Raw genomic sequence first — 72089 nt, 5'->3', positions numbered from 1 at the left:
CTACAGCAAAAAATGTGTGCTATGAAAGCGAAGTTTGTAATGCGGCTCAGTGCCATTAGGGTCACGAGCGCATTTCGCACGGTATCCCATGAAGCGGTTGGAATTATAGCATCATGCCACCAGAGATAATGGTCATGGAACTCAAAAGAGTATATGACAGGTCCGCGAGACTGGGCAGGTGATTAACAGAAAACGGTGGAGGAGCGGAAGGATGAGAGGCAAATATGCCTTACTGAATGGCAACAACGATGGGATGTACAAAAGTGAACAAGCATATCTAACCATGCTGGATGGTTTTACATAACACAGCTTTTGACAGGGCACGCATGTTTTGGAGATTATCTCTACAAATAAGGCCATGATAACGGGACGAATTGTTCCTTCTGCGACAACAGCGAGGAAAACGCGCTGCACATCATCTTTTTCTGCCGGCGGTATGAAAGTCGATCTAGAGAAATTGATAACGGAAATGCGGTTTATGACTGAATCGAAACTAATATATGATAGCGTGAGAGCGTGGTGTGTTATAATTCCAAAAGAGCTAAGAAGAAAAGAGTGGCAACGCTGCGAAATGAGAAGAATGAATGAGAAGTATGCCAGTATGGCGTGACTGACGAGCCGAATGGCTAAGCTTGACCCCAACAAGCCAACAAGCAATGACGATGGAGTTAAAGGTTTAGTATGGAAGCGTATTGGTCACCGTTTCAGCGGCCAATATGAATCGTGGATACCGCCCGGACGTGTCCGACGTACCTTTCGCAGATTCCCCCTGCAAAATCAAAAACGAGAAAAAAAAATTAATATTTTCTATACTGTGTTTTATAATGTGTTCTTTAAGCATTGTCATGAGTGCGGAGCGTATACGCAACCTTCCATACTAAATTCCCTGGGTTTGTAGTTGTATTCTTCCAAAGGTATTTCTTTCTTCAATCTCAGCTTTCAGAATGCTTCAACATTCGAAAAAACAATTCCACCACATAGAATTATTTCTGTCTGCCTCAAATGCAAGGCAACGCTATTACTTCGGCGACTTACCTGCAATAAATGAGGAAACTCACATATGTGTATATGTGTGTATATGCGTACTTATGTATATACATATACATACATATTGCACTTGAACGCGAACGCCAATAAAACGCTAAATGCTCACATCCCAGCATTTTAGGCAACTTGTTGCATGCCGCATGTGGCATGAACGTGTGGCTTGTGTGATGGCGTGTTGCGGCCACGTCGGGCGCGTTGGTGGTACACTGGCATGGGGTGTTCGCATGTAACTGCACACATGTGCAGGCACATATCGGCACGTTTCGTTTGCTCGACGAGTTCTCAAGCAAAAGCAGAAACAACAACAACAGCAAAAAAACAACAAAATGCCAGCCCAGCAAGCAAAGTTCACTGAATAATATGAGTAAAACACTGTAATCACGTGTTGTTGCGCATTTATTTATGTGCGCAGAACAACAACAACAACAAACATTTTATATAAAAAGCAAAAATAAAATTGCTGCGAGCAAATAAAATTTATTTCGCTGTTCTATCAAAATTATGCTGATATTTTTTACCCATTTTCCGCAAGTTACCAACAGTTTTCGCTGCTTGCCTTTGGCTGGTGCACTTGTACTGCTATCAGCGCGGCGGTCGCGCATGCGCCGCAATCTAAACGAAATCACCGAACGCTGCTCGTTTGCGGCGCATTTATTTCGCTGCATCGCATTGCATTTCGTGCATTTCTACAATTTCATTTGATTTCGGATTTCTGATTTGTTGTCGTTTTGTTCTTGCCAACGTCTGCGCTGCACTTTATTTTCATTTTATTCACCCTCGGCATGCGGGAGCGTGCGAATATTTGCTTTGGGCGCTCAAAAACGCTCGCCAACCGCGCGGCTGCCTCCAATCCAATTCAATACGAATGTGCGACACACGTTGGGGCAACAGACAGCTGGCGTTGATGGTGGTGGCAATGGTGGCGTTGGTGCTGCAAGTGGAGCGCAGTCGGCCGTTTGGCTGGTGAAGTAATCTTAAATTGTTGCCGATCGTGTTGTTGTGATTTGCGATTTTTTGCTTTTTTTCTGCGCTTCTCTACTCGTGTTTTTGCTGTTATTGTAGCTTTTTTGTGTTGTTATTTTTGTGGCACTTGTCTGGCGCGGCGGCGTGCACATGCACCTGTGGCTGCTACTTTCACACCACAAATCCTCTATCAGCATTTTCTCGGCTACTTCCTTGTTGTTTTAATTGTTGTAGTTGTTTTTGTTGTTGTTGCTGCCTTAGGTCATATCAAAATGCAGTTAGTCAGGCAATCTGTCATTGGGACGTCCGTTTTGGCGTTAAAATTATTGCTGTGTTGCAACGCCTGTGGCACACAGTTCTTGTTGAGGCAGAGTTAAATTGCAGCTGATTATCGGTGGAGTAAAATCGGGTGATCTGCTAAATGAACGCATTTGAATGTTGTAGTTGGTGATATTCTGTGTCAGTGTGATTTATTGTTTTCATTTTTCTCGGGATAAGCGTCTTCTAGATCTGGTACATCAAAGTTCTTAAGATTTAGCGAATTTCTTGAGAAGAATAAAAGATGTTATAGATTTCTCTGATAGATATAGACTTTTACAGCTAAATATTTCAGTTTTTACTTCAAAAAAATTTTTTCTTGTATCTTATTATTGAATTTTAAGAAAGGTGTAGTGGACCATAGCTAAATTTTTTCCTGAAAATGCACTCCAAGTTTAGGCATTGCTAATGGAGCACTTTCGTATTGAATTTTTTTAACCATAGTTAATGTATAATCCTCACAGTTATAGTAAGTGAGGGTTGACTTCTGAGTATTAATATGCTTTAATAGATGAATATCGAAAGTCTCAAAAAAAATCTTAACCCTGAACAAAAATTTCTTAAAATGTATTCGACAAAATATTTCGTCTGCATAAACACGTCGAGGCAGGGTCTTCCTTTCTTTCTTTCTTTCCCATATGAATAATATTAACACTTGGCTTTGGGTACACTATAACATAATAACAGATTCAACGACAATGTGCACAGTCTAGCAGGAATCAAAGCTTTAACCTCGTTTCGCTTAACGGTCAGAAGTGTCATGGAAAGCAGGGTAGCAGTGAATAGTGTTTGGTAGCCAGAACTAAGCGACTTTACTTCTTTTGGGTGCTACGTCACAAATCATCGATGGTAATGAGTTAATGGACGAGTTTGTCAAGAGCGGTGTACGGTTGTCACCCGGAAACGTGATCCATATTGGAAATCTCATACGTTGTCTATACGACGGTCTGGACAGCAGCATAACAAAAAAAAAAAATCAAAACGTGATGGAATGATCAACCAGAATGTCTAACTGCAAAAGTCATTTGTAAAACAGTAGCTCGCACATATACAAAGTCAATACTACCACTCAATAGCAGATACTATAGGAACTTGATTGGAATACTCACTGGTCTGAGTCTGGTGGCAGTACATGCCTGCAGTATGGGCTGATAGATCGAGAAGACAGCAGAAAATGTCAAGAGCAAGGCACCAGGGAAACAATAAAGCATCACCTGGGCACTTGGAAGAAAACGGAAGAGGTATGGATAATGAGGCCGTAGAATTTATCGAAATTCTAATCCTCATGATTATGGCTAAATGATATTTTATAAAAATGTATTTTGCTAAGTTGGTAGGACTGTACTTAATTACTATGCCAAACATGAGCGCGATCTGCCAACCAGTTTGTTTGCAGCAGCTGCTTAAGTCGGCACAACTCAGTAGTGCGTTGCGATTTTTACAATGGATAAAAATAACGAACGAAGAATTTGTCTTAAATTTTGTATTTCTTACCAAATTTCGTGTGCGGAGTCGTTGCGAATGTTGAAAAAGTCTTACGGTGAATCAGTTATATAAAAAACACAAGCATAGAGTGATACAAAGCCTTCAAAGACGGACGAGAGATCGTTGGAGGCATCCTTCGTTCTGGACGATATTCGACCTCTACAACTGATGAAAATATTAAAAATGTGAAGGATATGGTATTTGAAAATCATCAGGCAAGTGTTAGAGGAATGCCAAGAGAGCTCGAAATCTCTCGTGAGGCCATTCGAATGATTTTAGTGTGTATTTTGGGTATGAAACGCGTTCTTGCTAGACTCGTCCCGATAAAGCTGATTTTTTTTCAAAAAGAGTACGGTAAACAAGTCTCTTTGGACATGCGAATTCCGATACCCACATTCACGAAAAGCGGTATAACTGCCGAAGCGACATGGGTTTATCAGTTGGATATGAAAACAAGCCAACAATCCTTGGAATGGGGGAAAAATTGAACGGAAACCAAAAAAATCACGCCAAAGCCACTCAAAAAGCAAGGTGATGCTAATTGATTTTTTTTTCAATATTTGTGGTTTGGTGCATCGTGAATTTCTGGAGGGACGGACGGTCAATAAGGAAATTTATTTGGCTGTATTGAGGCGTCTGTGTGACAATATCGGTGGAAAACGGCGGAATTGGGGAACACATTTTTCACGATAAAAATGCATTATCGCATCGAGCCACGATTGTGACCGAACTTAAAGCCAAAAACGCAATGACTACCATCGATCAACCAGCATATTCACCAGAATTGGCTCCGTGTGATTTTTTCTTGTTCCCTAAACTGAAATTGTCGCCATGGAACCCGTTTTCAGTCGATCGAAGAGATAAAATAAATTTCGCTCAAGGAGCTGAAGGCCATCACAAAAAGTACTTATGACTGTATTACATCTGTTGGGTATTACTTTAAGTGCAACAAACTAAATTTTGATGAATAATTAAATGTTTGCATTTTATTTACAATTTCTTGGTACTTTTTTCATAATGTATCCATGAATTTGCTTTGATCAAAATGTAATTATTGTCTTACTTTTAAGTACTATATAGTATATTATTTTCTATAATTACCATAAATATCTTTTGATTAATCAAGTGCAAGCTAAGAGTTTCCTCAAACGCAAACTTTCAAAAAATAATAATTTAATCGATTTCTGTTGTCTTTTTGTGTGTGATTTGTGTATTATGATTAGAACATTGTAGAAAGTGTCTGGAAGTACTATACTTGCATGTAATCATCTCGGGATCTGGTTATGTACTTCGATTTGAGCGATGCCTTTCAAATATCAAACATTACTATCGCCTCTCTTTTTCGTTATCTCACTTAAGCTAATCCATTGCACACTCTAATTTCACCCACTAACTTTGCGCTTTCTAAAACAACAACTTCCACAAAATGTTAAAATGTTTAACAGAAATTTCGCATTTCGCAAACATTTGGCAACATTTTCGCAAACATTTTCGAACAGCAACAACATTTCTCCTCTCCTCAAACTCACATTAGGTGCATAAAACAATTTGAGAAATTAGTGTTTGAAAGAAATTGTTGTTGGAGAAATGCCACCGTTTACAAGTGAGTGATAAGAAGAAGAGCGCGCACAAAAACAACAACGCAACAACAGCGGCAACAATGCAGAAAAGCAATTTATAAAATTCACTGAAAGCGTGTGCATCAAGAATATAAACATTAGCCATAATAGCAATAAAAGCAACAGCGTCAACAACAGCAACAACAACAATAGCAGCCACTAATTCTAATGCGCTTTTTGCGTGTTGCCACTTTAAAGCCAATAATTCAGCTCCTTTGTAACTTTAACGTTGTTGTTATGTTAACTTGTTGTTGTTGTTATTGTTGTCATGGTTAAGTTTATTGTTTTTATTGTTCGGTAATTTACCGCAACACGTTTGTGGCGCAGCAGCAGCAGCAGCAGCCACGCTGCAACACTTATAAGTAATGATTACCAGATGATTTAGCGATAAAATGGCAAAACCATTGACCTGACAGAGTGGAGTTGGTCGCTCTTTAGTCAGCCACCGCTGTTGTTGCTCTTGCTATTGTTGGCATTATTGTTGTTGCTGCTGTTGCTGCTGCCGCCGCTGATTGTGTGCGAAAAAAGTGTTTGCTTATATTTACGATTTGTTTTCGCTGCTTGTGTTATTGTTGCATTTAATTTCGCCGTTACCGTTCATAATGAACTAGTGTTGCTGTTGTTATTATTGTTGTGTAGCTCTTCTACTTCTTGTTGCTGTTGTTGTTACAGCTGCTGTGGCGGCTTCAGCGATTGCTTACATAAAACAATGCCGCCGCATTCAAAGCGCGATTAAATATCTGCTGCATGCATGTCGTTCTTCTCCATGTGTGTGTGTGTGTGTATGCGGAGCGTGTGCGCGCATGCGTAGTCTTAACGCAACATTGGCATCACCTCTGCCGCTTTTGTGGCTTTCGCGGTTGCGGTTATAGTTGCTTTAACTAAATGTATCGACTAAGCATGGTGTGGGAAAATTTTCGGTTCGCTGCAAAGAAGATTTGGGAGCAATGGCAGCAGAACGAAGAAAAAAAAACATTTGAAGCGTACAAAAAAAATTATAAAAAGTATTTTGAAGATAATGTGTAGCTCTAACAAAAAATTGGTAAGGAGAATAATTGTATATATGTATATAGAGTATATATTAATACATACATATACATATAATCATTAAGCAGCATTTATGAGCTCATATTTAGGTTTAGATGTTTAGCATAGAAATAAGAGCGGATTGATTTTCAGTGAGATAAAAAAACGGAAAAATTGTGTATGCGGGAAATGTTGTGCAGTTCATTCTGAACAACTTTGCCTAAGAGACTATGGATCAAAAAACGGTTTCGAGCCGGTGAGCTTTAAGGGGAAGTTTTTTTGGGGTTATAAAATTTTTGTCGTCTGTTTTTGAGATATCTGAATGAAATTTAATAAGTAGATGCATTTTGATACTCCATCGATCATTTGTCAGAATTGCTAAGATGGTATAACAAACATAAAACATATATCTATCATACAACAGATTACTCAAATATTTCATATTACGACTTAAGAATCGCTGGCTTGAAACCGGTTTAAGACCCATAGTCTATAAGCCAAAGTTGTTCAAAATTATCCGTAGAGCATTTCTCGCTAATGCGGATTTAAGTTACTTTTTTCCATAGCCTTTTTTAGCAGATCACACCTGAGTCTTATTAGTCTGAACAACGTTTACAAATCAACTTTATTACGGAAATTCATGTTCTGTAAAGAATCGCGCAACGTATGGTCATCTGTGCATATTATTCGCAACACCATCACCCATCTTCAGACCCAGCATTCACTATTGGATAATATTCGACCGAATAGATTACGTCCAGTAGACAGTGAAGAAAATATATCAGCCGTAGCTGAGAGTGTACACAAAGACCGTGGAGAGTTGATTCGGCGGCGTTCACAGCAATTCGGACATTCGGATTCGGATTCTTTACATACAGGGTTTGTCCGGAAAATAATAGGACTGAGTCGATTAAAAAAAAAATATTGAACCAATCGTTACAATTCTTTAAAAACTTTCATAATAGGCTCCATTTGCGTCAATGCAGCGCTGGCAGCGCGATTTCCATTCTCATTCTCAGGAATCGTCTTGAGAGCGGAGGTGTATGCTGCTTGGATCCCTCTGTCGTCTCAAAATGTTTGCCTTTCTTCGGCCTTTTCGGGCAAGGAAGCAAAAATAGTACGGTGGGCCACATCGTTGCGGAAGCGTTGGGATGCCGACCTTAGTTAGGAAGCTGTTCACAAGAATGGCGGTGTGAGCCGGGTTGTTGTCGTAGTGCAGCTTTCAATCGGCTGCGATGTCTTGCCGGACCCCATTGACCCTTCGTTTGAGTCGCATGAGGACTTCCATCCAAAACTTGGCGTTGACGGTTTGTCCAGGAGAAACAAATTCATGGTGGACGATGCTTTTGATGTCAAAAAAGACAATGAGCATCGTTTTCATTTTGGATTTGCTCATTCTTCCGGTCTTCATCAGCGACCTCTTCCCGGCCCTCCAAAAAGGTCTGGTGCCACCGAAACACACCACTTCTTGCTAAAGCAACATCTGAGTAAGCCTGCTTGATCATATCAAACGTTTCTGTTGAAGATTTATCGAGTTTTACACAGAATTTAATGGCGTAGCTCTGCCATAACGAACGCTGTATTTTCGGCATGCACCACTCACAGAAACACGTTTCGAGAAATTGTTTGTCGCTTGTTCGTTAGCCAGAAACGCACTCTACCGAATCCAGTCGGAACGCGCATGCTCTGAATTATAGTCGCGGCGGAAGAAACTCAGTCCTATTACTTTCCGGACAAACCCTGTAAGGAACGTCGTGGCGCATTTTACGTCGACATCTTAAGTTGAAAGCGTACAAATACAGCTGGTGCGACAGCTGAAGCCGCTCGATCTCCCCTACCGGCATTGCTTCGCTCAATGGGCTCTTGAAAAGTTCCAAGAAGATCCGACGTTTTCGAGCCAAATTTTGTTCAGCGATGGAGCTCATTTCTGGCGCAATGGGTATGTAAAGAAGCAAAGTTGACGCATTTTGGACGAAGAGCAGATTGAAGAGATTCTAGAGCTGTCACTTCATCCAGAAAAAACAACGGTTTGGTGTGGTTTGTGGGCCGGGTCTATATTTCTTCAAATATGATATCGGTGAGAACGTAACCGTCAATGGTGACCATTATCGCGCTTTGATAACCGTCTATTTGATGCCTGAAATTGAAGCTCGTAATCTTGGCGACATTTGGTTTCAACAAGACGGCACCACTTCCCACACATCGCATCAACCAATGGATTTATTGAGGGAACACTTCAGTGAGCAGATAATTTCACGTTTTGAACCGATCGTTTGGCAACCAAAATCTTGTGATATTACACCGACAAACTTTTCCTGTGAGAATATATAAATACTAAAGTCTATGTGGACACTCCCGCTTCTATTCAGGCCTGGGAACAAATGTTCGAACAAGTCATCAAAAATTTGACTCAACGGTGGACCATCTGAAACGTAGTCGCGACCAGCATTTGAGAGAATAATCTTCAAAAAATGTGCTTCCGAAAGATAATACACATTCTCCATGTGGTTTTCTAAAAGAGTACCATAAATCATTCCTTGAATTAGTCCGATGGCTGACGATAAATTAAAACGATGAAGCTGGTGCGAAGTTGGTGATATTTTTCCAAACTCTACATTCAAATCTAACATTATTCGCTTATATTTCTTCCTGTTTAAAAACCGCTGTCATGTCCCTGAACTTAGTCGCATTACGCTTTTTTTACTGCATCTTCCTCTTAAAGTTTGCTACATTTATCGACTCAGCCGAAAACATTTTTAGTAAGCGCTAGTGCCGCAAGCTGCCGTCGAAGCATCAAAAAGAGTGCGATCAACAAAAGAATGCGGCGCAGTGTGCTGTTTGCAGCCGACAAGTGTTTATGCGGATTGCCGCTGCGGTATTTCCTCATCTTTCAGCTTTGTTTTTCCTTCAAATTTTGTGTCATTTGCTAAACTTCGTGGCTGCTCGCTTTCGGCTTTTTACATTTAGCATCTAAATGAGTTTAACCGTTTGTGCATTCGGCGGCTGCGGCAACAACTACTCATTGCTACCACTTAATGTTTGGCTGCTGCTTGACTTGCAGCTTTGGTTTGTCCCGCGGCGCTGTCTATTGTGGCTGCACAATTTCGTTCGCTTTGTTGGCTTTCCCATTGAACTAAATAGCATTTCTTCTGGGTTTGCTTTTATTCACTTTTCGTTCACTGCTCGTATTGCTAGTGGCAGTGAGGTGTCGTAAATTTTCATATTACTAACTCATTTATTCATTTAGCTCTCAGTTTGAGGATCGACACTGCTCGTGGGGTTTTTGTCTCCGCTGTAGTCGTCGGAGTTGAATTTAAGGGTACAAACACATACCTCCGTAGGTATAGAATCGAACAAGCTACACCATATTGTGAATACTTAGTCTAACATGTCCTCTAATACACGAGCTGTCTTCTTTCTTCGTGGAAATTTTTGCCCTGTGCCAAATATAATTTTTATACCTCAGTGTCTTCATTACATAATAATAATTAAAAAACAATTAAAGCTTGGCGACCGCAGTTCGAAAATACCAAGGTTTTATCGAAAACTCCTAAGCAAAGTTGTATGAAATTAAATTTCGGAGATAAAACAGATTTAATAAAAATTGTACAAATAATATAATTTTTGTATCTGAAACTTGTTTCAATAATTTTATATCAATTTTTTATTTAAACCAACCACAATTACTATAAAAAATCACAAATCGATGTCTTTTATCTCACTGCGGAATTTGTCTGCTGTCTTACCTAGCGCAGCCTCGGGTTAGTTACTTTGATTGCTCTATTTACTGTTCTGTTTGATTTTTCTTTAAAAATCGCATTTATCTCTGGAAAAAAGCACTTGTATGACAATAGCGTTCAGATATTTTTGTCCGAAATTTAATTTCCCACAACTCCTCCTTAGGAAGTTTTTCGATAAATCCAGTCGTTTACTCAATATTTTCAAAATTATTTGGAAAACGTGAAAGATAAAAAAAGAAGTTAAAGTCAAAACTAAGAGCTCAAATTTCCAGAATTTTTTCTCAAGATTAAAAAAACAAATGTGTCCATTAAAAACAAAAAAAAAAGTTTTAAAGCAAACACCCTTATATAAGTATAAGCGATAAGCTTGGAGGACACATGGCTCCAGTGTAGAAGTTCACGCAAGTGAGGAAAGTTCTCCGAGTGATTTCACTTACGAGTGGTCAGAGACGATCCATTACATATGGCTCAAGCAGTTCACGACTTCCAGTCGTAGACCAAGTATTCTCTTTGTATGAGAATTGCCCCGCTATGATGTCAAAAAATGACTTTAACGCCAGGTTGGGCAAGGAAGGTATCTTTGACAAAACAGTCGAAAATTCAGCTTCCATGATGAAACGTCGCCAAATGTGTTGAGGCTGATCGACTTCGCCGGTGCCCAAAATATGGTTTTCTGGTACTAGATTCCAGCATGGAAAAATTCACCAAACTCCGGATCGAAAAGCCACCAACCAGATCGATCATGATTTGATAGGCGGAAGACATGTCTTCAGTGTTTTAGACGTGCGTACGCTCCGAAGTCTTAACATTGACTCGGACCACCATCTTTTTGCAGCCAAGATACGCACTCGCCTCTGTGCAGTAAAAAATGCACGTTAGCAAACACAAGGAGAGTTCGTTGTCGAGAAGCTGCAATCACAACAGACAGTCGAACTTTCGCTCTTGCTCTTTGAGTGCACTCGTCAGCAACTCGGTATAAGGGAACTGTGGGACGGCATTTCAAGCTCCTTACGTACAGCTGCAAACTAAACCATTGGTTTTCGGAAGAGGCCGTTCAAAAGGCTTGCACCGACATACTGGCGGCCGTACCGGCCAACGAGCTAAAACACTCGTTCGCCAAGCTTTTGGACCGTGCAAAAACCTGAATTGAAGCAGAAGGGGACTATTTTGGATAAAATAAATTGATTTTGCCGAAAAAACCATTTGTTCTGTTTTTTTTTTTAAGTCCTGTTTACTTTGGAACATACCTTGTATTACGAAACCCAGACGTTTCATTGCAATTAGCCATCTGAAGAAGAAGTTTACATGGCTTTAAGGGGTTATATACAGTTAGGATTTTCAAAAAATCGATTTTTTTTTTCGTTTCTTAATATATATATATCTGAGTATACACACACAAAATTTTAAGTCGATCCGACGAATATTTTCGAAGTTATAGACACATTAGTGAAGGCGCGCCGACTACATGTAAAGTGCTTTCAAAACTTTAAACTCGTTTTTCTCGAAACGGTGTTTTCAAAGTCGGTGAGCAAGATTTCTCAGAACGGCTGAACCGATCGGTCGGAAAAAAATTCTTGAAAAATGCCTTTTTTCGACCTCCTAACTGTATATAACCCCTTAATGATGTAGTCATATACTTCATTTTACTAAACTCATCGCGTTAATTTTGCTATTGCTAACCTGAGTAAAATTTTTGGGGTATTGTATCGAATGGATAGTATTAAAAGAAATTGCAGTGGCCATTAAAGAGTTAAAATGTTCGAGACAAATTATTTTTTGCACATTTTAAATTAAGAATATACCATATTTTTGGCAATAGGCGCTAAAAAATTGAGTACATGAAATGTATAATATATATATTTTTTATTTTTCTTAAACATATAGAAAAAAAGTTCCTTATAACTTGGTATTCTTAAATAAAAATAAAGTCTTAGATACTAAAAAATTGCTATACATCGTCATGCAAAGCAACATATAGTATCATAAAAAAAAATTCAAAAATCGCTGACAAATATAATAACCCTTATATATATCCGTTTTATAGCCAAAACACAAATTTTGTTTCAATATGAGTGAAAATTAATGTATAACCATTTTATAACGAAAAGTCACCAAATATGAGTGGTTTCTATTATCGTTTTTTTCGTCTGTAAATTTATGAATAGTGATGTAAGGTTATTTTGCATTTTACGTTTCACAACACGTCCATTTAGTACACAAAATAAAAAAAATTATTGAAAACTTTCAGTTTTCTTCCATGAGCAATTATGTTGTGAAATAACAGCGCGCCAGTCGTTTCTTAAATTGGATATTCCAAGCGAAGCCAGGTCCTTCTCCAAAAAATGCGTCGAATATTTTCAAAAAAATCCACCGGACAACATGACCTAGCCAGCGTTTCTTTTAATTCGCTAACTATGTCGATGTCGTCGTATATCTCGTACAGCTCATCGTTCCATCGAATGTCGCAAAGGACCATAAATTTTAATCGAAAACTCGCAGCGTCGACTCATCCGTTGTTGAAAACTCCAAGTCTGAATTAGATACAGCAACTTTACTTATTATTTGTTTTTCATTTGTCGAGAGAATTTAGAATGTGGAAAAGGTTAAAAATATTTTCTTCAAATTGACATATTTCTAACTAAAATTTTGAATATATTTTTGACGTGAGAAAAACGGTTTGTTTGATGACAGGAGATATTTTTCAAATCAAACCAAGAAAGCAGATCTTTTGAGCAATATCATCGGCAACTTTTTTAGTGCATTTAGTTTTTTTAAGCTCGAATGGAGGTTGAAAAGTCAAAATCCCTTTGGTATCGAACGGCTCGGAATCTTCGGATAACGTGAACGCTATTAGTTTTCCTCACTTCGACATCGCGGCATAAAGGCAGCTTAAAACACATTTAAAAAATAAAACTGGATTTGATTTGAAGCACGCCTGATAAGTTCCAATCAGTTTGTTGACGGTGGCTTTAATCTTTCAATATCAGTATATAGAACCTTATATGCGAGATATACGAGTGACGAAGGAAGAGATTTTAAATGTTATGTTGCCCGACCATATTTTAAAAGAAGCTTGCATGCACTTTATCAAATGGCTTTGTTTGTTGTAAAAATAATTCGAAACATGGTCTAATTTTACATCGTCATCGAAATCGGGTTCTCCTCCTGACGTTCACTGCCATTTTTTCCTCCATAATTTAAGTATGCTTTGGGCATCAGTGACTGATCACCTTTGGGGGTTCTATGGAATACGCTCCGGTTTGAAACAAGCCGCCGCATTTTTTCGTAGAATTTTCGAGCGTTACCCCTGTCGTCCAGCTTATCAAGCTCTTTGTACTCACGCATTTCGGCCTCTTTTTTCTTCTGTCTACAAATGCGTCTCGCTTCCCTCTTCAACTCTCGGTATCTATCCCATCCCGCACGTGTAGTGGTCGATCGTAACGTTGCGAGGTAGGCAGCCTGTTTTCTCTCCGCTGCGACAACTACCGAATCGTCGTACCAGCTTTCTTTTTGCACTTTCCGAAAACCAATTGACTTTCGGTTGCAGCTGTACGTAAGGAGTTTCTGCCGTCCCAAGTTCCCTTATACCAGTTGTTGACGAGTGCTAAAGAGATAAAATGTTCGAGAGAAAATCGTTCAGCTTTTTGCATTGCAGCTTTTAAACAGAGGCGGGTGCGAATCTTAGAAACAAGATATGGTATTTGGACCTCGCAGCGCACGCACATCTAAAACACTGAGACGTGTCTTCCGTCTATCAAACATGATCGATCTGGTTGGTAGTTTTTCGATCCGTAGCTTGATAATATTTTATGCTGGAATCTAGTACTACAGATAGAAACCATATTAATCGGGCCCCGGCGAAGTCAATCAGCCTCAACCCATTTGGGGATGTTTCGTCGTGGAGGCTGAATTTACCGACCGTAGTGCCAAATATACCTTCTTTGCCCACCCTGGCGTTAAAGTCGCTAAAAAAGTGAATGGCGATCATAGCGCGCTCAAGCGCTCATAGAAGGCATCTTTGGTCACATCGTCCTTCTCTTCCGTCGGGGCGTGGGCGCAAATCAGCGATATGTTGAAGAACCTCGCTTTGATGCGGATTGTAGCTAGATGTTCATTCACCGCAGTGAAATAAACGGAGTCTCTCTCCCACCACGAATCCTAAAAACTTGCGCTCCTTTATATGGCCATATAAATGTCACACCCTATATATATCCGTTTTATAGCCAAAACACAAATTTTGTCCCGTCCATCGCATTTCTTGGACGGCGGTGATGTGCCTTGTCTTTACGAGGACATCAACCAGCTGGGCAGCGGCACCTTTATAAGGGACCGGAATTCCAGGTGCATGCCCTCAATTCGTAGTCCTTATTTCGTTTGCCATGGTCGTCATCAAAAGGGGGGTCTCTCATCCGAGGCTGGTTGTAGCTCTTCACTGGGGGTGTTTTTTACGTGGCGGGTCCCAAACCCAGCGCACAACCCTTTAGGAAAAGTGATGTAACGTTATTTTGAACGGATGTTCTTACGTTTCCCAGAGGATACTTGGTCAAAGACCGGAAGTAGTGAGCTGCTTGAAATAAAAAAAAATTTTCTGGCCACTTGAATGGCGAAAGAACTTCTTACTTGCTGTCACACATGAATCCATCCTCGCATATAATATGCAACGCTGAATAATTTTTGCGTAAGCGCAACATTTTTAATTGCCCCTACACATTGCAATCGACACAAGTTGTGCACTTGGCTTTGTCGATTTGTTGTCAGCGCTGCACTTTTGTGGTCAATACTGTCATCTTTGTCATTTTCGCCAACATCGGCATCATTAGTGGACATTTCGAGTTCATCATCAGCGGCTGTTGCGCTTGTTGGCTAATATGTCAAGCGTGCTACTTGCGGCAGCGGCGGCCGCGGCGGTGGCGAAGAAAAATAGCCAAACAATTTCAAGCTGCCATATTTGCGGCCGCCGCTCGAGTGATATATTATACAAGTCATTATAACGAGAAACGAATTTGGTACAAGCCAAGTACAACGCTTTTTCGTGGCTATACACATCTTCATATGTACATATATTTATATGGTTTATAATAATTTTATATATATGTATATGTATGTAATATAGATAAATAATTGGCACTTGCGACGTGTCGCGGCCGTGTTTGCGTCAAAAGAATTTTAATTTGTTCGTCTTGCGATGATTCGCACAACATTGTTGTGGCAAATTTTTGGGAAGAGGTCAATGCGAGCGATTTTATGGACGCACCATCTTTTTGTTATGTGTTGCAACATCAGTGGCGCGAAAATAAAAACCTAAAACTGCGAAATTGCATATTTGCAATATTTTGCTATTTTTTTCTGCTACAACATTGTGATTTTCCAACTTTTAATTGGCTACCAAGCGTGCATCATACGCACTAATACACAGCACAACAACAGCAGCAACAGCGTCTATGATGCGCCAACGCTGTCGCTTTGAAGCGCTCCAAACTGTAACCTCGTTGTTTAACAAGCCGCCAAGCTAAGTGATTTCATTTATATAGGCACTGCTGGGCCCAGGCATGCCACAATAAGTGTTGTGCATTTGTTGCACGCAACTGTCACAACGCTGCCGGCTATTGGCGTTGACTCTTGATGCTTTGCGCAACAAAGTCGAGCAGACACGGTAAAATCGTACACGAAATGCGCAAGTACAATGGTGATGATTTTGTCCGCTTTTTGCGGTGCCACATTGTCCCCAGCGTGCGAGCGCGTCGTCGTGTGTTAGGTGTCTTTTTGGCGAGCAGATGCTACGGCGCTCGCAACAACAGCAAGTTTGAACGCCATTTGCTAAATAAATCGCCTCAAAATTGCAGCAGAGCAGCAGACAAAAAAAAAATGCCAAAACCAAATCTACAAAATCGATATGAAACAAAAGACTTAAGCAACGAACTTTGCCTGCTTTGGCCCGATCACCTGTCCAAAGCGTGACGAGCGCGCTCAGGTACTTAACATCAATGCACATCCACTGCTCGTTAATGTTCGTCTTGTCGTCTCTTAACATTATTATTATTGTTGTTGTTTGTTGTTGTCCTCAATGCTGTTGTTGCCGTTGTTCTTGCGCCATTTAGTCTTGTAAATTTTCATTATTCGTCTTGCGCTTGTTGTTAGTGTAGTTGTTTTTCGGTTCGCTATTATTTTGCTATTATTGTCGCTCTTTCTGCTCTTAGTTAGACAGTTTACGACCGCTTTAGTTAGTAAATACTTTGCTTGTTTTCGTAATGTTTATTGCATATTTTATGACTTTGAAATGTTCGTTTCTCACCGTTTTTCCGGCGCTATTTCTGGCCTTTTTTATATTCGTTTTTGGTTCGATCATACAAGTGAAATGCTGACTAAGTAGCGTTTTGTGTTCTTTTGTTAAGGAAAAACAATTTATAAGTTCATTGGCTTGTCAACAAGGGCAATTTTCACAAAACAAAAGTTGTTCCAATCCTTAACTCTCATTTAAACTGCGCGAGAAAACGAAAATTGTATGTATTCAAACTATTTTCATAATGAGCAATTGAAACTTGTGAGTGTATAAAACTTAGCTGAGAATGATTTTTCGATTATTTTCTGAAATACTTTTGTTGAAGAAATCCATATTCGTTGTAGAAAAACCTACACTTAAAAAAAAGATAAGAAAGTCTTATTTCGTTTATCGTGAATAAATTGGAGCAAGAAAAATCACAATATGTCAGCTTTCTTATTTTGCAGGCATTCACCAGAGCTACTTTTGTTTACATATGGGTCAATAAGTCCTTTGTTTACTTTTTATGAGATCAATGACTTTTTGTTTACATATCATGAGGTCAGTGATCGTTTTGTTTACATTAACTAAGTCCACAACCAATTTTTGTAGTAGCCAAGTCAACAATCTTAGTTTACATTCGGGGCTTATGACCCCTTTGTTTACATTTTATGAGGTCAATGACCCTTTGTTTCCATTTCATGAGGTCAGTGGCCGTTTTGTTTACATTACCTAAGTCCACAACCATCTTTTGTAGTAGCCAAGTCAACAACCTTAGTTTACATTTGGGGCTTATGACCCCTTTGTTTACATTTTATCAGGTCAATGACCTTTTGTTTACATTTCATGAGGTAAGTGACCGTTTTGTTTCTATTTAGCTTAGTCCACAACCATTTTTTGCACTAGCTAAGTCAACAACCATTGTTTACATTTGGCGTCAATGACCCTATTGTTAACATTTTATGAAGTCAATGACCCTCTTGTTCACATTTAGCCAAGTCCACAACCGTTGTTTACATTAAGTTAAGTTAACAACCTTTGTTTTTATTTTGCCAAATCAACAACTTCTATTGAAATTTTGCAATATTTATGAAATACGTTTTCCTTTTTAAATAGTTTGTGAAGTCATATGTATACTATGGATCATTTTTGAAGGCAACTAATTTGTTCTACTAATTGGTTCTACTTTATAATAGTTGATTTATAAATCTAGTCTGTTTTAGTGATGGGATCGTTAGACTATGAACTTATCTCAACAACAGCGCGTTCTGTTGATTCTTTCAACATTGTAGCTACAAAAATTTTCCTCATAAATATGAGAGCTGTTGGAACCATAAACTACTATATAAGTATATAGAACATACAAGGACATACTTGTAGTACATACATCACATGAGCCGCCTGGACTATGGAAACTCTGATATAAGAATATCTTTGTTCTAAAAGCAGTACCAACTATCAAAATAGAGTTCCAAATCCAAAATCCTTAAAAGCTCGTCCAAGAACTCACACAAATTTTCTGCCGTCCAATATCTTGCTGGAAAATTTACATGCACCGGCAAATTTACACCGATCACCTGCGTGGTGTTTCATTATTCAATTAAAATGTGCAAATAAATGAATATTTCATCGCAACTCATTACATTCCGTTTCATTTCAATTCATATTTGTATGACAGCAGCGCAGCGTGTGAGCAACACTAGTAATTTTTTATAGACGCAGCATGTATGCCTGAGAAGGCAGGTCCTTCGGGCTAGAAATAACAACAACAACAGCAATAATCATTTAAGTTGGCCGATGAAAAATGAGGCAGGAAAACCGTAAAACCGATGATTATCATAGTGAAAAACTAACAAACGCTGGCAACATCATCAAAAAAATAGCAATAACGCAAATATGATGAGTACTTTAAGACTTATCTGAAGGCTTGTGTGCTTATGTACTTATGCGCTTAAGTGTGGACGTATGCATTTTGAGCAACCTACACGGTATGACAACGACAACAACACAAGTATTTAAGCGCATTGTGTAAATATGCTTTAGTGGCAGATTCAAGAGGTGTTTACAAGCGTCTTCGCGCATGCGTCGTTGTGTCTGCTGAGTGAGTTGCAAAGACAAAGATGCGTGGCAGCAACATTTCACGCATTTAACGATGAGTTGTTTATTTGTTATACACGCACTGGCAGCCAGCCGGCCAACAACAGGGAGCTCAGTCAGAAAAAAAATCAAACAACAACCACAAATATGTTATGTCCGTACGTATAATGTATAATGTTGACAGGTGGTAATAATTCGCACGCACATTTGCCACAAGTACTTACTATCAGCAAGTGAGTCGTTGCTGCCCTCTACGAAATACAACTCATATTCGTAAAACAGTAAGAAAGTCATAAAGGTGAGTTTGTATGATCGCCATACGCTATAGTAATGCGATCCGAACATTATTTTCAGAGATTGTAGGGTTGCCTAGACAATAATCTGTGCCGAAGTTAGTGAAGGTATTTTGTTAAATAAAAAAGTTTTTCCTAAAAGAGCTCAATTTGAAACGATGGGTTTGCATGGCAAGTGGTTCAATCTGCCCAATTTGTTCGGGGATTTTAATGTATGTACTTTCCGACAATAGAACAGTTTCTTGAAGACAAAATGTTGTGTGCAAAAAACAAAACAAAAGGGTGACTGACCTCACAAAATATAAATAAAGGTTGTGTACTTGGCTAAATGTAAAAAAAGATTGTTGACTTGGCTAAAGGTAAACAAACGGATCATTAACAATATAAAAGGTAAACAAAGGGATTATGAACTCCATAAAATGGTCATAGACCTAGAAAATGTAAACGAAGGTGTCATTTGAAAAGGTCAATGGTTGTTGAGTTGGCTAAATGTAAACAAATGTTATTAACTTGGGTGAAGGTAAACATAAAATCACTCACAGACGATTGAGCTAGCCACGCACACAATTTATAAATATACATTATTGGGTATTCCACGGTTCCTTCAGGGTCTTACCACTTTCGTGACTTGCGCAGGGTATAAAAAAATGGCGAAATGTCTTATGCCGAATAGAAATAAAAAAGAGGAATATCAAAGTTGAAGAATACCCTTTGAAAAGCTCAGTCAAATTGTATTATCGAACGAAACCTCGTGCTTTCCTTGAACAAGAGGCTTAAGTCACAATTGCGGTTCGGAAAAATTATAATCGATTTCGTGTAGGGAGATTAATACACTTGGATTTCATGAGTCTAAGCTTCAAGTTAAGCTCAACATCTAGCAGTTATGTGCTGAGCTCTACGTCATTGCATCATATTTCCTACTGGGTCATTATGCATACGCATGAATTGCTGGAACGGCAAATTTTTACTATCACTTATATAGCAATTTCAATTGCTTTGTAAAGTTGCAATATTATGAGTTTGAATGCAGCTGCTGAGAAATGAAGTTTCTGCCTGTGAAACAGATGAGAAATTGCTAATTAAAAAGAAAGGTGAATAAATTAAGAGCATAGTAAAGTGTTTTAATATCGTTGATAAGGAAATTATATGAGTTTGAGTTGCATGAAACTCAAAACAAGTTATCTCTGTTGACAAATGCATTACTTAAACATTAGATCTGATTTTTCCGAACTTTTGCCTACAAAAAATCTAAATTAGAGAGAGTAGGCTGAAAGGGTCTCAGCAGGATACTAGATTAGCCTAAAAAAGAATCAGAATATTGGCTCAATCTGAAAAATTTGTTAGAAAATTGTGGCGTTTTGATACAAATCTATGACAAATTTTATGAAGATATCTTGTCAAATAAAAGAAGGTATAAATATATGAAAAATGGGGAGAAGCTTGACATAATTTTCTCCTTTTCAGATGTGAATGTTAGAATGCAACGCATACGAATGCGTGTTGGCAGCATCTAAGTACTGCCCGAAGATCTTCTCTCTCTTTAGTTGCTTTTGGCTCCCAGCAAATACTGCTCAATAGACTTTAAAAAATCATTCTAATAAAAGCCCCAGCACTCTCAACAATCAGTTCACTGTTTCAATAGAGTTGGGCAACCTCCTGTATGTCATTGTTCGCCCTTTGTGCTGCACCGTTAGAGGGTCGTAAAAAAATGTCTAAGCCATAAAAGCGTTACACCAGTCTTTATCTCACATCAAGTGGGCAGAACACTGTCGGTCTTGTTTGTAACAATTCTCTGCACATAACAATTTTTTATGTACCTAATTGGCTTCGAAAGATTCTCTTGTAATCGCCCAACGCCGTCAAGTTGTTGGCTTCGCGGTGTTTCGGGCCATGCAAATCGACCAATTCGTATTGGCCGCTAATCTTCTCCGTAGACAATGTGTTGAGCTCACGAAAAAGGAGCATTCGTTGCAAATTTGCTTGAAAAATTTCCAAAAACAGCGCTGATTTGGTGGAACGAACAAAGAGTCGGTGTTGAAAAATTTGAAAAGCACGAAATTTTGCATAAGGGGTGTTAGGCATGGATGGATGTGGCTGTGTGTGTAAGTTATTTGTTCTTATGGTACATATAAGAGGTATGTAGAAGAATTTACTCTTCTGCCAAATGTTCAGGAATGTGAGATTCTTTTATACTGGGTGCTTCAATTATATTGATCAATTAAAATTTTGGTTTTGTGAGTTACATCATATAATTTAACTGTTACTTAAGACAACTGCTTGTGTTCACAAGAAATCACAAAATTCCTCTATGGGGTTTTCCTTTAATATGGGACACAACTCTCACTCAAGTATCACACCAAGTACCTTGGAGTAGTCTTGGACAGCAAATTGCTGTGGAAGCCTGGTAAAAAAATTCAAAACCCGATGGAACGAGCTACCTGGTTGTAAAACTGCAAAAGTCATTTGCAAAACGGTAGATCGGAAGTACACAAAATTCCTATTGGCACTCGAAAGAAGAGACCGTGGGAACATGATCGGAATACCAGCTGGTTACTGTCTGGTGGCGACACACGCCCGCTGGATGAGGCTGACAGAACGAGAAGACTGCAGGAAATGTTTAGAGTAGGGCATTGGGGAAACAATGGAGCATCTCTTGTGCACTTGTCCCGCATTAGCAAGACTACGCCGTAAGCATCTGGGGACCCCAAGGTATGATACATTGGAAGAGGTATCGATAGTGAGGAAGCAGCACCTGTTAAATTTCGCGTCAAACGCAATCATCCTAAACGATGACTACTCCTTTTGGACTTAGCAACTGAACTTTATTCGGTATCGCAAAGGACCAAACTGGTCTATACGTGGCTTATTGGTCTACCCATTTAACCTAACCTAAGGCAGCTCCAGGATACGTCCAATAGTTAAATACACAGTGAACATATTTGCTCAACTGGGAGCGAATATTAAAACATGTTTTAGTGAGGTCATCTGAAACTTTTCCCATTTTTGTATTTAAATTTCAGCTTTTAGGTAAAAACTGAATACTTTCTTCTCTCGTTATGAATAGTCGACTCTGATTTTAAAGGATCGTGAATATTCCTTTATAAAATTGCGATTTTTTCGTTCAAATTTTTGTATTCGGTGAATACAGAACCTTATTTGTGAAGCTCTGCAGAGTTTGCGAATATTTTTAGAGATATATGGATCAAGGATAAAGGGTCTTCATCTGAAGAATTCCAGGAAGCACTATTTCGGTCAGGTCAAAAATATAAAAGTGATTAGATGTTGAACCAATTTATTGGGGAATACAAACCAGTGTATTAAATGTTTCAATTTGCACTCACACCCGCGCGAGGGTTTAAAAAGTAAAAAACAGTGTATTTATGAAAAGCACAATATATTTATAATTATTCTTTATTTTACAAATGGTTCTGTGCGATATTATATAAAATTGTGTTGGAATCGAATTACTCTCCAATGGTTTGCTATAAGTCGGCGCGGGCGGATCGGAGCCAAAGGTAGTGTTGACGCGGCGCAGTGGGGCATCGGATAGTTCAGAACTAATTATGTCGTATCTGCTCAGGGGCCATCCTTTATGCTAAGTGGGTTGATGTAGTGTGGTAAGTTGTGTTGTGTATGAGTGTGGTGTCAGCGACTATGGTAGTTTCCAATTTGTTCCCATATGCGGTGTATTGGTGATCATGTGGTGTACACAGTGGTTTTGTTAGGGTGCGCCATTTTATCCCGGGTTGATTGGGGACGCTTAACTCATTTCAACAAAAAGAAAATCGAAGGCACGGAATATATACATTTATTTAATAAAATTTATATTCAGCTTGTCTACAACTTCTTTTTGCCACAAATTCGACGCCAAATTTTTTCTACGAAAAAAGCCATTGCATGCTTGCGTCGAAAGTAGCAGAGCTCAGCCAGAAATACCGTTGTCATTATAGCACAAGCAGTGCCATAACCCATCCAGACATACTTCATGTCCTCCACTGCCATGGCGCGGAACTCATTTCGACGACTCAAGTCTTTCAAACTCACACGTCCGGCTTTGAGCATCTCCAGAAAGCCACTACGCCTCCAGTACTCAGTTAGACCCGCCTGAGCCGTCCGCAAAATCATGTCTTGTAAGATTTGCGAAAATATCGAATTACTGTGAATGGGGAAACACATCGGTACATTATTATAGAAACACATATCGGTGCGTAAACGAAATAAGGGTGTGGTAAAAACTTTCTGCTGTTCATTGTAAATTTGCCAATTAGTCGTTGGCACCATATACAAGTATTTTGTATTGAAAGTGTCACGTGTCGATAGGAAAGTTTTATAATCTTTTTCAACATAAAACATCGGAATATACTTTCGCAAGTCTGCCGCACGTGCAATCAACTCTATATATTCGGGCGCAAAAACGAATATCTTCCTATTCGAATACAGTATGTCGTCGATATTGCGTAGTGGCGCCACCTTCGGAGCACTCGTCCAATAGGTGGCAAAGTAGGCATTATACGAGGTAGTCAGCAATATGCCAAGTACACAGATTTGCAAGTAAATGAAACGTATAACGAACGGTGCGCGACTGAGCTCCCGAAATGACTGACCCAAAACGCCGCGTAGGCAAGCGTCATGTATGAAAAAGCGCAGCAAGTCCGGTTTCTTGTCATGCTGCCAGAGGGCGCAACTCAACACAACGGATATGAGCAGTATGACGCCGACCGCCAGCGCGAAGGTCATACCCTCGAAGACGATCCAAAAGAAGTCATAATTCGGTATATCCGCTTCGACCGGCGACCAAACGCACCAATTCACCTGCTCGTATGGGTAAGAGAAACCATCAAGGGGTATATTCGGATACGCAAGACCGATCGAAATTTCAGCGGTATTATTGCGCACTGCCTCAACTAACTGTTGCCCGGGCGTGAATCTCAAATTTGGCGGTTCGTAGAATTTAAAATTGTGTTTAGCTGCAAAAGTGATGAAGAAATGGCCAACGGAACCGCCCAAAATTTGTTTTCCGTTGTATTCGTAGATAATAATGCGTGGTTCTCTGCCACCTATTACATAGGGTATCTCGAACTCGTGTAGGTTGTGAAGGCGGTCCGGAAACATGGACTCGTCTTTTAGTTGTAAGGCGTTCAAGGGTTTGAACTCCAAAGCAAACACTGGAAAGTGTGTGTAACTGTAGAATTGCTTTGTGCGCTGCAAGTTTGCAGAAAATATTTTGCAATTATATTCACAAAATATGCTAAACGCTATATTATATCCGTACCTTATAGTCAGAGCACAACGCTGCCACATTTATCATTTTGCTTTGCCAACAAAATTGAAAAAGTTGCTCCAGATAAAGCTCATCACAGGTCGCCGTGGTGTTGTCGTTGTTTATTAAAAATAAAATATTCGAGAGTGTTCTATGCTTCATACTTGTCGCTACCGTTTTGAATAGCCCTGACTGCGCCTCCAATGACTCTTCCAAATACACCAACAATAAGAGCTCCACTCTAAAGTGCTGCCTCAACTGAACGGCGCTCAACTCGTTGATGTATATAATCGGCACTGCGAGCTCCGACATCACTTTGCGTATGAACTGCTCCTCATAATCCGCATTAGCGCTTAGACGAAAGTTATCGTAGTCTACCAACTCCTCTGGCTCCTCCAGCTCCGTCTGTGTTTGTGCCACGAATGCCGATCCTAAAGTTGCATTGCGATTGTGAGCAAACACCAGCTGGTCATAATGGTGGAGTTGTCGCACATTCTGCAGGATATTCAGCACACTGTAGTTCGTCAACTCGGCTCCGTCTGTGCCCTGCTCGCACTTGACCACTTGGGTGAGTAGCTGTAATGCGAGTGCGCAGCCAAAAGTCCATTCATGCTTCATTATTTCCGCTGCCAGAGTGTGTGGCGCTAATTTCTGTTTACTTACCGCTTTTATTGCTTAACATACATATTTGCAATGCCGTTACGCTTACGCTAGGTGTCGCATGTAGCTGCTAATTGTTTCCCAGGTGTGTCATAATAAGCTATGTATGGGTGTTTGGGTTAAGCACTGTCCCTTAATTATGCAAACTTAATGTGAGAAAAGCTGTTAAAAGTTGTGTTCTGCTCATTCAGCGGGATTTCTTACTTACGTCGTGGAGTTTGTGTGTACAACGCAGCCATATTGAGCCTCATGTACACCCACGTCCATTTGTGTGCGTTGGTTATGTGTTGTTACATTCAATTAACTAAAATTAACCATTTGGGATATGTTTTTCAGGAAGAAATCAGAGGTGTTTTATATATGGCATACCTTAATTATTAATAGTGGAACTTTCAGCGGCCGAAGAGAAACTCTGATAAACTAATATAATATATAGTATGTGCTTAGAAACTGTTCTATAAATATTTTGTTCGACTATGAATCTTTAAAGCAATTAATGTGGTTTGGTTCGCTGTTTTTAGATATCTATATGTCATATCAATGCGGTTTGGTTCGCTGTTTCTAGATATCCATATGTCATATCGAGTTCTTCTTGTTACTCCAAAAATCGGGGTTTAGTGAAAAGTGTCTGAGCAAAAGATCCAAACTATTGGGTAGTCGAAAAATTCTTTTCGTATTTTGTCAACTGATGTCGTTGTCAACAGATGTCGTTTGGTTCATTAAAGTTCATTACAAATATAAAAATAATAAGCTAAAGTTTGATTAGAAATACGAAAAGACTTTTTCGACTACCCAATATAACGATTAATTTACCATTATTGTTAAACAAAACTCAGATTTTCGCAAGTCCAAGGTTTTAAGCTCGAGTTTATGGTATGATATACACTAAATAACTCAGTTAGCAACGCAATTTCAATAAATTATGTGGAGATTAGCAGCAAAATATTTACTTAGAGACCTTAAACTCGAGTTTGTCGCTTAACTCAAACTTAAATTGTATATATTTAGATTAACAGCTAGATATCTATTCGTAGATCTTAAATTTATTGCTTAATGTAAACTTAACTAACTCAATCAATCAGCGAATTTCAATTGAGTATAGGCAGATCAGATTAGCAGCTAAATATCTACTTGAAAGCCTTAAACTCGAGTTAAACGCATAACGTAAACTTAATTAACTCAATTAGTCACCTAATTTCATTAGAATATATGCAAATAAGCAGCTAAATGTCTACTTGAAGACCTTAAACTCGAGTTTATCGCATAATGTAAAGCCAATTATCTGCCTCAATTAAAAAATTTGTCGTTTTTCCAAAGACCTTAACCAGGATGCAATTAACTCTCTCGTTGCGATATTTTATTTGTAGCCTTGAACCCACCGTTTTGCGATGCGCTTCAATCTACCAGGGGCAACGTGCCACTTGCCACATGCCGCATGCCAATCGTTTGGCACACGCGTCTTAATTGCCTTTAATGCCTGAACTTTGAGGTTAAATGTGGCAACGCGCTGCTCAAACGCGACCGGCATGTGCGCCGCATGTTTAACTAACCCCTGACTTAGTGCTGCTGATGGCGCCTGGCATTATTGTTATTGTTGCTTATAATTTCCCCATTCAATTCTCTGGTGGACGTGTGCGCGGTTAAAGGCTAGAAAAACTATACGCTGCAGCGCATACGAATAGCGGCTAGAAAAAAGAGACAACAACAATAGCACAACGGCCAGTAAAAACTTTACATGATTACAGCAAAGAGTACAGTGCAACAACAGCAAAAACAATGGTACAGCATTAAAAACTCATTACTTTGGGGAAAAAAGAGCGAAGTCAAAAAGGGACAAAACTTGCGGACTGACACATCTATAATTAAGCGCCGTTATAACAAACATTTTGATGGTGGACAAAAATATTAGAAGCCAGAGGCAGGAGAAATGTTACAAGCCTCAGAATATTTACAACAGTTCTTGTTCCTTAAAGGGTGTGAACATTTTTTAACTTGACATTGTTTGGTTATTTTATTTGGTAGCTAAATGCTATAGTGATTCGATATCGGCGATACCAACAGTTTCTCGGGCAGTAAAGGATTTATGCAAAATTTGTGATCGATTCCTCAAAAGCTGAGGATGTCAGACTTCGGGTATATATGTACAGACATCGACTTACATAGCCTATGCGTTCATGTTGTTCGGCTTGTAACGAAATATACTCTTTTTAACTTTCTGCAGTGACTCGGAGAGTCTTATTACCAGAAGAGGAAAATTTGTTGAACTGTTTAGAGCCGATTTTGTATAGTTTCCGAAGATGCCAAGGAAGCATTCGTTCTCGGCAAGGAAGTTAAAATACATTAGTTGTTCTGAGGTGCCTTGGAACCTCTACTTTTCGGAAAATATTGAAATACAAGCTATCAATTTATCGAATGTTGCAAGCGCCATCTTCGCACTATTGAAAGGTAAGGAAAAGTTTAGTAACTTAATTCAGTTAGCTGTACAGACTACAGTAAATGAACGAGAAAATTGTATGAAATATCATTATTCATATTGCGAAGTCAACACTACAATGTCACTATATTATACTGGGAACAACTTTTCCTTACATGGCAACACTATCACAGTGTCTCCACGAAGAAGTGGCGCTAGCGACTACCAGCTGACTACCTAATTCCCCAATCGATTATTGTTGGATTGCTTCATACAAAGCTTGTGGTGGCATATTTAAGTGTATGCCAAGTGTACACACACATACACAGACATTCTTGTGGCAGAATTAGTACATAAGTACATGCATAATACATGTGTGCCACTTGTCACTTTTAATCGCCACACGCCGCTAAGTAGTTGCGCAAAGAAACATCGCCGATAAACCACACCAAATAAAGAAAAAGAGGCGACACAGCAACTGGCGGTCACTTGGGGCTAGTGTGGTATGCTACGCTCTGGACAAGGTGTGTGATGAGACTGTGATGAGTGCTGTTCTGGTGCATTAATTGTTGAAGCTGTTGTTGGTGTTTTTCTCAAGTTGCAGCGTGAAGATTTAGTTAGCTGGCGAGCGTATGGAAGTGTGCTTTTTTTATTTTGTCGTTTTATTAAAGTTGTACACGACAAAGCTTAAGGTAGAACAGCAATGCAAGAGTAGTCTAAAAAGTAAAAGTATAAATCGACCTATGAGAGGCAACAGTTTTGAGTCATAATAGTATTTTGAAAAACTCGGGCTTAACTGGCTTGAGAAGTCATTTCAAACGGTGAAATATTCATAGCATTTCCAAGCAATGTTTGGAAAATTTTTTAAGTCTTTGCATGAAAAATTATAAAATTTATTTCTGTTAATTTGATTCTGAAAAATTGGTCTTAAACTGTTTAAAATCACTACATGTTAGTCTCCGAGATCTGTTAGGGTAAATGTAGTAAATCCATTTGTGATTGTTCTAACTCAAGCTGCTTGGTGTAGCAGATCTGAGGATCCTGTTTTTACTTTGAGGATCGTGGGTTTCTTTGAGGATCCTGTTTCTACTTTGAGGATCTTGGGTCTTCTGTGAGAATCTTGAGTCTTCTTTGAGGATCCTGTTTCTACTTTGAGGATTTCTACTTTGAGGATCGTGGGTTTCTTTGAGGATCCTGAGTCTTCATTGAGGGTAAGCTGAAAAAATTAATTGTCTAAAAAAATCAAAAGCCATCTCTCGAAAGAAAAATGTTACAAAACGGATGCTAAACGTTAAACACCTTACAGAGAGAAAGTTCTCTGGAACGATAGCATATTTTGGTAGAGGGTTGCCAGCTAACGAAAACGTAAAATAAAATTTTCGCATAAATATTTCACGCATAAATTGGTTGAAAAAATTTTACGGACAAATATTAAATTTCAATATTTTTGAAATAGAGTTGCCACCTTTTTATGTGTCTAAAAAGTAAAAATTAGTTAACAGTAGTTTGAAGCTGTTTACGATCGTATATTGCGAATAATATAGTAAGAGGCTTTTATGTTGTAAAAGAGAGTTGCCACCGTTTTATGCATCTTTAAAGGCAATATAATGTAGAATAGTTTTAGGTTGTTTATAAAGGCATATTCTGAATAATTTTGTACAGAAGTTTTTAAGTTCGTAAAACAGAGTTGCCACCTGTCGAAGAAAAAAAATTACAAAAAGTGCGGTAAAAAGGCTTTAGTATCTAAAGAAAAAAACGTAACATAACTTATGAAATAAGTGTGTTAAAAAGTCTTTAGTAAATGTTGCGGGAAATCTAGAGAGAGAAAGAGACAAATTATATTTTGAATAGTAATTTCATACTTTTGATTTCATCACTTTATCACATAGTTTTCATATCATACAATTATACCCTGGATAGAGTAAATTAAGTCTGCCACGATGTTTATAACAGCGAACAGGAAACGTCGGAGACTCTATCTTATATACCTAATCTAAATAATCAGCTTGATGTCTGTCCGTATGTATATACGCGAACTAGTCCCTCAGTTGTTGAGATATCGATCTGAAATTTTGTATACGTCCGTTCCTCTAGAAGCAGCTTATCATTTGTTGAAATCACTGATACCAGATCACAAAAGCGTATAGATGCGAATGAAGTACTGGTAAGGAAAACTTTTATGTTTGGCAAGATATCCTTGATAGTTTGGCATAGATTATTTTCTAAGACAATGCTACAATACCTGAAGATATTGTCCAAATTAGATCACTATAGCATATAACTGTCATATGAACTGAACGATCGGAATCAAATGCTTGTAAGGAAAACTTTTTCATTTGACAAGGTATGCTTACCAAATTTGGAGGATACTACAATATCTGAAGACATTATTCAAGTCATATCACTATATCAATTAGCGCTTCAAATAAATGTCCCTGTCATTTTCCTTCAGAGTGAAACACAAGTTTATTATTTCTTGCAAAATGTTAATATACATTATAGTTTTATTTAAAAAAAACACACACTAAAGACTAAACATTCTTTAATGTAACCGCTACAATGGTAATTCATATGTAATCATAAAATAAAAAAAAACAATTACTCACTTATGCATTGGAATGTACTATAAATACACAGAAAACATATTTTTTATAAATTTATCTTAATTAAAACTATTTATTTATGCAATTTTTTCTGTTTCAAACTTAAACTAAATGACGCATCAACGCTGCTTGGCAACAGATCAACACAGTTTTCATTTTCAATAATTACTATTTTAGGTCTAATTATACTGTTTTTTACACTTACACAATAAAATATTCATTTTGAAAACAAACTTTTATTTTCGCGCTTAATTTTTATTTATTTTTTGTTATTATTTTACATAAAAAAATTTAAATTACTGACAAAAGGAAAGGCGCAAAATTAATTACGCGAGCTTACTGCTAAGACTTACGATAATTAAAAACAAAATACACCCAGCTAATAAAGTTAAGTAAAACACAGCATGAAATTAAACATAAAGAGTAAATTTTAATTATTAAGAACATAAAAATATTAACACTAGCTACAAGCTACACATATATACATATGTATGAGTAAAAAAAAAATAATAAAACACATAACTACATACAAATCAAGTAGTGAGTGGAAAATTTTGTACACAAATAAATATTATACAAAAATGAATACTAAGTACATTTTGAGAGAACAATTTTAAATAAAACAGCTTTTTATGCGCTTTTATGCCAGCACATAGCATCGTACATACATACGTATACATAACGCTTGCTACTTACATACATACATACATACAATACATACCGACACCGTTGAAAATAATTAAATCACATGCATTATTGGCAGTTAAATACACTATAAGTACGAGTGTAATTAAACGAGTATTTATGATTACACATACAGCTATTGTATTGGTATTCGCTAAAATAATTTTCTAACATTTCGTTGCACAGATGCTTCACTTTGTAAATTTCAAACAAAATTTCATTTTTTGCTTGCTTATGACTAAGGCGACTATATATAAAGATATACTATATATGCTACAACTACAGATTTATATAGTTTTTTTTTGTATATATGTGGGCATGTATTGTGAATAGCAAATACTTGGCAATTATACAATTATACACATTAATGGCAAGTACTCATTTAACAATTAACTAGTTATGTAACGAATAATTATATATTTATTTATTTATATATTAGAAGTAAAGAATTAAGAAAGCTTGAGTTGTGTAGTGGACTTAGTTTAAAATAAACTTAGTTTGTTTTTAGCAAAAATTAAAAAAAAAACAGAGAAAATAATCGTTTGAAAAAATTAGTTAAATTTTCGAAATAAATTTTGAAAGTTTTTGAAAAAATATTGAAATTTTATGAAAAAATATTGGAAGATTAATTTTGAAAATTCTTGAAAAAATATTAAAAAAAATAAATTAATTTTGAGTGTTTTTGATAAGATATTGAAGTTGTTTGAATGTTTGAAAAAATATTCAAAATTAGTTTTGAAAAGTTTTGGAAAAATTAATTAATTTTTCGAAATTAGTTTTGAAAAATTTTGAAAAAATATTGTAAATCTTTTTAAAAATATTGAACAATTAATTTCGAAAATTTTTGAAAACGTATTAAACAAATTTATTAATTTGTCTAAATTAATTTTGATAATTTTTTAAAAAATATTTAGACTTTTTAAAAAATATTGAACATTTTTGAAAAAAAAATTGAAATTGTTTGAAGAAATAGAGAAAAACTAATTCTGAAAACTTTTGAAAAAATATTGAAAATGTTTGAAAAAATATTGAAAAATTTGTTTTGAAAAAATATTGAAAAATTAATTTTGAAAATTTTTGAAAAAAATAATTAATTTTTCATAACTAATTTTGAAACTTTTTGAAAAAATATTAAACATTTTTGAAAAAATACGGAAAAATTAATTTTGAAGATAGGAAAAGTTAATTCTGAAAACTTTTGAAAAAATATTGAAAATTATTGAAACGTTTTGAAAAAGTATTGAAAAATTAATTTAGAAAATTTTTGGAAAAAATATTGAAAAATAAATTTTGAAAATTGTTGAAAAAGTAGGAAAAGTTAATTCTGAAAACTTGTGAAAAAATATTGAAAAATTAATTTTGAAAATTTTTGGAAAAATTAATTTTGATCCTTTTTGAAAAAATATTGAAAGGAATTTTGAAATTTTTTGAAAAAATATTGAAAAAATTATTAATTTTTCGAAATTAATTTTGGAAAGTTTTGAAAAAATATTCAAAATTATTTTTGTAAAGTTTTGAAAAAATATTGATAAAAGTAATTAATTTTTCGAAATTTAGTTTTGAAGAAATATTGAAAAATAAATTTTGAAAATTTTTGAAAAAAATGATTTAATTTTCCGAAATTAATTTTGATAATTTTTGATAAATATCGTAAAAAAATAACTTTTCGAAATTAATTTTGAAAATTTTTGAAAAAATATTGAAACATTTTTGTATATAATGTAGTTATATTTTGCGAATGGCTTGTAAGTATTGCAAACATTTAAATTTATATTTTTCCGCCAACATTTGAGGTTTTCGGTTTTCGGAATAATGGAAAAGTGTTAAAGGTAGTCAAGAATGTGATATTCGGCGCTGACTGAGTTAAAAATATTTTTATTAAAGATTGTTGATTACAAACAGAATATTTATGTTCGAATGAAGCAATGAAATATTTTAACTACATGTTGTTTCAAAAGGTTGTATAATTAAAAAAAATATGTATACATATTTGAGCTAAACGGAAGCAATATACATATATTCTCAGGCGACAATTAAATTCTAAATGATTTTAAGTCGGTATTCTAGTCTAGAAACAAAAAAATCGTAGACTTGGCTATGTTTGAAACTATTGATATACCCAAATTTAAATTTTTACTATTTTTAAAAATTTGAAACAGTCGAGAAATATGGGTGAAAGTTTGTTTCTCTTTTCAAAATATTAGCTATCAAGTAGTGCAATGTCAAATAGTCAAATAATGAAGTGTCAAATATTCAGCTGTCAAAAAATTAAATGTCACATAATCGAAGGTCAAATTATGAAGTGTCAAATATTGAGCTATCAAAAATTAAGCGGACGAAGCAATCAGCTGTGCTGTTCTTTTGTCACTAACGAACTAAAACCCACCAAGCATTGAACTGTCAAAAAATTAACTGTCAAATCGATCAGCTGCGCAATACTTAGAAACTGCCAAATGTTAGTCGTTTCGTGTTCTCTTGTTTACTCTCTTTATCAACACACTCCATTTAACTAATAACATTTTAACAACGTTTTTCAGTAGTATTTTTTGATAATATAAAACAATATGTATATTGTTTTTAAGCTGCAAATATTTGTTTTACTGGCTGCTTTTAAAAGACATAAGCAGTAAAATATTCCTTTAATCACATTCGTTTTGTGATTTTTTGTTATGTATTTTATTGTCTTAAAAATTATTGCTTTTTTACTGGACAGCAATGATATTTGATACGAGTAAATTTTTTTTTCTTATTATTTTATGTTTTTTTTCTTTCTATATTCTTTCTTTTTTTTATTTATTCTTTCTATTTTCTTTTGTTAGCTATTTTAATTTCAATTAAAGCCTCCTCTGCCATTTTCGTTTCTGTTTTAGCTTCTAAATTTCAGTGTTGTTTTCTTGCTGCCTCTTTTATAAGCCAATTTTTCATGTATTTCGCTTTAGTTGAGATTTTCACTTAGTAGCTCGGTTAATTTGTATATTTTGGCACATTTGCTTATGTTGCTAAATTAGCTTAGGAGAATTAAAATATTTTTCTGCATATATTTTATTTTTGCTAGACTTACTTTCAACTTTTTTGTAGTTTATTGTAAAGGCTTTATTGCTATGTGTTGTTATTGTTAGTGAATACCCTAAATGAGTATGAAATATCAGCGTTTTATGTGGAGAAAGTGTCGATTCAAAACTGTTGTCTTTGATTGCAAGAATTATTATTTGAAGAGTAAATAAATTATTTAAAAAATATTTCTTGATTATGGTTAACAAATTTTATTGGTGAACAGTGACTCAAAACTATTTACTTTAGCGGATTTTTTTCGTAATATATAGCTATATATATTTTAAAACTTTTAATAATTAAAAAAATCTGAAAATTTATTGCGTTTCCTTTATTTTAAAGCCGTCTTTTGAGTTTTTTTAAAATTCACAAAAGCACCTTAAATCGGCACGCTTTCAATCGGTTGATTAATCACCGTCTAATTGATTGCCCATTTGAAGTGTTGCCAACTTGCAGATATATTGAAATCATTGCTTATTATTAATTTGGTATTTATTTGTATGGTTTGTATTGATTTTCATTTAAATTGAGACAAAGCGTAGTCTGTGTTGCCGAATAATGAAAAATTGTTTTATTCACAGATTTTTGTTGTCTAGTTTGATTGCTCAATATTCATCTGACTGACTAAAATTGATTTAGGCAAATCGAATTAGACAAAAGACAAGTGTTAATGGACAATCGACATTTAATTGATTGATTAATTTTCAGTTACAGTGATTAATCGGCATTTCAATGATGATTGATGCAGAGTCACACAACGCCAACTTTTGTGCTTTTATTGTTGTGAAACACAACGCTGTCAGTTGTAATTAAACGTATTAAAGCTTTGCTATTATTAGTTTGATTAGTGAGGTAAAAAATTAACAAATTTTGAGCAACAATATTTTGGTAAATATTTTTTACTAAACTTCAATGGTTGTTAAATTTTCTTAATTTGAATTCATTTTGTTATTATCAAATTGTTTTTTTGTTACACTTAATATCTTTTGTATTGCTTCTTTCTCACTTTATTTTCTTTACTCTGTCATCCTAAATGTAGGCCACGTTTTCTCTGAAAGCATTAGAAATCAAAACTGGCCTACATTTAAGCGCTGTATTATGAAGTGTTATTCAATAAGAGCGCTACAAATGTCTTTTTAAATAAGACAAAAATGGTTTGAAGTTCTTTATTCCTGTGGAAGTACATTCGTACGTACTCCATGAGTCACCATTGCATCACGAAAAAATTACGGTTTTGTGCGGCCGACGGCGTCACTGATCCGTACTTCTTCCGTGATGATCAATTTACAATTTATAAATATAAAAATAACGAGTTTTCCAATAGGGATGATACAATTTCTATGTGTCATTGTGGCCTTTTTTATTATATGATAATCTGTAATTTATTTCATTGTAATCAGTAAAGCAATAGTAAACAATTCTGTCAAGGAAAGACATACCCAAGAACAACGTATTCAATTTTGTTATCAAAATGATCGTTCCCCAACTGCAACTTTTCGTGCGCTTTTCCTATTTTATGGTCGTAATAATCGGCAACCGACTTGTGCTCGCTAATCGTCAAATTGTTGAAAACTTTCGGAATAAATTTTCTTTACATAATGTTCAAGTGCTAATAAGACAAAGAACCACTCGAATTAATGAAAATATTGCTGCCGTTCAGGCAAGTGTTGCGGAAGACCGTAATTTGTCGATTCCAAGACGTACTCAAGAATTGGTTTCAAACCAACAATATGGCGGTAAGGGTTTGGATTTGCATCCGTATAAAATTGTTCTCACTCCACAACTGATGCCATTGGACAACCGGAAATATTGTGAATTTGCTGATTTTGCCTTAGAACTGCTTGAAAATGATAACGTTTTTTTTAGGAAAATGATCTTCTCCGATGAGGCTCACTTTCATTTGAGCTGTGCGGTGAGTAAAAAAACTGTCGATTTTGGTGCGAAGCAAATCCATAAATTATATATGAAAAACCACTACATTCATCTACATTAACAGTTTGGTCTGGTTTTTGGTCTGTTGGAATGATCGTTCCGTACTGCTTTCGAAATGAAGTTGGCGTTTAAATGAAGCTTTTATTGTCAATGGAGAGCGGTTTAGATTGATGATAACAAACTTTTTATCGCCGCAATTGGAACAAGTTGATTTTGACAACATCTGGTTTCACTAAAATGAAGTTACGTGCAACTCATCACGTGTAACAACCGAATTATTGCGAGAAATGTTTGGAGATTTGATTATTGCAAATGATGAAATATGAAATTGTGACATTGATCGACCTCCAAGCAGTTGTGATTTAACACCATTAGACTACTTCTTGTGCGGTTATTTGAAGTCATTGGGCTTTAGCAATAAAACAGACTCTCTTCAAGGATTTCGAAGTCAATATTGAACGTGCTATTCATTGCATACGGCTTGTTTTAGTGGAAAAAGTACTCGAAAATTGGGTTCGTCGAATTCGTTGCTGCAAAAGAAGTCGTGCATGCCACTTGAAAGATGTTATTTTCGGAACGTAATTGTCCGATTGTACTTCACACTAAAAAAAAAAAAACATTTGAATTATCTTAACAATTACTGTTTTTTTAAGAAATTATATCACTCTTATGGGAAAACCTTGCACAAAAATATTTTTTATTTTTTTTATATTCTTTAATACCTTTGCACCCAATTAATTTTTGTTTTTTGTATTGCAGCAAAGAGCAAACGGCTTTGAATCGACAACAAATAAAAGTAAATTTAATTTCTATGTAATTAGATATGAGTAGATATGCTTTTAAGTATATTTATAGGAATGTGTGTGTAAATTCGATTAGTTAGAAGTTGTATGTTTGCATAGTGAAGCGCGCATATCTGAGTATATAGGATGCTAATTAAAGTATTTAGACACTTCGCAGAGTAAAAGTATTCTCTAAAGGCATAAATATATTTTTAAGAGTAAGTTAAAGTAATACAAATAAAGGAAACTAGTAGCAACGAGTGTGTGAGTACACATATATGTGCCGTGACATTTGTACAAATATGTGGCAATAGCTGATTTTGTGCATAGGAGTATTCGTATTGAGCATTAGGAACAAGATATTTTTTTACTTAAATAACAGAAAAATACAAATACAAATTAATTTTCTAAAGCGCTACACATACATAAGTACATACTTTTACCGATTCGCCAGCAGGCCATTCGCTGGTGGCAGCACGTTTGCATTCACAGCGCCTAGCGTGGGTCCGTTCATTGGTCCACCCACCGAGACGGTGGACACCACACCGCCGGCTACCGCACGCACACCCGCGGCCATACCCAGCGATGTTGCCACATTCAGTTGCCGTTGATGCACAGCCGCCGCCACCACACTGCCCGCGCAACTATTGGGCACAATCGACATGCCACCACTCGCTGATTGCGCTGAAGCTGCAGCTGCCACTGCTGCTGCTGTTGCCGCTGCTGCTGCCGCTGCCGCACGCTGATGCTTGCTGGAGTTGCCACCGCCACCACCGCCGCCGCTGCCACCACCGCTCTTCACCAAACCACCGTTATGCTTCTGCGCCATATGCGTCTGGTAGTGTTTGGCCAGGTGCGCCTTCTGGCGGAAACTTTTGCCGCACAGCGAGCAGGTGAAGGGCTTCTCGCCGGTGTGTGTGCGTATGTGCACGTTCACTGAGTACTTGTCCTTGAAGCCCTTCGAGCAGATGGAGCAGTAGTGCAGCGAACGCTCCTTGCGCTGCCCATTACAGTGGGTGGGGCTGTTGCTGCTGGTGCTCGAGCTGCTGCCGCCGCTGGTTGGGCCATTCGCGCTATTTGCTGTGGCGCCGCCAGCTGGCTGGGCACTGCCGCCGCTGCCCGTGCTGCTGTTGTGATTGGTTATATTTGGATTGTTGTTGTTGTTATTATTGTGGTGTTGCGTGCTGGATGTGGAGCGCTTGTACTTCTTTGTCACTTTGGTAGTGCTGCCGCTGCTGGTGCCGCTACTGCTGCTAACCGCGCTTGCCTTACCACCAGCTACGTGCTGTTGTTGTGCATGCAACACGCGCGGTGCTGGCTGCCCAACCGACTGCGGACCCGTCATATGCAGCGCTGGCATAGCCGCTTGTGGCAATGGCGATAGTTGCTGTTGTTGTGGCATACTCGTTGGCGTTGTTGCCGGTGAAAGCATTTGTTGTTGTTGCTGTGCTGCTGCAACTGCTGTACACTCGTGGCGCCCACATTAGCGCCAGCTGCTGGCGATATTTGCATCAACACGTCGCTGGCGCCATAATCGGCACTCGATGTTGGCGAACAGAATTGCTGCACTTCATTGGCAATGCGCTTGATCTTCTCGAAGTCGTCGCTGAAGGCGCTTTCTAGTGATAGGAACATATCGTCGACCATGAGGCTGGACACGCCTGCGCTGTTGACACCGCCATTGGGATGCTGGCTGCCAACCAGCTGCGAGGCATGTGTGTCCTCAAACATTTGGGCTGCGCTGAGCGCAGAGTCGCCGAAAGAGAGTGTGTCCTGTAAAGAGTTGAGCGAAGCGCGCAAAGAGAGAGGAAAGTAAGAGCTTTGATGAATTTTGAACACGATGAAATTTTGTATATTTAAGTAGGCGAAATTAGTGGTGGAATATTTGGGTTTGAGAATTTAGACGGGTTTTTCAATATAAATAGGAGGCACTACTTTATTTCGCTTTATGACTAGTTGCAAAGTTTCCGTTAGCTTACTTACCGCATCTGGTGGAAAGAGTAGCCTTCGCATTTCCTCTTCTTTGACTGTGGGTGAGGAGGGCAGCAATGAAATGCCGTTTTGCATGTGTATGCCTTTGGAATAACCCTTACCCTGCAAAGCGCTACGCAGCAAGGACTCAGCTGAGTTCTAAAGTGATAAGAAAGAATGTATTGATCAATTGTTCATAAAAAATTGCCAGCGTTTAGATTTGACCTTCGCCAAAGTTTGCTACACTATGGAATTTGGAGTCAGTTCTTGATATAAATTCATTTCTAATCCCTGAAAATGTATTGTCAAGTCGAAAAGCACCTATAGAGTTCAAGCAAATATATTGAGTACTAGAAAAATGGAAGTCTGTGAGTTGTCGAAAGGTACCCTAACACCAAATTAATTAAGAGGGCGTACGACTAGGCCCTCCTCTTCTTTTTGATGGATAAAAATTGCTGAGTTTTATTGAAGAGTCGTTAGATTTTCCATGAAATGCTGACTATCAGCTTCACTCCACTTCAAAGGTACATACATATATCAGCGAAGCAAAAATTGCAAAACTTAACCTAAACTTTAACCGGTTTCGCTAGCTTCTACAAAAATACAAATGAACATGTAGGTTTTTTCTCACCTGCTCTGCATTGTGATCCGCCATATGCCAGTCGTTGTTGTTGTTTTGAAATTGTGCCAACTGCGACGGACTGCCGACACCGCCCATGCCACCAACACCGCCTGCCAACGAGATGGCCGTCACCAGTGAAGGCAAACGCTGACTATTCACACCACTCCCACTATTGCCACCATGCAGTCCTGTCGCCGCATTCGCGCCCATTCCCAGCCCATTCACCATATCACCAGTCATATTGCCATCCCTGCCGCTGCCCTCCGTCGTGCCATAACCAGCCGGACTCTCATCATAGGGATACTCGGATTTGATATAACCCGGAAAGCTACCCAGCAAACTGTCCAGATCCAGTGTGTTGGACAGTTGCGCAGCGGCATCCTCGGGCTCACGCTTCAGCCATGACTCATTGCCATTTAATACTGTGATTGTGTAGATTTGGCCGTCGCTGTTATCCACCGTCATACTGGCATTGCCGTTACTGTTGCTGCTATTATTATTATTATTATTGTTGTTGTTGCTGTGGTTGTGGCTCAGTGAAGTATTATTGCTTGTTGCATTGTTGTTGGCAACTTGTGTGGCGCTTTGTTGTGCACAGGAACTGCTATTGTTGAGCGACATTTGTCGTTGCGTGTGATGGATGGCGGCTGACTGTTGGTGTTGTTGTTGTTGCTGCTGCTGTGTGTGTGCATATGCTGATGCGGTGACTGATGATGTAGATGTTGTTGTTGTTGATGCGGATGCGTTTGATTTGGCGATGCTGGGCTATGCAGATGCGAGGAATGCTGTAAGCTGTTAGCGGGTGTGGCGCGATGCTGGTGTGTGGCGGCCGTTGTGGGCACAGGCGATGCCGCGGCGTTCACAACAGCCTGTTGTTGCCAACAATAGCGGTCGAGGTCCTCAAAAATGGTGGCATCCAGACGACTAGTGGGATCCTTGTCGGCGTGCCAGAACTAAATGGGAGGAAAAAGCATGAAATTAAAGACAGGACTTCAGTGTTAGGGGCGCAATTAAGTTCACGATTTTTTTTTAATGAAAATGCAATTGAATTCTAAAGAAATTGTTATAAATTAATTATTTGAAGTTTCGCTGACAACTTTTTCCAATTTTTTTGGTAAAGCTCGATTCCCATTTCAGTAAAACTATCATTTTGCAATGTTATTCAAGAATCAAGCCATTTTTCATTGCCGTCTTGTGAGTGGAATTGCTTCTGAGACAGACCATTTGCCATCGAACGGGACGAATAACAATCGGACGGTGCAATATCTGGGGAATATAGAGGCTATGGTACGATTTCTCGTTTAAGCGTTTACAGGTAAGCTTTAACAGGCTTGATAACGAGATAGTGAAACTTTGTCATGCAACGGGATCACTTTTTCGTGTCTCTCATAGATATTAAGGAACCCATGTTCATTGTTTCTAAAACATTCCCAGCACATTTAGTCGCTTTGAAATGGTTTAGCGAATGACTTCCAATCCTCATCGAGTAACGCTCCCAATGCACCATCTTCAAAGGTTTTTGACTTTCCTTCACGCGGACGGTTGTTAATACAAAAATCGCCCTCTTTGAAGCAACGAAACCTACCTCCGTAAACTTTCTCTAAATTATTAGAAATGAGCACAAAATCAGTTGTTTATGGACATTAGATGGATAGATATCGGAGGATAGTGTTGAACATATTCTTAATGATTTTTTTTGTATTCGAAAGCTCTAAACAAAGTGCCTCAATGAAAACGATGGCAAGATCGCAAGATTTGCGCTTCGAATTGCTTCAGCTTCTTCAGTATTTTTGGAATTTGGCCTTCATAGGGTTTCTCTTGTTTTCAGGCTCAAGTGAATGCTTGCGGTAAAAAAGTACTGTGACAATGATGAGGAAATTGGCGAGACTAAGGCTCATGTTGAAGAAAATTAATATTTGTCTCCAGCTCTATTGCTATATTTACACTTAAATTATTAAAAGTCTGCACAATCATGTTTTAGGTGATTTCAGATTGAAAAATTTTAGTTGTATCAGATTCTTCTTCTGACCAAGAAATACTTAACCGATGGTTCTGTGGGAGAGTTTTGTGTTAGAAGTAGGTTAGGTTAAGCGGCGTAAATTCGTGCATTTAGGATTTCGATGCTTCCCCTTACTATAAATAGAGTTCATATTGGAGTCCTTTTTTGATTAGTTTTGTGTTGAGTAGAATTTGTAGTATGAGTAAGTTTTGGCACCCTTTGATCTTACCAAAACATATTTTACACCAAGTTTTTGAAAACTCGACTTGAAATTTTGCTCAGGTTTTTTTCTGTCTAAGAAGCTGCTCATATGTCTATACAAATAAACTGATCGAAAAAAATCAAGTTCTTGTTTGAAAAACTGTTTTATTTGATTTCATATCTTTGCGAAACTTCGTACAGAATATTACCAGGGGAAAGGCTATAATCTCAAAACATATTGTTCAGATCGACCTGCCATAGCATATAGCTGTCATACAAACTGACTGATAAAAATTGAGTTCTTGTATGAAAAACTTTTTTATTTGATAAGATATATTCTCGAAGTTTGGTACAGATCATTGCCCAAAGTAATGCTACAATTTGTGAAAATATGATTCAGATGAGATCACAATATGCTATATCTGCCATACAAACTGGTAAATCAAAATCAAGTGCCTGTATTGAACACTTTCTTATTTGACAAGATATCTATACGAAATTCGGCACAGATTGTTATTTAAAGCAATACTACAATCTCCGAAGCCATTGTATAGATCAGCCGACTATAGCATATAGCTCTCATATAAACTGATTGCTCAATATCAACATAGAGGTCTTTTTACTCCCTTTTATGTAGGAAAACTGCAACTGTGAAGGATGTACTAGCTTCAGTGTAGTCCAAGTTGCCAATTTTTTATTGTGTTTTTGCTTAAATTTTCTTTTAAATGAAACGAAATCGTCGATTAGCATAAGAAAACCAGTTGCTAAAGTAGAGTTTTCCGCTAAAAGCGCACAAATTAGTGATTTCTCTGTATGCGTTTACATAACCTAACTGTTGTAACTAACACATGCTATGTATTGTCTGGAGTTGATTAACAAAAAAATATATGTAAACAAAATCCGAAAATGAAACAATGAGCAGGAAAAATGTGAAAAAAGCATAAGTCAAATATAAAGGCGGCAACAAGTTTGCTGCTTAAGTCCTTTGTTTGGCTAATGCAAAATGCAAAAAATAGCAAAAAGAAGAAGAAACATAAAGAAAACTCAATACAAATTCGTAGCTGTAAAACGAAAAGACTTTCGAACTTTTTCTTTGCTAAAAGCAATTTAATATTTCAGGCGCTTAAGCACCGCACACACACACACTCACCGCACCACTCAAACACACATACACACACGCGCGCGCTCAAGTGCAGTTGGCGCATATGTTTGCACTTTCTATGACCGCGCCAACTGCGCATTCAAATGCCACAAAATGCGCAACAATGAAGCTGCCGCTGCCGCTGCGGCCGCTCGGCTACTGTGCCATCAGACCAACTGGCTGACTACTTGAGCCGGCAGGCTGACTATCAGACTGGCTAACTGTCCATTTGACTGCACGCTTGCCACCGTCGCCTATATGCGCTGTGAAAGCAGCCAGCAGCCCGAATAAGTCGTGGCAAATGCAACATGCGGTAGCCAGCTAAGTCAGCCAGCTGTTGTTTGGCTCGTGCCCCACATCGTTGTGGATAGCGAGTGTTGCTCGCTGTTGCAAGTGTGGTTGCAAGTTCACCAAGTGCATATAGTGCTGTTGCATGCAGCACGTGCCATGTCAATTTTTGGCTATGCCCTCCAAGGCTATTGTTGCATGTGTTGCAACTTGATACACTTAGGCATACTCACCACACCTACACCGCAAACTCACACACGTGCAAACTGTCGCATATATGTACGTGCTGTATGTGCGCATGTTGTTGTTGTTGTTGCTGTTTGTGGCATTTATGGCACTTCACCTAATTCGTCTGTGCGCTCACCTTTCAGTTACTCGTTCTAGTCTTTTGCTTTTTGCTTTTCGCATTTTACTTTGCATTTCTTGTGTGTGTTTTTGTTGTGGTGCATTTGAGTTGCACCCGCCCGCAGTCACTTGTGTCTAACAGAGCAATAACAAGCATTGTCTACATTGGAAATTTACTAAATTTTACGAGTATCGCATATGTTTGCAACAGGATGTCTGTAGGTGCAACATGCAGAACAACAACTGCCAAGCGGCTGCAGCTATAGCGCTGGCAGCAGCAGCAACAACAGTAGCCACATTTTGGTAGCAGCCAGTACATTGTTAGCCTGGCCTATCAAGCATCGAGCGCTACGAGTCCACTCGCACTGAGTGCCAATCGATTTTTCTAGTCCACTGCCTTTCTTTTATCTATTCGTTCGGATTTTGTTTTTTTCATTTTATTTCGGCTACTGTCTCGTCGTTACTACTGCATTGTAAGTGTTGCTTTGGCTGCTGCTGTTGTGGTTAGTACTGCCCTCTAGTTGCTTTTGTTGTTGCATTTTGATTTTGTTCCCTCAATTTTCTCGGCTGTCGTTTTACGCGCAATCTTTTGCTTTATTTTTGTTGTTTGTGTTGAATTTGTATTATTTCGGTATTTAAAGTCGACAACTGACATGACAGCAACACTGGTTTATTGTTGTTGCAATGCAAAATTATTTATATATCTATGCTTTTTTTGTCTGTTTTTTGGTTGACTGTGAAAACATCATAATCTTTGTTGAACTCATTGAAATCAGGTTTGGTCGCTTTATGGAGGTTAAGTTTTCTTTTAGGTCAAGAAATATAAATAATATAGGCATATAAACTATATTTTTGCCGTTGCCTTTGTTAGTGGGCTAGTTTTTGTATATTGTATTCCTATATGAGTATGGATGGCTCCTTGTTCATAATTTGATTATCAGTTTTTATATTACGGAGTGATCGATCGGCTGATATTCATTTCTTAACTCATTTGATAATTATTTTTTTAGATCACAGACTGATCAATCAGCTGTTATCCATTTCTTTGATTATGTACCTATTACTACTTTGATCATCACTTTTTAATTCACTGATCACTAACTGATCGATCAGCCGATATTTCTCGTTTTGGTACTCTACTATTCATTTGATCATATTACATTATTATTATATTATTTGATCATCACTTTTTAGATCACGGATTAATCAATCGGCTGATACACTCTTTGGGACTCGGTTCCTCATTCAATCATCAGTTGCTAGAGCACTATCCGATCGGTCAGCTGATACTCATCCTTTTGGTAATCTGTGTTTCACCTACGTCTTTATCTTTTTATTATAAGAGAGATAGGAGATAATGAAGCCAATTCCCCACTCGATGACGATAGAGCAGAGGTTCCATTGCCCGACCATGAAGAAGTTCGCTGAGCAAGTACCCGTCTGAAGAACCACAAACAGGCGGGAGCGGGGTATTGCCATCAGAGCTATTCAAACACGGCGGCGAAAAACTGATAAGGAACATGCATCAGCTTCTTTGTAGAATATGGTCGGACAAAAGCATGCCCGACGATTGGAATTTAAGTGCGCTCTGCCCAATCTACAAAAGGGAAGACCCCAAAATTTGCGCCAGCTACCGTGTGATAAATCTCCTCAACATCGCCACACTCGCGACTTGGCTCCCACGTCACTGTCGATAGCCATAACTTCGACGTAGTAGATAATTTCGTATATCTTTGGATCCAACGCAGGATAACTCTTGCCAACAGGTGCTACTTCAGACTAAGCTGACTTGATTGAAAAGGAAAGTCCTCTCTCAATTAGCAAAGATTAAACTCTATAAGTCACTCATTATTCCCGTCCTGCTATATGGAGCAGCGGCATAAACGATAGAGACATCTGATTAGCCGGCCTTAGGAGTGTTCGAGAGATAGATTCTGCGGAAGATGCACATGATGCACATGGGGAACTGCGAATATCGCATTAGATGAAGCGATGAATTAAAAGACAGCGCCTAGTTGCGGTTAGACCAGTAAAAAAATCCAAATTAAAATGATATATTTTTTTGTCACAAACATTACAGAAGCTCGTTAAAAAATTATATTCTAAGGAGACTGTGTTTGAAATCACCAAAAAATAGTACTTTGGCAACTAAATAGACTCAGTATTGAGCCAACTTACTAACCAGCTTGTGTTAATTACAGTTGTATATGCTGTATTCGTAAAAAACTAAAAGAAATTTCCAACACCATTTCAATTGGTTATCAATGAACATTTCGCTCACCTCATAGCCCTGCAATGTGGGATCACTACTGTTGCCATTACTGTTACCATCCGAGCCATCTATGCAACTGCTGCCGTTACCCGGAGTGCCAACACGTCCGCCAACACATCCACTCCCACTGCTGGTGCCACCGCCACCATCGTGTGGCATGCTGCCGGCTAAGTTATTGCTTTGCTCATGACTGTGTTGTTGTTGCTGTTGTTGATGGTGCGCATGCTGCTGCTGTTGCTGTTGTTGCTGCTGGTGACTGTGCTGCTGATGATGCGTATGCTGTTGTTGCTGCTGCTGTTGGTGCTGCTGATGGTGCTGGTGTGTGCCGGTGCTTATGCTGCCCGCATGCAGACTGCCCACACCCATACCGATGTCGACCACATCTGCGCCGACACCGATACCAATGCCCATATCGGGCGCCGAGACGAAATCGAAAAAATCCGTTTTAGTCAGCTCCTCCGCGCGAAATGTTTCACTTATATCCATGCCAGTGGATGACATCTCATCCGTGCCAATCATTTAGCGCTTGACGTGGCGCTGCGCAGGCGCGTGGACGCTGCAGTGCCGGCGTTGCGAAGTGTGCGGTGTTTTGTGTTCAACTTAGTTAGTTAGTGATGCGTTTCGTTGTTGTTGTTGTTGAAAGTGTGGTGAAATTCGGAGTAGTTGTTGTAAATTATTTAGGTTCTGCAAAGAAGTGAAAAGGAGAAAGTCAAATTGTGTTATAAATTGGGTTTGGTCTTAAATTTAATTTATTTTTAAATGAAAAAGAACTATGAAATATTATTTAATTTTATATTTTATATTTATTTATGAAGCTTTTTTTTGTACAATTTTTACTTGCTATGCAATAAAGAAAGATTATAAAAGAACCGTTACAGATTCTCGTTTTGTATTTTCATTGAAAAATTTTACACAGCAAACTGTAACAAATAAAGGCATGGGATGTTCAAAGAGTTGTTAAGGCTTAAAAAACGAATGATCTGAAACTTTATTGTTTAAAAAAAAGTTTGAGAAGTGGTGCCAACTATTAGTTAAAAAGAATAAGTGAAATCCATATCACAATAGCATTGTCAAACTAAAAAGTTTAGGATACGATTGATGGAAATATGTTTGAAAAAGGTTGCCACCTTTTCGGAAAATGTATTTTAAATACATCGACGAGCTAGAAAAGTTACCACAAGAAATAGAAATTGAAGAAAAGGAAATAAAATTAAAAAAAAAAGTTCTAAGGGTTGCCACCTGTTAAAAATTTTAATTACAAAAACGATGAAATAGACGAAAGAGATAATTTAAAAAAAATTAAAAAAAAAGTTCTAAGGGTTGCCACCTGTTAAAAAATTTTAATTACAAAAACGATGACATAGACGAAAGAGATAATTTAAGGTAAAGAGATTTTAGAACGAGCCAAACAAAAAAATTATTTTTTTAGTAGGGTTGCGAACTAATAAAAAAATAATTATGAAGTGAAAGTGATGAAAGCAAGCGAGTTGGTAAAATAGTAAGTTTTTAAAAAGGGCTGCCACTTGGCAAAATTATAATTAATAAGTGAAAACTATGAAAGAAACGAGTTGATAACACATTGTTAAAAAAAATAGATTTAATAGAGATGCAAATTTAAATATTTTTTGAGAAGAGTTGCCACTTGCTAACAATTTTAATGAAAGTGATAAAAAAAAGAGAACTTGAGTAAAAAATTTTAAGGAAGGTGCCAAAAAGATAATATTATTTTAGTAGGGTTGCCACCTAATAAAAACTTTAACTCTCCAGGAAAAATGATTAAGGTAAGAGAGTTGATAAAATGTTGTTGGAATAAATAGATTTTATAAAAATTTATGTTTTTGAGAAGAGTTGCCACCTGCTAAAGTTATAATTAATACGTAAAAATGATAATAGAAACATATTGATAAAATACTGTTAGAAAAATAGATTTAAGAAAAGTGCACTTGCTCAAAATTTTAATGAAAACGATAAAAGAAACGAGTAGAAAAAATATTGTTTGGTTGCCAAGTGCAAAAAATTTTAATTATCAAAGCTTTAAATGAGAAAAGTTGTTCAAGTGAAAAAGTTTATAGAATGTTTTTACTGAAGATTTCTCGAGACCGATTTTAATGATATTTTTCACAGGTCAAATTGGTCAGATCGGTTAACTATAGCATATAACTACCATACAAACTGAACGATCGGAATCAAGTTCTTGTATGGAGAACATTCCCATTTGACAATGTATCTTCACCAAATTTGGTACAGATTATTTTCTAAGGCAACAATGTAATCTCCGAAAAAATTGTTCAGATCGGATTACTATAGCATATAGCTTCCATACAAACTGAAGACATAGTTACTAAAAGAAATGAACCTGTGAAGGGTATATTAGCTTCGGTGCAGCCGGTTTTTTCTTGTTTTTGATTACAACTATTTAAGGAAAAAATGTCGCGAAATTTTTAATTTCCAGTTTTTGTTTCCTTTCTTTCACTTTTGTTGATCGTGTAAGGAGTCATCTTGCAAACGCAGGCGCATTTTTTTTGCCGAGGGGTCACCGGAAATGGCTTCTCAATGGCCGTGTTTAAATATTTTTTTCCAAAAATTTCAGAATTTCTTTGTTAATAGTGTATGTTTGTAGCAATCAAAAATTTAAATAAAATATTTAATTTTTGTAGGAGAAAAAAATTGTTGAAAAAGGGCCGCTTTTTACCTGAGGAAACCCAGGTAACTTCTTAAAATATAAAATAAACCAAACTTTTCATGATGCAAAAAATTTGTGGATAACAAAATTTAATATTTTGAATTTAAAATTGTAAAATTTCAACTTTTTTATTAGCTTCTATGGCAATTTAGCAATCGTTATAAATTTAGCTCGAAGATAATTATCCGCAAACATAAAATTTAGCAATCAAAGGAGAATTACATTTTTTATTTCGCCACATTTTTATATCGTTTTTTCATAATATTTTTCGGGCGCCCGACTTGGCATGACAAAACCAAAACTAAATAGTTAGGCATAAATAAATCAGGTACAATCAGTTGGGTGACAAAGTGTAAACACGATTGTCAACAGCAGCTGTAAATCTTATACAAATCACGAGCGTGAAAAATCACCAAAACCCAAACAAACACAAAAACTGACGAAATCACAAAAAGCGAACAGCAAAATGCCCAAGAATAGAGCGAAAATATCGAAACCACAGAAATATTTAATAATGAATGCAAAATTTGCATTGGATTCGTTAGTGAGACTGTCAGCGCTAGCAAGATCACCACTTCGGCGAGCGAGGAGCGGAGAGAGGGCAGCGTATTGACCGCAAACTGTTGCACAGCATTTTAGTGCTGGCATTAAAAGCAAAGCAAAGCAAATATGCTTATGCGACATTAAAAAAATACAATTTAGGAAAAATCGGAAAATGCATAAACCGCGGTTTAATGTGAAAAATTGAAAATTTGCTGTGACACGAATTTCGTACGCTTCAGTTTCGCTCAAATTTGGAGTGGGCCAAAAAAGAGTAATAAAGCAAATAAAATAAAAAAATAATGATAATGGCAATAAATAATGCAAAATGTGAGAAAATTGCTTTAGGCCTTATACTTTACGAGTATATGAAAAATTTTCAAAAAACTAATGAAAATGTTATATCAATGAAAAAAGTCTTAAAAAATTATATGCTGTGCATATAAGTCGTTTCATTGAAATTTTAACCAAACTGCGGACTTAAATTTTTCGTAATATTTGACATTTGATTAATTAATAATTTGGAAATATTAGGTGCAATAAAATATCAACCATTATGTATATGAAAAATTGTAAAAAAAATGTATAAATATAAGTGAAAGTGTATTTTTTTGTCAGTCCGGCTCAATTTTGATCAGATTACAAATTATTAAAAATAAAGTTATAGCAGCAGGTGGGCATTTACATGTTTCGGAGCCTAATTTTGGAGTACGAACACGAATACGGATGGTTTACCCAGCCGCTTCCTATACAATCGGGTCCTCATAACCGAAACTAATCCAGATTGATATGCAGTCAAAGACAGCCAATTCGACAGCATTTCTCAAAATACTTTTTTTTTTTTACTAGAATAAATTTATACCAATTGAGTGTCCTTTTGAGCCACGGATAACAGCAATAATTTTAGCAAATTCATAAATATTTATAAATAAATTCTAGTTATAAAAAATATGCGTATATTGCGAAAAAAGTTCAAAGCTAATGCCAAAGAGCCAAGCAAAAGTTCTTCAAACGTGCAACTCGCTAGACAATCAGTTAAACCGTCAGCGCTGCAGCTTGTCAGTTGGCTTAGTGCATTTCGGCTAACATGCAGATATGCAGTTATGAATGTGTGTGTGTATGTAGCTATGTATGTCGTTGCTATGAAATTCACGATTGCACTTGTCACATTACTCAATCGCAAGTGCAGCAAATCAAGCATGAAAATGCTCGAGTTTCGCTTGAATGAGTGTGTGTGTGTGTGTGTATAAGTGCTTGCTTAGTCATGTTGTTGCCCAGTTTGTGGTGGCGGTTGTCGTGGTTTTGGTTGCTGTCATTGTATGTTGGTGCTTGTGCTGGTGGCTTTGGTGTTGACATGTGCCATGCAGTGTGCGCGTGCGCGTCAAAATAAAACGAAAATATGCAGTTCGACGGAAACGTGCTACACGAAAACTTGTACAGTTGAAAAAGGCAGAAAAACGAATTACAAAAATAAAAGAATTTTTGTTGCAAGCAATTGTGTGGCGAAATTTGGATTTATTTACATAGATAAAGTACATTTTGGGGTTATTAATAATAATAATAATAATAATAATAATAATAATAATAATCATAATAATAATAACAATAATAATAATAATAATAATAATAATAATAATATTAATAATAACAATAATAATAAGAGGAAGAAAAATGTTTAAGCTGGTGCCAAACTCAATAAATTCCAAATTTTGAGGTAAATGAGTTCAGATCACATCAGATCATATGCTCCTTTACGTATGATATAAATATTGCTTACTAGTTACGCTAAATGATATTATTGTCATAAAAAGGATGTGACTTCACACTGTCTAATATTCCCGTAACATAACATCTTTAATACAAATTATATTTGCCAAGCAATGCATATTGCATGCCTACCATTCAAATGATGTCATATCACATGTTTTGTCATATGCATATAAATGCATTGAGATCTTATAAAGATGTTATACCATTCGCTTTTAAGGTTTTTTTTATCACCATATGTACATCATATGACGAACCATCATATGACAATAATATCACATGATCTGTTATAAAAATTTCATATTACTATATGCAATCAAACGCTTTTTCAACACATCACATGATGAACCGTCATGTGGCATCACTGAAATCATGTAATAGGAAATGCTTCCAAATCAATTGATATGTTACAAAAATACTAATTTGTGCGCTCAACAACAACTTTTCCAACACATAAGCACATCACATGAAGAAACATCATATGATATTTATATCACATGTTGTGAAATTATAGCACAATTGTATTGAGATCTTACAAAAATCTCATATTATTCGCTTTTAAAGATTTTTTATCACATATGCACATCACATGATAGATCGGCATATGACACATGATGCGAAATCAATAGATATGTTATAAAAGTTATTACAAATCTATTGATATTTTAAAGAAGTTGCATACAATATTATACGTATTAGAACAAATTTTTCAACACTTAACCATATTACATGAGGAAACATCATACATACATACATATATCATTAATCACATCAGGTGATGAAAAATGTCTACAAATCAATTGATATGTTATGGAAATGCTAATTTGTGCGCTCATCAACAAATTATCAAACACATCAACATCACATGATGCAAAATCATATGATATTTATATCACATGTAGCGAAAATATAGCACAAAATCATTTGCGCCAGTGAATTATTGCTTAACATGCCATGTGCTTGCAAACGCATGTAAATTTCATAAAGCAGTGTGCCATATGTGTACTGCATTATTCGTATAATCATGTGACATTAATATCGTCTGTTAGAAAATCATTGTATTATCACAATTTTTAGGATGCAATATCAAGCGCTGCCACACAACACTTCAAAATAATCATTTTTAATCTCTAGTGAGTGGTTGAACATACATACTAATTCATCTGATTAAAATTAAATTTATGATTAATTTTTTGTAGAGGTCATCGAGATTGTTATGTCATAAGTACTCAGTAGTCGCATTAATTTGTATTCCTGTTGGGTTTTTGCTGATTAAAGCGTTAAAAATTGATTTTTCGTTCAAATTTCTACAAATAACAAGTTGCTTTTAACATCATTCATTTGCTGACATCACTAGATCACTCGATAGCTCTAAGCATTAATTTACAAACTGATTTTTTGACGAGGATGCAAACATATATTCTTCAAAAAATATTTTACAGTGGCCAACAGTTTGATAGATGATAATAAAATACATATTAATAAACGGATTTTTAGGTTGCTCACTCGAGACATGAAAAGTGTAATTTCAATTCAGCTTCTAACAGGTATTTGGGGCAAATATTTTTAATAAATTTCGGCGTCTAAATATTCACTAGTATTAACATAAAACTCATGCATAACATTTCGGTTATATTTATACCTTAATCAGTTAAAAAAATACCCAAAACTCAATAAAAAAAATTCTTTCAAAGCAACGAGAGGCTGACGCAAGTTGCCGAGTTTTGCGATTAAGTCTTCTGATTTCTCAGTTAGCAGGCATAATTTTACTCACACCTACTTCTCTTACAATCTAACCTACTCCTTAATAATACTTCCAAGCTCACACATAAATATCTGCATTCATATATTTTTTTCCAATATAACCAAAATTGTACGAAATAGCAACACCAATAAGCTTAAGGCTTCATAATTAAAGTTGTTTATTAAGTGTTGCGAAAATTAGTCTGCAATGCATTTTATCGTTTCATAAAATACTGAAATAATTAGCAGGATTTTTATTACATCCACACATACATAAGCGTGTCTTATGCAAGCCTTCACCACGTTGCGCTACGGTTAAGCGGTTAATGATGCATTAAAATTGAATTTTAGTATTTACATAATAAATTTCTGCAGCCGTAAAGATTTCCAATAAATTTCACTTAATTAAATTACATGTAACTTAATATATTAAGTGCCAGACTTTAGTGTTCACTGAAACTTTAGAGATTATTTTTTAGTAATTTATATTTACAACTTTTGTTTTATTAGGGGCATTTGCGGTAATTAGTTAGGATTTGAATGGTGAGGTAGAGAAAAATAATTGAAAGCAAAGGATTTTTGTATGAAGCATCTATAAATATATTACAATGAGTAATTATCACGTTTCCTTTCAATAATTTATTAAGGGGTTACATGGGTTTCTTCGGCTAAAAAGCAGCCTTTTTTGAAAAACTTTTTTCTCAGAAAAAATTAAATATTTTATTGAAGTTTTTTATTTTTACAAACATACAAAGAAATTCTGAAATTAAAAAAAAAAAAATAATTTAAGCTCGGCCATTGCGACGCCATTTCCGGTCACCCCTCGGCGTTCGCGTTGGCAGGATAACTCCTTACAGGATCAGCTTAAGTGAAAAAATACGCGTTTTAGTTAAAAACTTTGCTTAAAACTTGGAGAAAGAAAAAAAAAAACACTGAAAATTGGTGTTTTTTCAGTGAAAATTTCCCTACATTTTTTTTTTCAAAAAGAAAAAAACCTTCATACAAGTATTTAAGAATTGAATCTCAAGGACTTGTGTAAAATTTCATGAAGATCAGTGGAGTAGATCCCGAGAAATCTCGCTTATCGACATCAAAAACTCAGTTTCGAGAAAAACGCATTTAAAGATGGCGCACTTACCCTAATTAGCCAAGTTCTCAAGGCTGGATCTCCGAAACTGTTACTCGGATCAACTTGAAAATTTACGGTAATATTCTAGAGGTATTGTATCTAGTAATTTATTATATGGAATTAACCGTCAAATATTTCATTTTAAATAAATTTAGGTATTACTACTTTCTGTTAAAATTCATCCTGGCTTGGCAGCCTGTTGGTGCATGTCTATGCTAAATATCAGCTACAAGTGCTTTAAGCCTTTCAAAAACAAGAAAAATGTGTGTACCAGCACAACACTTAGAAATAATTAACACATTTTTTTCTAGTCTTATAATGCTCCTTAAATGTATACTCGCAAAAATAGCCAAAAGTGCCTTCAAGTACTATATGCGAGTACAAGATCAGTATGTGTAAAAAAGTTAACATTACGGAACCGTCGAAATGTGGGAATAGTGTGTGTTAAGGAAATAATATTTTTGGTAATGAAGTCTCAAAATAGAAAAAATATAAGCAAATGTATATTACCGACGATTGTAACACATGGTTGCATTGGCAATTTAGTCGCAGTGATTAATGATATATTTGTGCGACATTTGGTGAGCACGATTAACAATCTACACTGATGCAAGGGTATACACAAATGTGATTTAAAGCCAAATGAGTTGCTCCAGAAGTAACAACGATCATAATAAATAACAAATATATACATGAACACACATATACGTGTGTGAGGAAGGGGTATGTGTGCGTGCAATGGTGTGCATAGAAGAGCATGCATAATTGTAATGGCAAGTGAGATGGCAAAATCGTGCCCGTAGGCGCTTTGCAATTGCGCATCGTTAAAATAAAAGTGTGCACAGTGCAAATGCAAAAAGCAACAACAAAAAAAAAAAACAAGAGTAAATGCACACAAAAAAACAACAACAAAAAACAGTCAAAATACAAAGTGCATATTTGGTTAAAGATGCATTCGCCTTTATGGCAGGTTGATGCGATTTGAATTGGATAATAGTTTGAAAAAACAACAACAACAGATATTTAAATTGCATATAAAAATAGAATAAAATATAAATGACAACAATTTTTGTACAGAGTGAACATGTGGCAAGGTTCTCACGCAATAGTTAATTTTTATATATTTTTTTATTTTAAATTTAGATTTAAATTGCAAGAAAATGATGATTACAAAATTAAAAAAAGTAAATTTTAACGAAATTAAAAAAGTTTGTGCTACAAATCTTCAAATTATTTTTATTATTATTACTTATTAAGAATATTTATTTTTCTGCGTCATTTAAAATTAAAAAAAATATATATATACATATATAAATAATAAAAAAATGTCAACAAAATATTTATAATTTTCACCACACTAATTTATGAAGATATTAAAAAAAATTATAAAAATTTCTTGAACTTTTATTTAAATTTTTTTTTTAATTTTCAAAATATTGCATAGTAATTTGCTTAATGAATTTCAATTACCACGTGCCCCCTAGTTTTATTGCTCCTTACAACATTCGCATATTGTTTTTTTTTGTTTTTTTACAATCTCATAATTTCCCTCTATCTTTTTGTTTTCTTTTTTCAATCAAATTACTTTATTTATTGATGTTATTGCTGGCGATCGTGCTTTGTAAAATTTTCAACGCTCGTCTGTATGCATGTAAGCCAGCTTGTACGTGCACTTGTTTATTGCTGCCATCGTTGTTTTCGCATTAATGCAACTTGCTGTTGCTTTGCAAACGCAACTTTGTTGCTAATAATTTTCCCAGCAACATTGTTGTATGCAAAATTGCACATTGATTGTGTGGGAGAATATGTGCACGTGTGTTTGTGTATCTAATAGAGAGATGAATGCAAATTATTGTATGCTCTGTGGATATATGTATAGGAATAATAATTTACGTACGAACCTATAATTATTATGGAATATTGACAGATTGGGCAAAATAAAACAATAATAACATGCTAATTACCAGCAAGCACCCGTGGTTGGGGTGGCTTAATTTCTGTTTGTTGATAATCAAGGCGCTCGGCATATCTCATGGGTGAATAAAGATGCAAAGTTGATAACATATTTGCATATTTTTGTAAAAGTATGTATATATAATATGCATATAAGTAGTGTATTCAAGTTTTTCTGATCTCTGTGCTAATCGAAATTTTTAATTTATCGATATTTTTCGAGATGCCTGATAAATATAAAAATTGTTTATTAAAATTTGCAAGAAAAGATATCGATATCACAAGTCATATTTACAAATAATTATCGATAACACACGTACTCTATTTATTTATCGATTTGTCGATAACATTGATTTCTAAAAATATCGATATTTTACACATATTGTGCATATAAGTAGTGTATTTAAATTCTTCTAATCTCTGTACTTATTGATATTTTCAGTTTATCGATACTTTTACGAGATTCCTGTTAAACATAAATAATGCTTATTGAAATTTGCATGAAGAAATTTCGAAATTACTAGTCATATTTACAAATAGTTATCGAAATATACACATTTTTCAGTAATTTAAGGCAGTCAACAATTTTAAAAGGATGTGTGGGTGTAATAGAGTTGTAATTGTTTACTAGAATGGATTGTAGTAAGGTTCTGTAAATCGATTATTTGTAAATCGAATTATCGATAACATTAAATACTAAAATATCGATATTTTATACATGTTATGCAGACAAGTACTATATTTTATTTTTTTTTATCTAAGTACTTATCGATATTTTTTCGAGGTCTCTGATAAACATAAATACTGGTTATTCAAATTTGCGAAATTAATCCGGACTAGTGACTCATATTTATAACTAAGTATTGATAACATATGTATGTATCTTCCAGTATTTGAAAAGTCGGCAGCAGGCAGCAGGCAGGAAATTTTATAATGATGCACGGCAGGAATAAAGGTCCAATTGTCTACTATAATGGGTTATATAGTTGTTGTTATAGAAATCGATAATTTTAAGATGGAATTATCGATAATATTGAATACTAAAAATTTCGATATTTCACACATACAATGCATATTAGTAGCATATTCTATATTCTCTCATCTCAATTATAATCGAAATTTTTTTGGAGTTACTGATAAATATAAGTACTGCTTATTGAAATTTGTAAGAAAAAAATATCGATATCACTAGTCTCATTTTCAAATAAGTATCGATAACACACGCCATTGCCAGTATTTTAAAAGCAGGCATTAATTTTATAATGGCGTACGACTGGAATAGAGGTTTTTGAAATCGATTATTTGTAAATCGATAATATTTACTACTAAAAATTTCAATACATCATACTCGATGTACAAGTACAAGGATAAATATATTTATAGCTCCGAAAAGTTGAAAGTTATAATGAATCCATATCACGCGATGAGTTATTCTAAATCAAATCCGTTTTGTATAAGAAAGATTTATCGATGAAATACTTACATATATTGTAACATAGATAATCGTTTTCTAAGTATAAATAATTCCCGGCAGAGGGGCATGTAGAATTCAGTCAGTTCACAATCTTATCAAAAAAGATTTATGGGATAAGAAGATGTTCTTTGGCACTTTGGAGAAAAAATAGAGCTCGTCTGCTAAAACATAATAGATTTCGTCCCAAAGTTGCAAAAACAATATTTATAGATGCTCTCTTGTATAAAATAAATCTATTGTATAAACTTCTCTGCAAAATTTGTCAAGAAACGAGGAAAAAATAGTGATCATGATTTCTGACTATTTAGCCATATCATAGGCTCAAGAGTGGAGGCTTGTAAACTTATTGGAAAAAGAGATGGAGAACTGAAGACTCCTTGATTTGAATAAATGGCAGTAATGCTTGCGAAAAGAAGTCTAAGATTTCTATACAACTTTTACTTGTGAATGCTTTTCCAAAATAAAACACACCAAGTTTGAAGATCCAATATGCAACTCTTGGATTGAAGCTGAAAAAAAACCATATAACTAAGTTGCGAATAAATTAAATGTAATTAATTCTATGCAAAATTATGAAAGTATTTGCTTGCTACTTGCCCAGCTGATGAAGAGACTGCAATAGTCTCAGAAGAGCGTCATCTGCATAATCATTGCATAGTAGATTTGCTCGATTTGCAAAATGCTTCAGTCTCACTTGCAACACTGCTGGCGCTGTGGCGACAAAATCTGCGCTGCAATCGTTGCGGTGAAAAGCCGTATGGCCACAAATTGAAGATGCTTATCGGAGTAGAGTTGCATTGGTGTTGTGATTTTAGCATAATTCCGCGTATTCTATTTAAATTAGTAGCGGCGAGAAAAATGGCAATGGGACAGAGATGCGATAAGTCTTCGATTTTTCTCGAAATGAATACAGCAATGAAATTAAGAAGAGCGATTGCTTGAAGTAGATGCGAACGCGGATATAAGCACAGATAAGACATAAGTAGGTAGTTGATGCCAGTAATTGCACTGTAGTGAAGATTGGTAGCAAATGAGTAACTTTAGAAAACATCGCGTCTCATATTAATGTAAAAATATGGCCTACATTTAGGGTTGCAGTAAGAACTCTGGCTGATGAATGTATTAAAATAATAAGTGTTGTTAATAATGCCACAAATGCAAGGTACAATCAGCGGCAAAAAACGTTCCATACTTTTTTTGTTCGAATTTGTTTGATGAAATGTAGTCTACATTTAGGCTGACTATAAGTTATAGTGGTTGCTATTTATATTGATATTTAAAGTAATTTGGCATAAGTGGAAGAAATGTTAAATTACTTCAAAGTCTTTCTAACAAAATATATATTTCGTCATTGTCTGATTCCAGCAATATTTGAAAATGTTTGAAAATTAATGAAAGGTTTTATGCTTTTGGGATGAGCTTGAACTTTCGTAATAATATTGGGTCAAAGTCAATCCTGAGAGCAAAATAAGTTAGTTTTTGGAATATTGTTTCGAATTTGACTACATAAGAATGAACTTTTACATAAAATCATGACTTTGTGGATAGAAAATAAAACGTTGCCTACCTTTAGGGTGATAAAAACTTGATGAAAACATTATTTTTATAGCAATTTGATGCAGACCGCTAAAAATCTGACCTTAATAATATTACAATGCAATTTAATATATAATTACTTTAAATTTTTGGAAGAAAATAAAACTTTGCCTACCTTTAGGGTGATACTCATTTTGCGAAAGCATTATTTTTAAAATGATTTGAAGCGGGCCTTTAAAATTTTTGATCTTGACCATATTGTTATGAAATTTTATATGAAATTATGATATATGTTGAAAGGGAAAAAATGTTGCCTACATTTAGGGTGATAATAATTCTACAAAGCATTTGGTTTACAAAAGTTTGAAGCAGACCTTTAATATTTATAGTCATGAATACAGTTTTATATAAAATTACTTGAAATTTGTAGAAAGAAAGTAAAACACTGCCTACATTTTGGGTTATAATAATTTTATAAAAGTATTATTTTTATAATAACTTGAAGTAGACATTAAAAACTTCAAATCTTAACTACATTGTAATAAAATTTTATCTCAAATTATATCATTTGTATAAAGAAAATGAAACGTTGCCTACATTTAGGGTGATACCAATTTTTTAAAAACATTATATTTGCAATATTTTGAATTAGAGCATTAAAACTTCTGATTTTGATTATATTAAAATAAAATTGTATATAAAATTATTTGAAATTTGTAAAGAAATAAAATGTTGCCTACATTTAGGATGATATTAATTTTTTAAAAGCAATATGTCTTTAATAGTTTGTAAAATAACGAAAAACATATGAAAAAAATATCTATTAGCTCACATCTTTCTTAACTTTGCACCAGCGACTAATGAGCGAGACACCGTTGCTCTTGCTGACACATATTTCTTTCACACAACAACAACAACAAAGCAAGAAATATGCAAAGTAAATAGAAATCATTGATGTCGATCGCTATCAGAAAGCGAATTTGCACAAACTGCAAGTAATAACTTTTATTTATTTATTTATTTTCTCTTTCACGAGTATTTCTAGTTGCTCGCCGCCTTTGTCCCCCTTCAACTGGCGTGTAACTGTTGATGCGCACAGGTAGTTATTGGCGGCTGTCACATAGCCGCTAGATAATCATATTTGCAGTATTTTATAAATTGCATGTTGCTGCAACACTAATACAACAACAACAATGCCAATACAATTGCCATTAGTGCGACCGGCTTGCTTTTGTTGTTGCTGTCGTTTTTCTTCGTTTCGGCTTTGTTGTGATCGAAAAGCGAAAAATGGAAATTTCAATTGCATTTCACTGCTGCTCGCACACGCTTCAAACGGCGGTCGAACGGTTTTTGTTCGTTGTTGTTGCTTTCGGGTTTTCACAGCATTTAGCGCGGACAGAAAGCTGGTCAGCGACAGTGGCAACTGTTGCGTATAAATAACTTTATTATAATGATTAACAGTGTTGCAGCAACGGCAGTGGCAGCGGCAGCGGTGGCCGGTGCAGGCAGCAGTCGCGGCAGTTTTGTTGTTGTCGGTAGTGATGGCGCGCACTGACAGTTGGCGCGCGAAAACATCAATACTGGCAGCCGGCAGGTTGGCTCGCTGGCTGGCTGGCTGGCTGGCCATACTTTAATAGCCGATTGACTTGAGTGATAGGCCAGCTGCCGCACAGCTGCCAACACGTGTGTTTGTGCGTTTTCATGTTTGTGTGTGCGTGTGTCTTGATTGTTGTGGCGGCACTTGTTGCCGCTGGCAAGGCGTTTGCTGGTATGCCACTGCGTGTTAGCATCCCAGTTGCCGCCACCGTTGATGCCACCACATGATGATGATGCCGCACGGTTGCAAGGCATCTAATTTGATATCTCTTGTGGCATGAATGCGTGCTTTGATTTGCATTTGCATTTTTAGTGGCGCTTTAATGTGGCTGCGTAAAAGTGTTGCCCACAGGAAATGTGCGCCGTAAAAATTTGCACTTGTGTGTGTGTGTGTATCTACACTCTGCTGTGCGCCTGTGTGCGTGTATTGCCTCCATAAATGCGACTTAGGCGGCACAAAACGCTTGCTGCTGCACAGCGTTTTTGTGATTGCAATATTTTATTGTGGCAATTGTTATGCAGTTATGTGGCAAGCGGGATTTATTCATCAGCACAATAAACCTGAAGTGCCGTCTGCTAATTTAATTGATGAGTCGATTTCGTTTTATCTCATTTGCTGTCATTTTTTTTTGTTTGTTTGTCGCTCGCGGATTGGGTGTTTATTTTGTGAGCGGTGGCACTCGCTGATTGAGATCTCGTTATTGGAAAGGCAAGTGCGGCAGTTGTGGCGATTTCGAATTTGATCACTTTTGCTGATTTGTCGAACAATTCGATTGGCATATTATTGTGCAACATGCGATTGCCATAAGGAAACTTTCGCAAAAAAAAAATGCAAATTTAATTGAAATTAATAAATTATGGATTTCAAAAAAAAAAAAAAATGAAGATTTGATGATGCTGCTCTCTGGGAATAATGAAAAATATGCGCAGATTGAGCGTTGGGATGTTTTGCAATCGGTGGTTAGGTAAATTTTGTTTACTTGTAGTAATATCCGAGTCATTAACTGCTGCTTATCTGGTGATAAGCCTAATTTTGGATCTGTATATTTAAGAAGATGTCATAATGGCAGGCAATGGTTTACACTGGTTAGAAAAATGATGGTTTATACTGCTTATGAAATTGATGGTTAACTGATGGTTTAGTCTCGTTAAAATTTGAAAGGGATTTTTTATTGCAGACACTTTGGCTTACTTTAAAATGTTGCGGAACACTCGCTTTGTAATAGCAAAGGCAGGTAGTTTAAACTCTAATTAAAAAAAATGACCGGAAAAATTAGCGTTTTGCATTTTGGGCTTCATAAAATTGCTTAAAGCTGCATCACCGATCCATTTGAAGCCTTCATTAATTTTCAAAACTAATACTTTTTAGTGTCCAAAGCGTATTATCAGCTGCTTATGGCCAGACGGCTGAGAATTTTGGTGTTTGCCCATATTTATTATGAAAAGTAGTCTTATATAGTCCAGCTAGCAATAGGTTTCGTGGAAAAATGTTTGATAAAAATGTTAGGGGTTTATATTGGTTTGCTCGGGTAAAAAAACAGATTATTTTAACTTTTTTTTCTCATTTAAAAAATGAAATAATGTATTAGATTTTTTTATTGTTACAAACAAAGAAATTCTGAAATTTTTGGAAGAAATGTTTTAAACTCGGCCATTGTGATGCCATTTTCGATGACCGCTCGGAAAAAAGATGCGCGCGCGGTGGCAGGGTAACTCCTTACAGGATCATCTAATTTGAAAAAATACGTGTTTTAGGTAAAACCTTATCTTAGAACTTGGACGTAGAAAAAAAAACTAAAAATTGGATTTTTGGCAGACATTTTTAGAAAAAAATTTAAATTTCAGTGAAATTCGATTTTTCGAAACCCGTAAACTCTTGCAACTCCTTAAGAGACCGTGTCGTCCGTATGGGTTTTTTCATAATTTTTTTTCCTCTAAAGCTTTTCTCTATGTTTGAACCGTCAGTAATAAAAAGGTTAGAAACATAATTTCATTCGGTCTGCTAAATAATTTAAAGCTTTCAGTTTAAATTTTTTGTTGGAATTAGGATATTAAAATAATAAATTTTTGTCATAAAAATAATTTTTTTATAATAAATTTTATATTAATTTTTTCTTTAGATTCAGTTAAATCTTCGTAAGTAAAACTAATTTTGTATTAAAAAAAAAAAATATTAAAAGTACTACCGGCAAAAGCAAGGTTAGAGTCAAGATATTGTTGTTTTTGTTGCGGCAGAAAACACTCTCTCTGGTTTCATAGACCTAACTGCAGTGGGATTGGGTTAGAGTCAAACAGGATGACATTGACTGGTGAATCCGATTTTCCGATTTGACGTGCTTTCTCTCTGCTAAGTTTTTTGAGCTATACTCGGATTATTGATGAGCTTGGGTCAAACGGCCATGCTGAAACCAACAACATAAATTTGATCAAATTTGACACGGATTCATAGAATTTCCCACTCAGATTGGCAAAACTCTTTTATGTTCGCTTGAAGTTGATTTCCATATGTCAATTAGTGTATGTTGGGCAGCTGCTTGTTTATGACGCGGAAAGTTTGCTTGATGTTTTTTTTTTTTAATGGGAAAAACTGAACAGCAGTTTGCTTAAAATTTTCTGTTCCCTATATAATGACGGCAACGGAATCATTGAAAATATTGCACTTGTGTTTTGAGGAATCTTCTTTATCACGAACATAATTATTTGAGTGGTATAAAACACTGAGGGAAGAATGTGAGGTCAACGAAAACTTGTCTCATGCGAGTCGTCCATCCATCTCGCATGTGAAAACAACGAAAGTGTTAACAAATGCTTGAAAATCGTCATATTGGCATCAGAAGGATAACATTTCTCATGGATCAACTCGACACGATTTAACAAGTTTTGATAAAGTTTTGGGTAAAGTTTTGGATAAAGTTTTCAATAAAGTTTTGAATAAAGTTTTGGATAAAGTTTGGATAAATTTTGGATAAACTTTTGGATGTAGAATGGGGTAAAATTTTGGATAAAGTAATGTTTTGGGTATAAAGCGTGTCAAGGTCACAAAAGAGATGACTGACAACGTAGTTGAGTAGCCTACGTTAGTCAAACGCATCATTACTGTGACCGGACAGGTGTTTATGAATACGACATTGAAACTGTCCAACAATATATCGAATGGCGATCCTAAAATGAACAAAAGTCGAAAAGCGTAAAATTCGCTAAAGGCTCTGAAAGCTAACCCAGCCGTGGGTTGTAGCAAATTTATAGATAATAGACCATTCTCAAGACAGTCGCACCTACATAACCGAAATGTACCCGGATTTTAAGCCGAACAAGAACTATAAGCTCGGTAGAGTTCTTCAAAATTAAATCAGGAATGTTTTCAGCTCTAACCAAAAAAAAAACACAACAGTAATAATAACAAATGTATGGAAAATTTGATTAAACATTAAGGTGATTGTATTGGCTCGAAGGGAGCCTACTTTTAAGACGCTAATAAAGAAGAATAACAAAATCTCCTATGAATCCATTCAACACATTTTGGGTAAAGTTTTGCGTAAAGTTTAGGGTAAAGTTTAGGGTAAAGTTTAGGGTAAAGTTTCGGGTAAAGTTTAGGGTAAAGTTTAGGGTAAAGTTTAGGGTAAAGTTTAGGGTAAAGTTTAGGGTAAAGTTTTGGGTAAAGTTTTGGGTAAAGTTTAGGGTAAAGTTTAGGGTAAAGTTTTGGTAAAGTTTAGGGTAAAGTTTTGGGTAAAGTTTTGGGTAAAGTTTTGCGTAAAGTAAAGTTTTGGGTAAAGTTTTGGGTAAAGTTTTGGGTAAAGTTTTGAGTAAAGTTTAGTGTAAAGTTTTGGGTATGAATGTGAAAATCTCAGACCGAGTAAGAGTTGAAAGCCATAAATAATTGGTGCTGATTTTTAATACAAAGATTAGTACAAAGGCATAACAAATTCATTTTTACACTTTTAATTATTCTTAATTTTCTTAATATCATTTATAACTAAATTATTTAAAAAAATATTTGAATTTGAAAAAAATCTCACAAATTCATTACTCAGTGCAACTTTTTGTGGGCGTTTCTAAAAACCTCCCATTTTCAAATGAACTTAGTCGAATTCGAAGCTGGCATTTAAAAGCTTTCCGTAAATCAAATAACAGTGAGTAATTAACAAATTAAAAATTTAATCAAAACTACAGAAATCGCAACTTTTGATACACTCAAAGTCATAAGCGGCAATAAAAAGTGCAAGCTTATTTGATTAAAGCACAGCGAACGCCCCGAATATGGCAACATTGTAAGCATTTATCACACCAATATATGTGCATGCGAGTGAAACATATACAAACAAGTCTGTGTGTGTGTGTGTGAGTTTTTCAATCAAAAGCGCTTTTAAATAGCCCGCAAGCGCTTAAGAATCACTGACTTGACGTGAGTTGAGTGCAGTTGAGCTGAGTTGAGTCATGCGTGTCGGAATGCGGAGCAATTATTTAGTGCTACTCGTACTAACTATAAAGCAACAAAAACAGTAAGCTGCACATATAAATGCAACAACAACTAATAGTGCCACTAATGCCACACTGACTACTGCATACCATTAGAGAACACACAGACGCGCACACGCCAGTGCGCTTAGCGAGCATTTAAAATGAAGCAACAACAAATGGTAAGCAAGCATATACGAAAGACTTAAGACACAAACTCGTGCAGTTGCGGCGCAAATGGACGGCAAATTACGACGCTAAATCGCCGGCAATTATTATGAGCCAGCAAGAAAAAAAATTAATAAAAAAAACGCTAAAATGCATAATAAAAAACAAAAACAACAACAATAATAAAATACAACAACAAATGCGCTACTCGCTGGATGCAGAGTGTTTGCGGCGGTGGTGGTGCGACGCCCGCGCAACGCAGCATGCGAAATGCTGCTAAAATCAACAACAAAGTTAGGCGCTGCAATAACAACAACAATAACAAGTGAATAGAAATAAACAAAAGCAGAAAAAAACACAAATTTACTGCAATATTGCAACTCAGCATCTCCACCAGCGCTAACGATGGCATATAAAATATTTACAGCAACAACATTAACAACAAACACCTGTTGTGCGGCCGACATCAATGACACTAACAACAACGCGTTAGCACGCATTCTGGTGCACTTAACCTGGAAAAATGCGTTTAGTATGCGCTGTTGATGGTCGGCAGCCGCGGCGCCACCTACATATGCGCCTACAAACCGCCTCACACACACACACACGCGCGTACACAGCTGCCTACACCTAAAGTACACTTGTTGCGGCTTAGTTAAACAGCAAGCGGCCAATGTTGTTGCCACACGCTGGCGCACATGTCTACAGCATTGCTGTTGCTGTTGTTTGTACAAACCGAATACGTGTGTATGTAAATGCCGCTTGCCACATGCCACTTGTATGTTGTATTGGCAGGCTGACAGCGGCACGTACGCATCACTAATGCGCGCTCGACGCGACCGGCTGCGTGTGCTGCCACAGCTGCAGCAGCTGTTGGCTGATCGACGACAAAGCGATTTGCGATCTCAAGCGATCTGTGCAACTATGCAAACGAGCCACAACAACAACAACAAGCGGTAGCAAAGCAACAGCAAACGTCGTTTTCTAACTGTTGTGCCGCAGACAGCGCCAACCAGTGATCGTCGAGTGCCGCGCTATCACCGCCACCATCATCAGCATCAGCGTCATCATCATCATGCGGCTGCAACAAAGTCGAGTGCCGTTGCCTACTGCTGTGCGCCGACTGACGTTTGGTTGTTTGCAAAACTTATTGATGTTTGTCGCTGAGTTCAACAAGCCAAGTACAACAAATAACAACAACTCTATCGCCATCGCGTTGTAGTCGCGCTGGTGGACACTTGTTGTGTGTTGCGCTTCGATGTTAAAGCGTTTTGCTTTCCGCCACCAACAGTGGCAATGATTGTTGTAACAACTGCTATTGTTGTTGTTATTCTTGTTGATGCTGATGTTAAGCGCATTGCACTTGTCGAGGCTGGGGGAAAAAATAAAAAGTTTGAAACGAGATCACCAGCTGATTACAGTCACAACTGTATTCGTTGTGTACGTCACTTGACGAAATCTTTGCAAGTTGGGCCATTTGTACTAAACGGTGTGTATTATAGTAGTTTTTAGTATATTAAAATTTCTACTTAAGCTTTATAAGACTATACCAATTTTTAGTACAAACTGGTAACTTACAATATCTCAAAAACTGTAGAAAAATATATTAGTACATATATTTAGTACAAGTTTTATACAACTAATCGAATTTTTTGTGCGTACTTTTAACTAAATATTTAGAAAGAACGCTCTTTCCGATGTAATTTGTAAAAATATTTTAGTACAATTGGGAAAAATATTTTAGTACATACATACATATTTTTAGTACAAATATTTATTTCATTATAATAATTTTTAGTACATATTTGTAAATCCTTATCTTGCCATTACTTTTTGCTAAATGATCTGATCACTTTTTACAGTGTAATTTTTAGAAAAATATTTTAGTACAAGTTTTATACAACTATCGAACTTTTAGTACATGCTTGAAACTAAAAATCTTGTCAATAAAATATATATGTATATTAAGAAAGTTCGATATTTACGATGTAATTTTTAGAAACATATGTTAGTACTTATTTTTAGTACAAGTTTTATACAATAAATAGAATTTTTTTACGTAATTGTAACTAAATATTGAGAAAGAAAGCTTTCTACGATGTAATTTGGAAAAATGTTTTAGTACCTACTTTTAGTACAAGGTTTATTTCACTATAAAAATTTTTAGTACATACTTGTAACTTATAATCTTGTCAATAAATTTGCTAATAGCATAAAAATACCACAATTTGTATGTTATTTAAAAATGAAAAAATTTAGTACATATTTTTAGTACAAGCTTCCTAAGACTATATGAATTTGTAGCGTCCTTGCAACGCAAAATCTTCACTGTATGCTTGCTAAAAGTTTCTGAAAGGTGTAATTTATAGATAAAAAAATTTGTGTACATATTTTTAGTACAAAATATTAGAAAGAATTTCTAAGTGACTTGGTAAAATATAAATAAATACTTTTAGATATATAACACAATTTTTATTACATTTCTATTATTAAAAAAAAATGCTAACTTAAAGCACGCTTTATAAATTTTTAGTACAAAAACTATTTCGAAAAATTTGTTTTTAGTACATAGATTTTCGAAATACTTGTATATGATTAAAATTTTTTAGATGTTCATGTTTATATTTTTTTAGTACAGTTTTAGTACACAATTAATTTCAAAGTTATTTCCTACTGAAATATATCATTGCACATTTATTAAACAAAAAGTTTAAAATCTTTGCAACTTGTCACGATTGCATAAAAAATTTACTTTTTAGTACAAATCTCAAGGTTTCTGAACTACTTACATACATGTACATAAGTATTACTTTCAAGAGCGAAACCGAAATCATTTATTGTGCTCATGAACTAATTAATACTTTTACAGCCTTGAACTTAGTACTTAGTTTTAGTACTATTTTTTGGTACACAATTTTCTATTAAGTTTTTAGTACTAATTACAAGTTTTTGTACTAACTTTTGGTGCTAGATTTTTTATTAACTTCTTAATACTAATTACAAGTTTTAGTACTAATTTTTGGTAGTAGATTTTTTATTAACTTTTTAGTACTAATTACAAAGTTTTAGTGCTAATTTTTGGTACTACATTTAAATTTAACTTTTTAGTACTAATTACAAAGTTTTAGTGCTAATTTTTGGTACTATATTTTGTAACAACTTTTTAGTAATAATTTGTAGTATTGAATTTTAAAAAACGTTTCAGTGCTAATTTTTATTATTTATAGGTTTTAACTTATTCCAATAACAAAAGAAAATACATAAAAATTAATAAAGATTTGCCTTAAAAATTTTGGTTAATATTTAGTACACACACCCACAAACAGTTATAGTAGAAATTTAAACTCTGCAGAACAGCTAGACACTTTCTGAGTAGAATAGAGCTCATATAAACTTCAGATTATTCAGGAGCTTTAAGTACGGACACAATCAGAAATATATTTCAGAATAATCTCACTTCTTGCCAGTTCTAATGCGCTCATGCAAATAATATGTGGTCTAGCAGGTGTTAATGCTAGTTCGTCTGAGCAAATGCCTATCTTCGTGGTGCTGTGGAGTTTGTGTTTGCACTTGAGACTCCGCACTCACATCTATTAAGCTTGATCGGCGAGACACCTGTTAATAAGAAGAAATATGGCCTTTATTGTCTTTTGGTGTATGATTGCTCTCTTCCTGCTTACGGCCATTGCCGTGCCGTCGCGAGGTGCAAAAGACATTGCAAGTGTACAAAATCTACAAACATGTTTGTATGTGTGTCAATTTCAACTTGCCGCAACCCACTTGCTGTCAAACAGAAGGAAATGCTCATTGGGCACACTCAAAACCTGCGACCCCGTCGCTGTCGTGCGCATATTCTAACACACACATACACACCTGCGTACTATTAAGTCAGCAATTTTCGCTTGCTCAACTATTTTGCACTAAAATACGCGTTGGCATGTGTCATAAAAGCATAAGCGCTGATTTGCGCCGCTAAATATGTCGAAAGCAGCTGCTGCTTCACAGCTGTGTTCTTTGAATATTCGTGGCAGCTTCGCTTATTTTTCGTCGATTTTATTCATATTTTACATGCATTACACCTGTTTTAGTCGTCTTGCTGCTCCAAATGCCAGCTGTAGGCCATAATGTGCCGCATATGCGCCGGCCCGCTGCCACTTAACTGGCTGGCATTGATGCGCTCGAATGCGCACAGCAAGTTTGGCGCTTAAGTCTTTCGTATGTCGATTTCATCAGGTATGCTGGTATGACGTGCACATTGACGTTTAATTCGGTATTTTTTGGAGTTTTTGCATTTTCCGCAGCATATTCTCACGATTTGTCTGCTAATTTGTTGAACTCCTCGTTTTTGTTTTTCTAACGACGCATGCGCAGATGTGCGAATTTGCGTCTTTCGGGTGATTTCCTCGGTCGCGTGGCGCCATTAAGTATTCGAAATGTTCGTCGCTTTCGCATAAACTGCGAAACTTGCCAGTGCGTGATACGCCGTGCCAGCTGTTGCGCCAATTTGGTGCATAAATATTTTCAATAAATTTTAATCGCTTTTGATGCGTTTTTGCATTTTTGCAAGACGGCAAAAAATACTAGTTCGTTTTGATTTAACACATAAATATGTTTTTCACTTCTTGTGGCAGGCATATAATTGTGTGGCTGCTGCATATTAATTTTAATTGACTTTGATTCCATTGCTCCAAAATTTGCATATTAAGCTTTTAATTAGAAAATTTTGCATATTTTAAATGCTACGAACGTCGAAATTGTTGCCGTTATTGATTATTATTATCAATGACAAATAATTGAGTTCATTATGGTATTTCAATGTAATTATGGAAACAAAAAATAATAATATCTAATTACAGTGTAATGAGGTCAAATATGACGGCATTAGAATGGTTTCGGTATGTTAATCGTAAAAGTAGTGAAAAATGTAATGGTAAATTTAGTAGTAATGATAATGTAATCATGATGATAATAGTAAATACAATGCTAAATGAACGGTAATCATAATGGTAATTTTAGTGGTATTGATAATTGTAATAATTTTTTGGTATTTCATCATTATTATAATTATCAATACCTGTAAAATAACCACCAAATTTTTTGCAATTGTAATCGTATTGTTAAAATTAACTGTTATGATGGTAATAATCTTGTAATGTTATTACATTTGTACTGTAAAAGTTAATTTAACGATATAAATAATCATTACATAATTAACTGTAATGCTAAAACCAAAGATAATAGTAATGAAAGTTTTCGATCATCAAATGAAAAGATTTAATAATAATGTAACAGTAATCCGCATGTAGTGATAAATACAATAATTGAAATAATTTACAAAAATAATGTAGTACTGATAATTTTTAATTTTACTGATAAAATTCTGTTGAATAAACTGCGTTTTTAATACTCGTATGTGTGTAAGGAAGATTGTATTGAATTAGCGAAATTTTAATGAAACTGCCAACAAAAATAAAATTTTGAATAAATTCGCAATAATGTAATGCTAATGGTAATGTTCTAGGAAAAAGTAATGAAACCAATGTAATTGTGTTATTTATGGTATTTTCATTACGGAGAGTAATGGTAATTTAAATGTAATGGTAATGGTAATGATGCTGATAATTTTAATTATGCTAATAAACTTCTGTTGAATAAACTGTGTATAAGTAAGATCAAAATGATTAATCGAAATTTTAATGAAACTAACAGCAAATATATTGTTTGGAATAAATTACTAATAATGTATAAAAGAGGTAATGCTAAAAGTAATGTTCTTGAGAAAAGTAATGAAAACAATGTAATTTTGCTATCTATGGTACATTGATTATGGAGAGCAATGGTAATTAAAATGTAATGGTAATGGTAATTATAATTTTCTTGCAAAAAGTAATGAAAACAATGTAATTTTGTAATTTATGATATATTGATTATGGAGAGTAATGGTAATTTAAATGTAATGGTAATGGTAATGGTAATCAAGACAACACCATGCATATCAATTTTCATAATTTAAAGTTTACATAATCAATGCAGTAATACTTATTTAAATTGTAAAAACTATATAGTTTTAATAATCTTCATGATAAATAAATCTACTTTTGATGTGTGGTGCGAAAAGTAATGACAATTTATTAAAACTAATCGTAAGGAAATTCGGAATGAATATGGATAGGATAGTACTTATTTCGAAAATACATATAACTCATAATATAAAAAAACAGTTGTAATGTTAATGATTTTGAAAAATTAATGAAAATAATATGAATTTCGAAAAAATTAATGAAACAATATGATTTTATTGTTTTCGAGATATTGATAATCCAAAGTAACGGTACTCTAAATGTAATGGTAATGGTAATATTAATCAGTATATCATAAAATACCGATTTTCATATAACAAAAATAACTTTTCAATACTATTCAATACAGTAATGGTAATCAAAAATGCATATGGTTATTTAAAACAAAAGTAGTCGTAATGGTAGTGCTTTTGGAAAAGTTAATGAAAATAATATGGAATTGTTATTTATGAGATATTGATAATGTAAAATAATATTAATTTAAATGTAATGATAATGGTAATGGTATTGGTAATCAGGAAAATATCAAATACCAATATTGTTATAATTTTTTATAATATTAAATATAACTAAACAATCTTTTAATATTTTAGAGAAAATAATAGAGTAAGTTAATTTAATCAACTTTTAACTTTTTCATAAAAAAACCTAAAGTCGTGAATACAATTTTTTTACTTCTCTTCACTATCATTACAATTCGCAATTAAATTTCACCTACACGTATGTATTTAGACTGTATGAATATATGAAAAAGCGCGTGCGTGCCACATTACCAAATAAATGCCTATGTACCATGAACATGTTGCACAAATGGTCGGTCATTTCTTGAGCCATTATAGCCATTTTGTTGTCATTTAGTATTATAGTTATTATTTTTTGTTCAGAATTATTGTTGCTAATCATAGAAATAAGCATGCGAATCAAATGCTATACAAATATCTATACAAAAACTTAAAGTGAGTGCCGCTTTGTTGTTTATTTCACAAACATACACCAATCCACAACGTTAGTGAAAAATGGTAAGAAAATGCAGAAGAGTCCACAAGTTGGCAGACAATGGTGAAGCAGGCGCAGAGCGTTGAAAAATTTGTGTGGCGTGGACATTTAGTTGCATGAGCCGCCAGAGTCAATGATTGGGCAGACAAGCTAATTCATACACCGGCAGCCAGCTGGTGAAGGCTAATTTATGTACAAATAGTGGTTAATTTAAGCACGAAATTCTAATAATTGGAAGGCGACATCCATGCGTCCACGTGATGCGCCGGCGTGTGTTGGCTTTTACCGCAACGAGTTGCTGGTGGTAATGTGACAGCATAATCACACGCTACGCCAATATGTGTACTCGTACGTACTGCAGATGTATAATACAGCAGAAACAACAGCAATAATGACAACAAAAACAAAAGCAATAACAACAGCAGTTACTTTAGCCAAAAATTGCTGTTAAAATGAAAGAAAATTATAAAGATTATGCGCTGGAAGAGACTCTTTGACTCGCTGCAGCAACTGTGCATGAGGTGAAGCAACAACAGTGAAGAGTTGGCAAACACAGTTAACGGCAGTAAGGAAGTCGCCGCTGCACGAGTTGCGCGCTCGTATGTGATAAGCTATTTATTTTATTTACACAACAAAATGCGCGCCGATTGAATTGGTGGGGGTGCTGCAACGGATGTCAAAGAAAATAATACCACACTTTGTGGAAGCTGGCATGTAGCTACTGCATGAGCACATTGTACAGACGTTTTAGGTTAAGGAAAAGAGTAGAGTAATTATAATTACTTGGTATTGGTTGGAGTTAGTCGAAAACTAAATTATAAATAATTAAAAAAATATAAATTATTACATTTCAGTAACTGAAAATATAATTCCAAAAGTAATTCTAGTTGCAATTGTA

The 72089-nt window shown here is 35.8% G+C and overlaps 2 protein-coding genes across 2 annotated transcripts; both read right to left on the bottom strand.

Annotated features, from left to right (window-relative positions):
• Positions 1–22684: 22684 nt before the first annotated feature.
• LOC126751080 (uncharacterized) lies at positions 22685–24725 on the bottom strand. Its single transcript, XM_050461015.1, has 2 exons — positions 24120–24725; positions 22685–24049 (listed from the first exon to the last, which is right to left on the bottom strand). Exons 1-2 carry the CDS (start codon positions 24723–24725, stop codon positions 22685–22687), a joined length of 1971 nt encoding a protein of 656 aa, XP_050316972.1.
• Positions 24726–36235: 11510 nt separating this feature from the next.
• On the bottom strand, positions 36236–45590 carry LOC126762487 (box A-binding factor). Its single transcript, XM_050479267.1, is given in 6 exon segments — positions 36236–37679; positions 37682–38005; positions 38216–38362; positions 38835–39515; positions 39518–39778; positions 45081–45590. Coding segments are annotated over 6 exon segments (2931 nt in total). The 3' UTR covers positions 36236–36671.
• Positions 45591–72089: the final 26499 nt, after the last annotated feature.

Source organism: Bactrocera neohumeralis, chromosome 2, assembly GCF_024586455.1.
Source record: "Bactrocera neohumeralis isolate Rockhampton chromosome 2, APGP_CSIRO_Bneo_wtdbg2-racon-allhic-juicebox.fasta_v2, whole genome shotgun sequence".
Classification (NCBI taxonomy): Eukaryota; Metazoa; Arthropoda; class Insecta; order Diptera; family Tephritidae; genus Bactrocera; species Bactrocera neohumeralis.
This window is presented reverse-complemented; position numbering and strand designations above follow the sequence as displayed.

Coding starts and splice junctions, on each gene's coding strand:
- LOC126751080 (XM_050461015.1), bottom strand. CDS start 24,725: ATGAAGCATGAATGGACTTTTGGCTGCGCACTCGCATTACAGCTACTC. Junction 24,050..24,119: donor CGTTGTGCTCTGACTATAAG/GTACGGATATAA, acceptor GCAAACTTGCAG/CGCACAAAGCAATTCTACAG.